Consider the following 72,089-nt stretch of genomic DNA (forward strand, 5'->3'; position numbering starts at 1 on the left):
CAATCTCAACATTCTAAAGCTTTACGAGGTCGGGCATCCGAGCACGCAACATGACTTCGGCTGCAGAAGAATCAATTAGAATCAAAGGAGACAAGTGTATGAAATCTCTTACTTAAGCCGGTCGGAAGCCTATTGCGGATCGAACTCAGGCCAAAAATGTACAACACACCCTCAAGCAGTAGCTTGTGGATGTCATACTTCTGGCTGGCCAACATGAAGGCAGCATGAAGGTAGTCCGAGTGGCTCTTATATTTCTTCAGATCGGGTTGGGGTGGTAAGCCAACCTGCCAGTGGGTTCGGAAGCTAGGTCGCTCGGGAAGACACATAAAGAAGAAATATTCCTTCCAATGTTTGTTGGAAGTTGGCATTTTGTCAAAGAAGACTAGCCCGACCCGAGACTGAAAGAGAAAGATTCCTAGTTCGGACTGCTTGGGATAATAAAAGTAGTGGAAAAATCGTGGGGTCAGAGGAATGTCGTGCAGCCGAAACAACACAATGACGTCGCACAGAAAGCGAATGAGTTTGGCATGAGTTATGGAAGGGGAACGTGAAAATAATTACATACTTCGATGATGAAGGAATGGATAGGAAAGCGGGGACCGACCATAAATTAGTCCCTGAACAAACAGATTGTGTCAGTCGACAGATCGTTTGGCCGATCGGACGAGGAAGGTAAAATGATCTCATGATCAGGGGGAATCTCAAAAACATTTTTAAGACTCTCAGCGTCGCCCGTATCAAACTTGGTCTCCATAGTGGTATACCAAAGACCAAGAGAGGGGTCGGACAGTTGCGAGGAGCTTGCCATCATAGAAATACAAGAAAACGGGGGGTTCGAAGGGAAGAAATGCGAGCGAGAAACACAGAAAGCGCTGGAACAGAAATGCAAAGATTGAAGGCAAGTAAGGTTCAGGAGGAGAGCTTACAGGAGAAGAAAAGGTGGCCGCAGAAGAGGTGCAAGAGATCGTCGGAGCATCGATAGCACAGGGACAAACTCGCCGCCAACTCTCGCAGAAGATGCAAAGTGGGGAGAAGAAGTTGGTGCTGCGGATTTATAAACTCTGGGTTCGGTCGATCGGAGCCGTCTAATCTAGGTCATGGAAATCGAAGCACAGATCCCGTCGTTGAATTCAAACCGCCAAACGTCGCATCAACGCCTGTCGCTTCGGACGTGCGGCGACAGCGCATGTGACACATGGTGCACTCCCACGGGTCGACATTTAATAGGCGCCATTAACAAGTGTGAGTGCGTGCTTGGTTTTAATGGGGGTGATTTGCATGAATTCCAAGATATCTGGGTGACGTCATCATAGACCGCACTCGTCCAGAGACACCAAAGGAAAAACTCCCAAGGGCAATTGTTCATAGCGTTGAGCGGCTCAAAGGATCAGCCTCATGGCTGATCGACATCCTTCGACAGCCTGATCAGAGCCCAACAAGAGTCACGGCCGATCGGGCGGTCTATCTTCAGAGACAATTTTGTCCAATTAGTCAGACCTACAGCCTCCTTCGACTAGATTTGAGAGGGAGACATGTGTGATGCGGTGATAAGGAGGGGCCCACTCCATGGATGGTCAGCACCACGATGGGAGGCAAAGTCAAGGTCCCCTCCCCTATATCACTGGCCGATCGGGCAACCCACTTGCTCGACCGGGATGAAGAATGTCCGATCCAATATCATCACAGCTCGGCCATGCGTCGAGCTTCTGACGCTCATAAGAGCCTAGTATCGGCGAGGCACACGTCGAGCGGCCAGCCCGCTCGGACTTACATCAAACTCGGAACTGGCGAAGCGAAGCCACGATTGAGCAAATTATACTCAAACCAGGCTTCCCGCTTAGCATGGTAGTGTAGCTCGGACAGTGGAAGGTTGGCCGAGCGGCTATCCCGCTCGGCCCAGTAACTGACAAAAGGAGGATCCGATGATATCCTTTTGGGAACCAGAGTCACCGACAAACGACATGGTTGGCGGCATGATCAGGCAGAGGATCGTACAACGAAAACTTCCACTGTCACGTCAGAGATGTGCTCAACTCGTTAAGGTATTGTGTCAGAGACACTTTACTAATAGGTCTTTTCATGGAAAGCTATGAGAAGTCTGCATGCATTGGGACACGTGTACACGCGCTGTGGGAGCCCTATATAAAGAGGTTCAAGCTTCGGCGGAGGTACGTGCACATTACTGTTGCTACTGTTCTTCTACTTCTTCGCTCTATTGTTTCCACATCATCGATGACTGACTTGAGCGTCGGAGGGCCAATGTTGGGGAACTCTTCCTTGGTTCGGTACTGACGTAGTTGTGGTTGCAGGCCCGCTTCGCTCGAAGTCTTCACACAGGTCAACAGGAACATCACATCCTCAATATCCATCGACTCGACTTTTGGATATGATCAATTGAATCCCTCAATCACTACCTCTGGTCCAAAGACAGATCAGACAGATTGGACCAGACATTTCCGCCTGTCTAAATGCCACTCTAGAAGCCACGTTCACATTGAGAGCTCGGAGCTCCCGTGGATGTCCCAAGAGCTCTTAGTAAAAAATAAATAAATTGTAGAAATAAATTAAACTACTACAGCCTCCCTGTCAAATGACACATCTACCCTCCTCTTCTTTTTGGCTTTTTTTTTAAATTTCATTTAATTTTCATTTAGTTTTAATTTTTTTAATTAATTTTGTTTAAAAATAACTCTCATACTTGTATATTTTTAATTTTATTTAGTTTTATTTTTTAATTAATTTAATTTATTATTTTTTATCAATACTTTATTTTTTCAATTTTATATATGATCCGGTAGTAAGAGCGGGCCCCCCCCTTCTCTTGCAAAGTCAACGCCAAGTGGAAGTCACCGGAACAGCCGCCCACCCAGAGGAGAGTGTGGTCCGACCGGACGGACGGCCATAGATGGCCGGTCCGACTGGACTGCCGGCCGGCCGATGGAATCGAGTACCCGGAAGGGTCCGGCCGGTTTGCACTTATAGTTGGTAGGCACCCTGTCAAATCGGGGTTCCGACGCTCAGTTAAAAAGGTCATGGACCGAGCTGACCTTTTGACCGATCACAGTCATAAAGCACCCCTGTTTGTTAGTCTCCACAAAGCACAAGTAAACCACTGCGGATGTCCGGTCGGATGTTTAGGTATCTTTCCGCTCGGACTACAAGTTTGGAGCAAAGGAAAGGGCCAGAGGATTTCTTTCTCTGACAACCTGTAGGTTTCACGTGTGTGTCATGCTCCAAATCTTGTGACAGGGGATTCTGCTGTCCCATCGAGGGCATGCTCTGACTGTAGCGATATGGGTCAGGTAAACTTTCTGACAGCCGCGTACCTAGGAAAGGACAGGTAAGCTTTCTGACAGCCGCATACCTAGGATAGGACAGGGGACACTTATGCACCTTGGTACGCGTGCCCAAACCTTTCACAGCTCTATATAAAGAACCTCAGGTTTCATCGACAGGGGAGGATGGTATGTACTCTGAGACTTCTGGAGCCACCTTGTTCATCGTGATTTACCTGACTTGAGCGTCGGAGGGTCGTCGCTGGGAATCCCCTTCCCGGCTCGACTTCTGTGCAGGATAGCCGGAGCATCTCGACACTAGTTGGAGACCTACATCAGCGAGCCTTGGAGCGTCACGTGCTGAGGTCCAGCCGTTCGGACAGATCAAATTGGCCGTGTCACTCGGAGAGCAGCCCCACCGGAGGACAATGGAGTGACGGACGGCAGCGTGGGTGACGCTTTCAAGGGAGGAACTCGACGCTCTGGTCGAGATAAGGGCCGCCAAACTCGTGGAGCAAAAGCAAAAAGCATCCGCCGAGCGGGCGGAGCAACAAGCAACGTCCGCGTCGGGGGGCCGAGCGGAAGCACCTCCAGCCACCGTCGCATTCCACCGGGCCTTATTTCGCACCCCTGGAGCCACGCCAGCCCGGAGAGATATAGGATCTTCCTCAGATGAAATGCCAAGGCGGGATGACAGGAAGGGGAAAGCTCCCCGGACGGACTCATCTCCCGAGAGGACCAACCGCCAATTTTCGGAAGCCATTCTGCGAGATCCTCTGCCCAAGCACTACGTGCCCCCTACGATCGGCGAGTATAATGGAACAACGGACCCGGATGATCATTTGGGTAAGTTTGATAATACCGCCACGCTCCACCAATACACTGATGGAGTGAAATGCCGAGTCTTCCTTACCACGCTCTCGGGATCGGCTCAGCGGTGGTTCCGTAGACTGCCGGACGGATCCATCACAAGCTTCAAGGACTTCCGAACGGCCTTCCTCCACCACTTCGCCAGCAGTCGGCGTTATCAGAAAACAAGCGTTAGCTTGTTCGCCATCAAGCAAGAACCAAAAGAATCGCTTCGAGCTTACATCCAGCGATTCAACCAAGTGGCGATGGACATCCCAACAGCCACATCGGAAACGATGATGAACGCCTTCACACAAGGCCTTGTTGATGGGGACTTCTTCAGGTCGCTCATCCGAAAGCCGCCCCGAGACTATGATCACATGCTACATCGGGCCAACGAATACATAAACGTGGAAGAAGCGCAAGCCGCTCGGAAAAAAGAAGCTCCAACCGAGCGTGCACTTGTTCATGCCGAGCGGAAGCAGCACTCCGCTCAGCAACCACCTAGAGGACCAAGGGCTGAAGCAATTCGATCTCCCCACACCAGATCGCACGTGCAAGAAGTGGCTGCCGCTCGGCCCAAGCCAAAGAAGAGGTGGACCCCAATGTTCTGCAAATTCCACCAAACGGATACGCACAACACGAGGGATTGCCGAAGCCTTCCCTTTGTGTCCAATCCTGTTCCCCGGGGAGCCGAACGACGGTCTCCTCCCCTCAACACGAGGCAAAGGACCCAGGAAGCCGACCGGACCCGCATAGAGAGGCGACATCACCATACGTCCGATCGGCATAGATCCCCAAGACAGGAGAGTCGCCGGACGTCCAGGGAACGGTCCCGACCATCCACTCGGGAGGAAGAAAACAGGAGCAATACTTCCCGAGGCGAAATCAACGTTATTGCTGGTGGGCCGACCGGAGGAGACTCCAACCGAGCAAGAAAGGCAGGCGTTCGGCAGCTGCAGATCCATACGGTCGGCTGTAGCCAAGAGCGGGCAAGTGGACCGGAAATCACTTTCGGTCCCGGAGACTTGGAAGGAGTAGAAGTACCCCACGACGACGCGCTGCTCATTAAAGCGGTAATAGCAAATTACACCATTCACCGCATATTTGTTGACACAGGGAGCTCGGTCAACATACTATTCAAGAAGGCGTTCGATCAGCTGCAAATTGATCGAGCCGAGCTGCTTCCAATGACGACCCCGCTCTACGGGTTTACGGGCAATGAAGTTCAGCCGGTCGGACAAATCCGGTTGGCCACCTCGCTGGGAGAAGAGCCGCTCAGGAGGACCAGGACAATTCGTGGTGGTTGACTCTCCTCATCCTACAACGTCATATTGGGACGACCGGCGAATTCCGAGCGGTTGTCTCAACCTTCCACCGTAAGATAAAATTTCCGTGGAGGACAAAGTTGGAGAAGTGCGGGGGCTCGGCGTTGCTATATAGAGATGATCCGAGCAGAAGCTTCTTCCGCTCGGAAGGTCCCCCGAATCGAGGTACACGCCATAACCGAGAAACCTCCTGCTTTAATTTATGATGAAAAGGAGAAAGTTCAGATCCATCCGACCCGATCGGAGGCCACCACTTTCATCGCCTCAGATCTAGAGGAAAAACAGAAGAAGAAGCTGATCCAATGCCTCCAGCAAAATCATGATGTCTTTGTTTGGTCGACACACGAGTTGCCCGGAATTTCGCCTAGCCTAGCGCAACATGAGTTGCATGTCCGACCTGACGCTCGGCCAGTAAAGCAGAAAAAAAGAGATTTTAGCACCGAGCGGAATACCGACGAGCTCCGTCGTTAAAGATCGAGAGCCGCGCCGACCGGCTATAAATATCCGCGCCGACGAGCACCGTCGTTAAAAATCAAGAGACGAGCCGGCGTCTATAAACCCTCCGAGCGGAATACCGACGAGCACCGTCGTTAAAGATCGAGAGCCGCGCCGACCGGCTATAAATATCAGCACCGTCGTTAAAAATCAAGAGACGAGCCGGCGTCTATAAACCCTCCGAGCGGAATACCGACGAGCTCCGTCGTTAAAGATCGAGAGCCGCGCCGACCGGCTATAAATATCCGCGCCGACGAGCACCGTCGTTAAAAATCAAGAGACGAGCCGGCGTCTATAAACCCTCCGAGCGGAATACCGACGAGCTCCGTCGTTAAAGATCGAGAGCCGCGCCGACCGGCTATAAATATCCGCGCCGACGAGCACCGTCGTTAAAAATCAAGAGACGAGCCGGCGTCTATAAACCCTCCGAGCGGAATACCGACGAGCTCCGTCGTTAAAGATCGAGAGCCGCGCCGACCGGCTATAAATATCCGCGCCGACGAGCTCCGTCGTTAAAGATCAAGAGACGAGCCGGCGTCTATAAACCCTCCGAGCGGAATACCGACGAGCTCGTTAAAGATCGAGAGCCGCGCTGACCGGCTATAAATATCCGCGCCGACGAGCACCGTCGTTAAAAATCAAGAGACGAGCCGGCGTCTATAAACCCTCCGAGCGGAATACCGACGAGCTCCGTCGTTAAAGATCGAGAGCCACGCCGACCGGCTATAAATATCCGCGCCGACGAGCACCGTCGTTAAAAATCAAGAGACGAGCCGGCGTCTATAAACCCTCCGAGCGGAATACCGACGAGCCCCGTCGTTAAAGATCGAGAGCCGCGCCGACCGGCTATAAATATCCGCGCCGACGAGCACATCAAGAGACGAGCCGGCGTCTATAAACCCTCCGAGCGGAATACCGACGAGCCCCGTCGTTAAAGATCGAGAGCCGCGCCGACCGGCTATAAATATCCGCGCCGACGAGCTCCGTCGTTAAAGATCGAGAGCCGCGCCGGCCGGACGGAAGAGCTGGGGAAAACACTTCATTCTGGAAGAATGCACCTCGAATGCCCAAGGTATGATGTGATAGAAGACGAGCGGACCGTACAAGTGTTAGCCAGGGAACAGTGCAAAAAGATAGGGTACACGAAAGGAAAGCATTTCATTAAAATTAGAACCTTAGGTCGAGTGGCCTAAGTACAAAAAGGTGCATGTTCAGCCGAGTGGCGAAATTACAAAAATTACTCGATGTAGTCGTAGAGGTCCCTCGGAATGTTGCTCAGGAGCTCCACTTGATCGCCGGCTGGAATATTGGTGGACTCCGGAAGAAGGCCCTTCGACTTCAGATAGGTCATAGTGGCCGTAATTGCCAGGTCGAAAGCCGAGTACATCCGCTCGCAAATTTTCTCCGAGAACTCGGGCGATCGGATGTAACTTTGTCGGAGAGCGGCGACTCGGCTCGGCTCGGCATCCTGGTATTCCTTGAAGGTTGCCTGGGAGCTTGTCAGGGCCTCATTCAGACGTTCAATCTTCTCCGCATCGGCCGAGCGGCCTGCCTTCTCCCGATCGAGCTGCTCCGTCAGCTCCTTTATCTTCAACTCCAGGCCCCGGGCCTCCACGTTTTTCTTCTCCAGATCGGAGATGGCTGTGTTCTTCCGAGTGGTGGCCAGAGTTATCTTTGTGTCAAGCGACTTGACCTGTCGCTCGGACTCGGCTAGGGCGTGGGCCTGATCAGCTGTTTTCTTCTGCTCAGCCGCGAGTTGAGTTTGACTTTTTGCAATTCGGAGTAGGAAGGTCCTTGGGAGCCGCTCGGACCACCTGCCGCCCGCAGTTGCCTTATCTCCTCGTCCGCCATAGCCAGACGGTTGGAAACTGCTATCTCTTCCACCCACCTCTGAAACGAGAAGGCGCAGTTGTTAGAAGCCGAGCGGAAATATTTTAGGTAAAACAAAAAACAAAAAACAACGAAGAACTTACCCCCGTAGCCGCTTGCATGTGGCTGTTGGCTAAGTTCTGGAGAGGGATCAGTGCTACGCGCGCCCGAGCGTCGGCCCACATCTCGGCGAGGGGCCCTTTCAAAGTAACAGTGTGCTCGGGCACGGTCGTCCGGTCCGCTTCTGGCAGCAACTCTTCAGTCGGAAGATGAAGAGTAACCCGTATTGTGCGGCCGTGACCAGGGATCGCCCGACCGGGATCAGAAGCTGGCGCAGAAGACCGCGAATGGATGGTCGAACGTTGGACGGAACGGCGAGCGGGGGAGAGTGTCGACCGGAGTGGCTGGAGCAGTCAGCTCGTCCCAGTCAAGGCGTCCGGTCGGATGAAATGGTCTCGGCACAGGCGCCTTCCCTTTCGCAATCGAGGCGGCCCGGTCGGAGGGTTGGACCGCGGAGGTAGCCGAGCGTAGCGGCACCCGGCGTCTCTTTTGCGTGGTGATCCTCCTCCCGAACGGACCCTTCCTCGGGGCCGTTGGTTCCCTGGAGGGGTAGCGCCGCTGTCCACATGCTTGAGCGGCCGATTCAGACTGGTGCCGCTTTCTCCTTCGTGAGAACCGACCGGCTGAATACCCAGCGCCTTCATTTCCTTTGCCGCCGCTGCCTTTCTCTTTAGAACGCCGGCCATCACCGAGTCCATGACGATGTCAGCTGCATGAAGAGAAAAAGAAATCAGTTAGCAATTAAAGCAAGTGCCAAAGCAAAGTTCTTACCGAAGCCGGTCGGAAGTGGGGTTCGTATAGGACTCAGCCCAAAAATGTACATCACTCCCTCGTGAAGAAGCTTGTTGATGTCAAGTCGTAGACCGGCTAGTACATTTGCGGCGTGAAGATAGTCCGGTCGGGTCTTGAATTTCTTCAGTTCGGGAGGGGGAGGTAGACTGACTTGCCACTGGGTCGGAAAGTTTGGCTGACTGGGCATGCGGAGGTAGAAATAATAGTCCTTCCAATGTTTATTGGAAGTGGGTAGTTTATTGAAGAAGACCAAACCGGGCCGAGCTTGGAACATAAAGGTGCCCGGCTCGGCTTGCTTAGGGTAATAGAAATAAAAGAAGACCTCCGGTCGGAGGGGAATGTTGTGAATCTTGAACAAAACGACAACGCCGCAGAGGAGACGGAAGGTGTTTGGTACTAAACTTCCGAGCGGCACGCCAAAATAATTGCAGACGTCTGCTATAAAAGGATGGACGGGGAACCGCAGACCGGCGGTAAATTGGTCGCGAAAGACACAGAAACCACCGCGCGGCGGTCTGTGTGGCCGAGCGGCAGGACCAGCTAGGCGAACTTCGATATCCTCGGGGATTTCGAAATTGTCAGCCAAAATATCAAAATCCCGTTGTTCGAAACGAGATCGCATGGTAGTATACCATGGGCCTAAGGATTGTTCTTCGGGATGAGAAGAACTGGCCATGATCGGGGCAGAAGAAATCAAAAAGGAAGTTCCAAAGACGAAGGAATGGAATTTCAAAGACTCGAGCTAGGGGAAGAAATACGGATTAGATACCGGAAAGGAAGGAGGAGAGATCTAAAACCTTACTGAGGGGAGATGAATCGAGGAAAGGCGCCGGAGAGCGTCAGAAGGCAGCAACAAGATCGCCGGAGCTCCACTAGAGGTAACGGAGGCGTGTGAAGGCGAGAAGGAAACGAAGAATTTATAGGGTGAGGGCCGGTCGGCCTCCACCGTCGGATCCAGGTCACGGGAATCAATGCATACATCTAGCCGTTTATTTCGAATTGCTTCGGTCACATCAAAATATCATGCAACCGCCTCCGTACTCTGATGGCATTGCTCCACGTGGCAGTCAATCATTCGGAGCATTTAATGAAGGTATGATCGACATTGATGTCGAAGATTGGCGCAGAACGCAAGGAGATCCGGCGAAAGCCATCATTGATTCATTCAAGGATACCTCTGCCGCTGACCGGGCGGAGAAGATTAGCATGGAAGAGCCGTTCGGCTAGACGCACGGGCCAGTCGGTCGGACTATCGCCTCCTTCGACTAGGGTAGTAAGAGCGGGCCCCCCCTTCTCTGGCAAAGTCAACGCCAAGTGGAAGTCACCGGAACAGCCGCCCACCCAGAGGAGAGTGTGGTCCGACCGGACGGACGGCCATAGATGGCCGGTCCGACTGGACTGCCGGCCGGCCGATGGAATCGAGTACCCGGAAGGGTCCGGCCGGTTTGCACTTATAGTTGGTAGGCACCCTGTCAAATCGGGGTTCCGACGCTCAGTTAAAAAGGTCATGGACCGAGCTGACCTTTTGACCGATCACAGTCATAAAGCACCCCTGTTTGTTAGTCTCCACAAAGCACAAGTAAACCACTGCGGATGTCCGGTCGGATGTTTAGGTATCTTTCCGCTCGGACTACAAGTTTGGAGCAAAGGAAAGGGCCAGAGGATTTCTTTCTCTGACAACCTGTAGGTTTCACGTGTGTGTCATGCTCCAAATCTTGTGACAGGGGATTCTGCTGTCCCATCGAGGGCATGCTTTGACTGTAGCGATATGGGTCAGGTAAGCTTTCTGACAGCCGCATACCTAGGATAGGACAGGGGACACTTATGCACCTTGGTACGCGTGCCCAAACCTTTCACAGCTCTATATAAAGAACCTCAGGTTTCATCGACAGGGGAGGATGGTATGTACTCTGAGACTTCTGGAGCCACCTTGTTCATCGTGATTTACCTGACTTGAGCGTCGGAGGGTCGTCGCTGGGAATCCCCTTCCCGGCTCGACTTCTGTGCAGGATAGCCGGAGCATCTCGACACTAGTTGGAGACCTACATCAGCGAGCCTTGGAGCGTCACGTGCCCAGCGTCTGTTGATTTCTGGTTCGGACAGGATCAATATAAATTTTATTTAGTTTTTATTTTTTTAATTAATTTAATTTATTATTTTTTCATAATACTTGTATTTTTTTCAATTTATTTTTTTTAAGTTTTTTGTTAATCAGTTTTTTTTTTATCAATTTTAGTTTTTTGAATAATTTTTTTTATATATTTATAATCTTTTGTTTATTTTTAGTTTATATTTAAAACTAACAAAAATACTAACAATTAATAGTGAACACATTCATAACTTAGGAACAAATATTTTTTTTCAAATGAAGAGTAAATGTAATAATACAAAAAAAACATGAAAATATATAAAAATAGAAATCTTAATCAATATTGCCTCCAAATTCTGCTCCCGACGCGTTTGGTGGTGGTGTACCTATTACTTCGTACCACAAATGAATACGTGTCCTATAACGAGTGACTCATCCTTTAGCTTCATTCGATGAATGTTGCCACCACCAAGTTGAAATAGGTGGTACAGGATAATGAGGATGTAAGAAAACTTGTACGAAGTGATTGCCAACATGAGCAATAGCTATTTCTCAACGCTCTTGGTTTGGAACTAGAGGAGTTCTTAATGGCAAGTGAGTAAAACAACTCCCAACATTCTCACCAAATGTATGAAGTACAAGATTGTACCTTGATGCGATGATAATTCCCAAAGGCATAGAGTCCATCCAATACATTTCTGGTGCCCACGGATCAAACCAATTCAATGAGAATAATAGATTGGTTACCAAATTTGGATCTGGATAAAGTTGATCATATAGATCCTTATTTTGTTGAATCTCTTCTATCAACTCAAATCGTACTTGAAACCAACCTTCTTCATCATACCCAATTAGTGCAGCTATTGCCCTGAATCCACAATGACCATCAGGTTGAACATCAGCAGTGTGAGAAATATAACTTTGCAGAGGCATAAATAATTTCTCAATATAAGTATCATGGATGGGTAGAACTGGAGAGTGATCATAGGTCGTTTGAGTATTGCGAACCTTCGACCCCCTTCCACGTCTTCCTCTCCCTCGGGATGTTGCTATCGGTTGAGAGACCCTAGATCCTGAAATGGATGCATCTTTAAAAGAAGATATGTGACGTCCACTTTGCTCATCTCTACCCGTAGGTCAACCTCTATGTTCTGTGTTGTATGAAGGGGCTCGCACTGTACTTTGAGATGGATCTATCATATCAAAAAACTTATCTATCATATGCTCTTGCATATGTGGATCAATCTCATCTAATATCTCAACAACGTGGGATGTTCTGTTAGGTTCTGCTCCCTCATCATTAAACTGATGTACATGCATCGACAATCTCCTCTAATGAGCGTTGATACTCTGAAGTGGAATTGGAATAGAAAAGTAATGGTAATGTGCAAGATCATGCTCGCATGGCAATCCATATACAATTTTGATAGAACAGTTGCATCTGCCGGCTAGTTGGTGAAATACTTTCTCAATACATTTTAGCTGACCATAAATCAACTTCATTGTCTCTAATGAAATTTGACACCTTATTTGACTGAAAATGTCATCATGTAAATGTTGATGGCGTGGAATGTTAAGAGATTTTTCGAACGACTTATTAATATCCTCGAACTGAATTCTCAACATCTTATGTATTTTTTCAAAAGATGTCTGTAGGGATGACATGGTATCTCCCAAATATAACTTCAGTCTCGCATGTGCAGACTCTACCCTGTAATAAAAAAAATGCATTGTGTTTAAATACTGAAAAGAATTGAAATAGTATAATAATGAACAAAATTTAAATAATAAAGATATAAAATAACTATACCTTTGATTTGAATTGCTCCCGAGGTGCATACATGTATCAACCCATGCTGAAATAAATCGCTCTTTGTAAGGGTGTAACCATGTATCCCAAAGGTAATTTAGAACACCCTCGAATCGTTGATACTCCTCGCGTATGACATCCCACTTCTGCTGGTAAGACCATTGTGTCGATGAATTAATGAGCGAGTGCTATGATGCATAAAAAATATTGTCACTCCAGACCGAGCATGGGGTGCATTTCTTCATTACGCACTGGTTTATATGTCAAATACAAAGGATGTGATGTGCATTGGGAAAACATATTTCAATGACATTAATAAGTGTCAAATCCTGATCTGAAACAAACACCAATGGCAACGATGCCTTCTTTTCAACCATCTACTTCTTTAAGGTATCTAATGTCCATGTCAGTTGCTTTATCCTCTCATTACTAAGATATACAAACATAAGTGAGTAAGTTCGCATTGTGGATGTGATACCCATAACCTCCAATAGTGGTATCTGATACTCATTGGTCTTGTATGTGGCATTAATGATCAACACAGATGAAAAGTTGACAGACAACTCTAGACTTTTTGGATTAACCCAAAGAATATCTATGATTTCGTTGGTGTCTAGATTTGTACGATAATTATGGAGGTATTCTTTCTTGATTAATTGGTCCAAGACATACTGAATAGAATTTAGGTCGCCCCGTTTAGCGGATTTATTTGTGAAAATGGCATTGTAAATGCTTTTGATCCCCGTAGTATTTGACGGGTCTCTTTCCTTCAAAATACTAAGACTTTCACGAGGTGTGGTGTTGTTGGCCATGTCGAGCACAAATTCTTTCTCTATTGGTTTTAACCTACTCGGGTACTCATGACCATCAATATATTCTGCTAATTGATGATTATGAAAACCACAGACAACCCTTAAAGCCCACATCACACCATCTGGAGGTATTGGTATACCTTGCAGCTAAAATGAGCATTCACATTTTTTAGTCCCAGTATTTCTTTTTAAAGATTGTTTATCAACTAGATATCGTGGCGGTTTGTACTTTCCACCTCTTTCACACATAAGATGATACTTTGGTAGCTTGCAACCTTTTAAATTAGCAGAATTTTTAATAACCACTACAATATCATTCTTCATACCAACTGTCTTTACCTAATTTATCATATCTTCTCTACTTTTAAATATCTATATAAAAAAATATAACAAAGATGTATAAGTATGACATTATCAATCTTAATATAATTTCTCTACTTATAAAATAAATAATGAATATACATAAAATAATGATAATAACTAACCTGATCTATGGTAAATTCGACTGTATAATCGCGACTGTTATTAGAGATATCTTCACTAGGAACATCATTCTCAATTGACTAACTATCTGAAAATAAATCCAAATAGTCATCCAAGTTTCCTTCTATGAATTACGAAAAGTAATGACTAAGAAGATAGCTATGTTTCAGGAAGAGAGAAGGAGAGGCTGAGAGGGAGATAGCAGTGGAGGGAGGTGTGAATGAAGAGTGATTAAAAATGAAGTGTGAGAAGAGGATTTAAAGGGAGAGGTTTTGACACGTGCCAAAAGTTGAAGGGTTGGTAATTTTAGGGGAGGGGAGGTTCTGACATATGTCAAGAGTTGAAGGGTGGATAATTTAAGGAGAGGGGAGGTTCTGACATGTGTCAAGGATTGAAGGATGGGTAATTTAAAAAAGTGAGGAGTTCTGATATTTGTCAAGAGTTGGAAGTGGGGTAATTTAAAGGGATGAAAGATTTTAACATATGTCAAGGATTGGAAGGGGGCCATTTAAAGTGATGAGAGATTTTAACATGTGTCAAGGGTTGGAAGGGGGGGTCATTTAAAGGGATGAAAGATTTTGACATGTGTTAAAGGTTGGAAGGGGGGTAATTTAAAGGAAATGGAGGTTCTGACATATGTCAAGCATTGAAAAAGGGTAATTTAAAGGGAGGGGGTGCTTTGACAGGTGTCAATGGTTGGAGAATGATTAATTTAAATGGAGGGAGTATTTTGACAGGTGTCAATAGTTGGAGGATGGGTAATTTAAAAAGGGTGAGAGATTCTGACATGTGTTATGTGTTGGTGCAATATTCCCCAGGTCAAGGTTGACCGTGTTGACTGAGCTTGATTTGAGTCAAGCTCGAGTCTTAATGTTATGGTTTCGATGTTTGACAATACATGTAGTCAATACATGAAAATTACAGGTGCAATTGTTCATGTGTGAAAGAGAGTCAAGTAGGTCAAGGTTGACTAGATACTTGACGAAAAAATTCTGGTGAGTGAAGCCAGGTGAAAGTCCTAACTAGGAAGTTAGGCAGAAAGAAAGTCCTAGTGAGTGAAGCTAGGCAGAAGGAAATCCTAGTGAGTGAAGCCAGGTGAAAGACCTAGTGAGTGAAGCTAGGCAGAAGGAAATCCTAGTGAGTGAAGCCACGTGAAAGTCCTAGTGAGTGAAGCTAGGCAGAAGAAAATCCTTGTGAGTGAAGCTAGGTGAAAGACCTATTGAGTGAAGCTAGGCAATTGAAAGACCTAGTGAGTGAAGCTAGGCAGAAGGAAATCCTGGTGAGTGAAGCCAGGTGAAAGTCCTAGTGAGTGAAGCTAGGCAGAAGAAAATCCTGGTGAGTGAAGTCGGGTGAAAGACCTAGTGAGTGAAGCTAGGCAGTTGGAAGTCCTGGTGAGTGAAGCTAGGCAATTGGGAAGTCCTAGTGAATGAAGCCAGGCACGAGGAAATCCAGATGGATCAAGGCTGATCGGACATCTGGTGTTGGAAAGTCCAAGTAGGTCGAAGGGATTGACCGGATACTTGGCACGAGTTGGAAAGACCAGGTAGGTCAAAGGGATTGACTGGATACTTGGCATGAGGAGGAAAAGTTCAAGTGGGTCAAAGGGATTGACCGGACACTTGGTGAGCGAGTCCTAGCAGGTCAAGGGTGACCGGATGCTAGGCATGATGGACCAACAGGTCATGGTTGACCGGACGTTGGTTTAGGGGGCTTTGGACTTATTTTTGGGCAAAAACAAGGAGCTAAATTGATCAACCGATCGATTGGCACATGCCCAATCGATCGGCCGATCGATTGGGTGAGTCCTCGCGACAAGCCTCCTCCCAATCGATCAGTGGATCGATTGGGGAGAAGTGTCGCTCAAACAGAACAGCTCTGGATCGATCGATCCAGAGCCTCCAATCGATCAGTGGATCGATTGAGAGGGCGTTTTCGCGCGATGGGACCTGGATCGATTGACTGATCGATCCAGGCGATTCCCGAGAGCACAGAGGCGCTCTGGATCGATCAGCCAATCGATCCAAAATCTCCCCGATCGATTGGGAGCAATCCAATCGATCGGGATCCAACCGTTGGCGCTGGATAAAGTCGTTGGCGTGCGATTCCTTCGGCAGAACTTGCTCTGTTCATCTCCGATCTTCATAGCAGCTTCTCCACAGCGTTTTCCACTCTCACCGCCAGTTCTTGAAGGATCTTGGAGAGACATCCAAGTCAAGAGGCGTGACTACAACAAGAGGAAGAAGCTAGGGTTAGAGTTTTCACTACATATCTTGTAAGATATTTATTGTATTTGTCTTCCCTTGCTTCCTTGTTGTATTGAGAGTATCGTAGGGCTTCTCCGCCTTCGGTAGTTACCGTAAAGGAGTGTTTTATTAGTGGAGGGTGCGTGAGTGTGTGGATCCTTGGATTAGTCACCTCTTCTTGAGGTGGATACCAAGTAAATCCTTCGTGTTAGCGTTGTATGTTTTGTTTTTTGTATTTCTGCTGCATATCATTGAAGAAACAATCAACGAAGAGCAAGAGGAGCACGCCGAGCTATTCACCCCCCCTCCCCTTAGCTACATAATTGGTCCCAACAAGTGGTATCATAGCGAGGTCGCTCTTTACCGGAATCATCGTCGGAAGGGGCAACAAAGCTAGAGGGTGAAGAAGTTGGAGCAAAATTCTTCAAGTCAAAGATTTCTTCAAGCTCAACTTCAACATGGAATTCCAAGACGAACTTGGATTCGACACAAGGGTGCCTCCACCATATGTATCTACAAGCTTCGATTCTTGAAGATCAAGAATCAAAAATTTCTTGATGATGGAGATAGAGCAATGGTTTGCTCTAATGGAAGGCTTCGAGGCTCCAAGAAATTCAAAGGGCAAAATCCTCAAGAAGAGCAAATGGAGCCAAGAACAAATTCAAAGGTGTGAGGTGAATAACAAGGTAACCAAATTATTGGTTAATTTATTGGCAAGCACTATTCTTTGCAAAATCGAAGAATTTGAAGATGCAAAGGAATTGTGGAGCAAGTTGGCCAAACTTCATGAAGAACCCTCCATTGTACCAAATCAAGATAAATCCAAAGAGGACGACTCATTGGAGCAAGACCAAGAGAAGGAGGACTCCGAAGTTGAGAGATACTCAACTTCCGAAGAAGAAGAAGTCCAAGAAGCCTCATCTTCAAAGGAATGCAACGAAAATGGCAAAGAGGGTGCATACTCTTTGTTTCTTGTAGAAGATGAAGATGAAGAAGCCTCCACCTCTAGGATTGAGGGGGAGCATTTTTCGATGACACCGGATCAAGAAGAAGGAGAAGTCTCCACATCCGGGTCAAGAGAAGAAGAGGATGAAGAAGCTTCCACCTCCACAAGTCAAGTCGAATCTATTGGAGGAGCATCATTATCGGATCAAGAGGAAGCCTCTACCTCCAGATCAAAAGGAGAAGATGTCATCCCTACACATGAAGGTATAAATGTTTCAAATAAAAATAAAAATCATATCATATGTTTTGAGTGTAGGGAGCATGGGCATTATAAGAGCAAATGCCCTAAATTGGCCGAGAAAAATAGTCAAGTGGCACCAAAGGATAAGGAGAAGCCCAAAGAGACCGCTCCCTCAATAAAGAAGAGCAAGGAGCACATTGTGTGCTTTTTGTGCAACCAAAAGGGACATTATAGAAGTCAATATCCCAAGGGGAAGAAAGCGGTTAAGGCTCAAGAAGGAAGCACAAGTCAAGGGGGAGCCTCCAAGGTAAAACGAAAGGTATCATTTATTGAGTCTACCCCTTTAAATAATGGTAAAAAGCATGCTAGTTCTAATTTATATCATTTTAATGCTATTTACCATAAACATAGGAAGCATGATAGCATTAAGGGAAATCATATAGCTCTTCATGCTAAAACTACCACACTCAGGGTTAGGAAGGTAGATAAGAATTTAGGCAATAACTCTAAGGATTTTAGTTATAAGCCTAGAAATAGAAATGCTCGTGGACTTAATGAAAAATCAAAAACTAAGGATTTATGGAAAGAAAATCAAGTCTTGAGGTCAAGACTTGATAAAATGGAAAAGACCCTAAAAAAGGTGGAAAATATCCTAAAAGGGCAAAATGAGCAAAACCTAGGTTTAGGACAACAAAAACCATCCAATGGCCATAGAGGTTTGGGATACAAACTTAAGGCTAAGAAGGATGTAATTTCTTACCATAGGGTTCCATATAGCTATGGAACCGAGCCTAGGTCTAAGAGTCAAGTCAAAAGTACAAGGGAAGTTATCCCTAGGAGTATTTTTGCAACTAAGGTGACTAAGACTTCTAAGAAGTCTAACAAAGTCACTAAAAAGGTCACAAGGGAAGAAATCCCTAGGGTTGACCTAGAAAAGGTGACCAAGGTTTCTAAGAAGTCAAACAAAGTCACTAGGAAGGTATCTAGGAAGGTTATCCCTAGCGAGTACCTAGAGCATCCAAGGAGCACCAATATGTTTTGGGTTCCTAGGAGCATTTTCTCTACCCCATAGATGGGTTAGAGAGTGTCAACTCAAATTGAAAGGGTAATTAACCTAATCATGATGAAGTTGACACTCAAGAAGCATTTTCAAGGTTATTATTAACCTTTGAAAATGAAAATGATCATCATTTACTCTTAATTGGAGTAATATGTGCTATGAGTTGAGAAGTTTTGATGTATTTTCAATGGCACAACAAAATATGAGTAAAAGAAATGCCAATTTGGGATTTTGGCATTTTCTTAGAAAGTTAAGGGCAATTTAGGCCTTATTTTTAAATAGTTACTCTTGTAAGAGTAAAATGTGTCAAACCTTGAGGAATTGTGTTTCTAAATTAAATTGGCACAATTGGGATAATAATAAGAACTACCAAGTTGATATTTTGGTAATTTCTTAAGGGATTAAAGGCAATCTATGCCTTAACTCAAATGGTTACTCTTGGAAGAGTAGATTGTGCCAAAATTTGAGGAATATAGTTAATTTCAATTGACACAATAAATTAAGAGTAAAAGAAATGTCAAGTTAGGAGTTTGGCATTTTATGAGGGACTTAAGGGCAATCTAGGACTTAAATTTTAAGTTAGCCAAGGTTTTAGGATACTTAGATAGGTAATCTAGGTATTTTATTTATGCTAAAACTTGTCATGATTGTTTGCCTTTTATATGTCATGACATCATATTTATTTGCTTTGGCATTCATACCTTATTATGAAAAATACAAAAATACCATGTCATGTCATATATACATCATATAGTCATAGAAAATTTTCTTTTGAAAATTATTTTTCTTTGATGTATGCCATAACATTATCATGCATTAGTTTATTCCTTGCAATTAAGAACCAATGGCATTCATTAACAAGTAACATCCTTGGTGGATGTTCATAACCTCAAAATGCCTAGATAGATATGCATGATCCCTATATTAGGGCAAAACCAAAACTTTACATCTCACACAAACTATAAGGTGACTTGTATGTGTTTTTAGTACACATTAAATACAAGTGAGATGTTAGGATGATGAACAAAACTCAAGATATTGATTTAGTGCATTCTTTTGAGTTTTAGGTTCATCAAAACACATAGTTATGTGTTTTCCAATCATTGTGAAAGCTAATGTATAAAGACATGTGCATTGAGCCCAAAGAACATGGTTGAATATTAGTTTTGAAAATCATTTTAAAATGTTTTTAGAAAACCTTGATGAAGACTATCTTTTGATAGTAATTATCATTGAAAAGTTAGACACAAACTAGAAGAAAACACTAAAATTTTTACAAGTTTTCAAGTTTATGTCAATCTTGAAAAATAAAAAGTATTTTCATAGAAAATTATTTTTCCATGATAATATATGCCCTAAATAATGTCTACAACAATTTTCACGATTTTTTGGGATTTTGTAGAATTTTCTAGGGGTTTCTGAAATTGACTGAAATGAAATTTCAGGAATTTCAGAGCTTCAATCGATCACCCGATCGATTGGAGTGCCTCAATCGATCGGGCGATCGATTGAGAAGGCAGTTCTCGCGAGAAGAAGCTCGCTGGATCGATCAGCCGATCGATCCAAGCAGTCTGAATCGATCAGTGGATCGATTCAGCAGGGTTCAATCGATTGGAACCGAACTCCAATCGATTGGGAATGCTGATTTTGGCTGGGAAAGTCTGATTTCAGCATTTTGGACCATGTTTTAGTCTCTATAACCATTTCTTACCCCTCAAAACATATTTTTATACATCTACGGGGAGTTTTCATGATGAAAAACTAGGATGGATTGATTAAGGAAGACTAAGTAGAGGTTTAGGTTGAAGTTTGGTTTCATTATCGAATTTATGAACCTCAAAACTTCTAAATTTGGGTTTCCTAAAGGTTTAGGGATTTCAAGTCATTGTTGGTGCAATGACAGAAGTCGTGACCATGTCTTTAGGGGGAGTTACTCTTTAAGGACATGAAAATTCAATTTTCATACACCTTGGAAGGTGATTAACCTTCTTTCGTGAAAATGCTCAAGGTTGGGCATTCGACTTCAATGGAGAGTGGATATCTTCATTGTTCAAGTGGTGCATGCTCATGGATGAGCATATGATGATAATGAAGGGTATGAGACCTTCATTTGAATCGTGTGTCAGTACAACAAGTGGTATTCACACAACAAGTAGAATCGTGTGTGAATACAACAAGTGAATATACCAAGTGGTATATGCTCAAGGATGAGCGTTGAGAATAATGAAGGGTATGGGACCTTCATTATTATGTTGTGAGCAACGAGTGAAGTTGTAAACAACGAAGGGTAACTCTTCAGGAGGAGAGTTTGCTTTTTTTGTTTTTTTTTTGCCCAAAGATTGGGAATGAATTTGATGTGTGCCAATAGGGGGAGAATGAAAGGTTTAAGTTAGGTCTTCACTATCTAAGAGGGAGTTTGCCCTCTTAGAGGGAGAATGTAGGGTTTAACTTACGTCTTCATTACCCAGTGGTATGAAGAAGGTTGAGGCTATGGGATTAGCCTAACTAAAAGAAGATATTGTCAAACATTAAAAAGGGGGAGATTGTTGGTACAATATTCCCCAGGTCAAGGTTGACCGTGTTGACTGAGCTTGATTTGAGTCAAGCTCGAGTCTTGATGTTGCTGTTTCGATGTTTGACAATACATGTAGTCAATACATGAAGATTGCAGGTGCAATTGTTCATGTGTGAAGGAGAGTCAAGTAGGTCAAGGTTGATTGAATACTTGACGAGAAAATTCTGGTGAGTGAAGCCAGGTGAAAGTCCTAACTGGGAAGTTAGGCAGAAAGAAAGTCCTAGTGAGTGAAGCTAGGCAGAAGGAAATCCTGGTGAGTGAAGCCAGGTGAAAGATCTAGTGAGTGAAGCTAGGCAGAAGAAAATCCTGGTGAGTGAAGTCAGGTGAAAGTCCTAGTGAGTGAAGCTAGGCAAAAGAAAATCCTGGTGAGTGAAGCTAGGTGAAAGACCTAGTGAGTGAAGCTAGGCAGTTGAAAGACCTAGTGAGTGAAGCTAGGCAGAAGGAAATCCTGATGAGTAAAGCCAGGTGAAAGTCCTAGTGAGTGAAGCTAGGCAGAAGAAAATCCTGGTGAGTGAAGTCGGGTGAAAGACCTAGTGAGTGAAGCTAGGCAGTTGGAAGTCCTGGTGAGTGAAGCTAGGCAATTGGGAAGTCCTGGTGAATGAAGCCAGGCACGAGGAAATCCAGATGAATCAAGGCTAATCGGACATCTGGTGTTGGAAAATCCAAGTAGGTCGGAGGGATTGACCGGATACTTGGCACGAGTTGGAAAGACCAGGTAGGTCAAAGGGATTGACTGGATACTTGGCATGAGGAGAAAAAGTTCAAGTGGGTCAAAGGGATTGACCGGACACTTGGTGAGCGAGTCCTAGCAGGTCAAGGGTGACCGGATGCTAAGCATGATGGACCAACAGGTCATAGTTGACCGGATGTTGGTTTAGGGGGCTTTGGACTTGTTTTTGGGCAAAAACAAGGAGCTGGATCGATCAGCCGATCGATTGGGTGAGTCCTTGCGACAAGCCTCCACCCAATTGATCAGTGGATCGATTGGGGAGAAGTGTCACGCGAACAGAACAGCTCTAGATCGATCGGTCGATCGATCCAGAGCCTCCAATCGATCAGTGGATTGATTGAGAGGGTGTTTTCGCGCAATGGGACCTGGATCGATTGACTGATCGATCCAGATGATTCCTGAGAGCACAAAGGTGCTCTGGATCGATCAGCCGATCGATCCAAAGCCTCGCCGATCGATTGGGAGCAATCCAATCGATCGGGATCCAACCGTTGGCGCTGGATAAAGTCGTTGGCGTGCGATTCCTTCGACAAAACTTGCTCTGTTCATCTCCGATCTTCATAGCAGCTTCTCCACAGCGTTTTCCACTCTCACCGCCAGTTCTTGAAGGATCTTGGAGAGACATGCAAGTCAAGAGGCGTGACTACAACAAGAGGAAGAAGCTAGGGTTAGGGTTTTCACTGCATATCTTGTAAGATATTTATTGTATTTGTCTTCCCTTGCTTCCTTGTTGTATTGAGAGTATTGTAGGGCTTCTCCGCCTTCGGTAGTTACCGTAAATGAGTGTTTTATTAGTGGATGGTGCGTGAGTGTGTGGATCCTTGGATTAGTCACCTCTTCTTGAGGTGGATACCAAGTAAATCATTCGTGTTAGCGTTGTATGTTTTGTTTTTTTTATTTCCGTTGCATATCATAGAAGAAACAATCAACGAAGAGCAAGAGGAGCGCGCCAAGCTATTCACCCTCCCCCCTCTAGCTACATAATTGGTCCCAAGAGGGAGGGATGATTTAAAGGGAGAGAAGGTTATGACATGTGTCAAGAGTTAGATGGAGGTAATTTAAGTGTCGAATTAGGAAGGTAATTTAAAGGAAGAAAGAGATTCTGATCTATGTTAAAAATTATATAAAATAAATAAAAATAAAAATTTTGATAAAAAAATAATAAATAAAATTGATTAAAGAAATAAAACTAAATAAATATTTTTAAAAAATTTAAAAATAAAAAAGAAAATTAATTAAAAAATAAAACTAAATAAAAATTAAATAAAATTAAAAAATATATAAGTATTAATGAATAAATAATAAACAAAATTAATTAAAAAAATAAAAATTGAATAAAATTAAAAAATATATAAGTATTAATGAAAAAATAATAAACTAAAAAAATAAAACTAAATAAAAATTAAATAAAATTTAAAAATATATAAGTATTAATGAAAAAATAATAAACAAAATTAATTAAAAAAATAAAATTAAATAAAAATTTTATTAATGAAAATTAATAAATAAAATTGATTTAAAAATTAAAACTAAATAAAAATTTAAAAATATATAAGTATGAATAAAAAAATAATAAATAAAATTAATTTTAAAAATAAAATAAAATAAAATCAAAGAAGACAGAAGTAGAACGGTCTTTTGAAAGAGAGAGAGAGAGAGAAGGGGGGGAGGTGTGCGGTGTCGGGGGAAGAAATTTACTAAGAGGGTGTTTGGCTGAACTTATAAGTTCTCTAAAACAGCTTATAAGTTGTTTTGGAGCTTATAAATTCTTCAAATTTGTTTGATAAATTTTTTTTCAAACAGCTTATAAGCTGTCAAAATAAATTGTTTTGAAACTTATAAGCTGTTTTTTAAAAAGTATGTAAGACCCTACTTTTTAAAAAAGATCTTATTTTAATATTTTATTTCTCTAAAATATCATTATATAATTTCAAAAATCTTCATCTTATCTATCCTCCATAAATTTTTATAAGCCTAATATCTTTTTATCTCCGTCGACTTCTCTTCCAACGCTGTATCATCTTCTCCGCCAACACCTCTTTTCAATTTTCTCTCCTCCGGTACAGAAATTCATCCAAAACCCTCTATTAATAAAAAACTCAAAACCCTCTATTAATAATATTATATCCTTTTTGATAATTTTATTAATAAAAAGATCTTATAATATCAAATACATCAATATTTTTATGTTAATTATAATAAGTTCACTCAAACACGACTTATTTTTAAAATAAAATTTAAAAACTTATAAATTTTTAAAATAATTTATAAATTATTTTTAATAAGTTTAGTCAAACACCTCTAATATTAATAAGTGTATGTTCCTACTTTGGAAGACATAAATTAAATGCCCGTGCTATGTGCTACGTGGCCTGCCCTTAACCAGTTATATTGTCCGAAAATAATTTAATGAAATTTTATAAGAGAAAAATCTCCCCACCTCATCCACATCGGATCCGAAGCGTCCAACCCTCCCATCCAACGGTTCAAATCCACGCAATCCCCGGGACGCTATCCACAGTCCGCGCCGGTGAGCACAAATATCGGGAAAGCCCAGTCGGAAGCATCGAAGCCGAACCAAGATGGCCTCTCTCTCCGCTGCTGTCCGCTCCGCTGCCGGTGACTCCCTCCGCCCCTTCTCCGACCTCCGCCGCGACACCCACCTGCTCGGAGCTTCTGGCGCAGCGTCGATCAAGTATGCGCCGCCTGCTCCACGACGTCGCCTCGCGGTCCGCGCTAGCCGGGCGAGTCCCCGCCTCAATGGGCGCAAGCTGCGGGTGGCGGTGGTGGGCGGAGGCCCAGCAGGAGGCGCGGCGGCGGAGGCGCTTGCGAAGGGCGGTGTTGAGACGATTCTTATCGAGCGAAAAATGGACAATTGCAAGCCCTGTGGCGGCGCGATCCCCCTTTGTATGGTGGAGGAGTTCAGCCTGCCTCTCGACCTGATTGACCGGCGCGTGACCAAGATGAAGATGATCTCACCCTCCAATGTTGCCGTCGACATCGGGCGAACCCTCGGCCCGGACGAGTACATCGGGATGGTGCGCCGCGAGGTGCTCGACGCGTACCTCCGGGGTCGGGCCGCGGAGGCGGGGGCGTCGGTGATCAACGGGTTGTTCCTGCGGCTGGATCAGCCGGAGGGTCCCAGTGGCAGCTACACAATTACATACACCGAATACTCGGGAGGGGGCGCAGGGGAGAAGAGAACGGCGGAGGTGGACGCAGTGGTGGGGGCGGACGGGGCGAACTCGCGGGTGGCGAAATCGATCGGGGCAGGGGAGTACGAATACGCGATAGCGTTCCAGGAGCGGGTTAAGATACCGGAATCGAAGATGGAGTACTACAAGGAGCGAGCGGAGATGTACGTCGGCGACGACGTCTCGCCGGACTTCTACGGGTGGGTGTTCCCCAAGTGCGACCACGTGGCCGTCGGCACCGGCACCGTCACGCACAAGACCGACATCAAAAAGTTCCAGGCGGCCACGCGGCTAAGGGCGAAGGACAAGATCGAGGGCGGCACCATCATCCGCGTCGAGGCCCACCCCATTCCCGAGCACCCTCGCCCCCGACGGTATGCTTCCTGTATCCACCGCTACCTCGCGGTTCATTACTCAATCTGAAGCATGACCCATGAAACAGAGTACTGGGAAGAGTAGCTCTCGTCGGTGACGCGGCCGGCTACGTGACCAAGTGCTCCGGCGAAGGGATCTACTTCGCGGCCAAGAGCGGGCGGATGTGCGCGGAAGCCATCGTGGAGGGGTCGGAGAACGGCAGCCGGATGATCGAGGAGAGCGACCTGAGGAAGTACCTGGCGAAGTTCGACAAGATGTACTGGCCGACCTACAAGGTGCTCGACGTATTGCAGAAGGTGTTCTACCGGTCGAACGCGGCGCGGGAGGCCTTCGTGGAGATGTGCGCCGACGAGTACGTGCAGAAGATGACTTTCGACAGCTACTTGTACAAGAAGGTGGTGCCGGGAAACCCCCTGGACGACCTCAAGCTCGCGGTCAACACCATTGGCAGCCTCGTGAGGGCAAATGCCTTGAGGAGGGAGATGGACAAGATCACCTTATGAAGCAAAAAGGAGAAAATTTTAACGGCAATGGGGCACAAAACCAGGCGTTTGCTTAGATCAAAACGGCGTGATTTATTTGTAATCTATGACAAGAAATTAAGCTCATTCAATTTCCTTAGACTGATTAGATATGAGCTATTATTCATCAAATAAAAGATGCTGAGCTAATTTGAAGTTTCTGGGAAGAGTATGGATCGAAGGAGAACAACTGCATTCTCTGATTGGCACCTTGCTGAAGAAAAGAAATAAAAACATATGATTCAGAAAATGTGCACGGTTCAATCTAACAAACTGAAGAGGCCAACTGCCTGACTGTTGCTGCCTGACTGTTGTTACTCAGAAGCTTGAGAATACATTTTATCTAACACGTGACTGTCTGCCTAGCGGAGGGTGGCAATGACACCTGTGGTTAAATCTCTATTAATAGTCGGGTGTTTGTTATTTTCTATATGTTATTTAATTGTTCAGCTAGGAGTTACTTATGATTTTGGTAGAGGCGAACGAATCATCTTTTGTCACCGTGAGGAATTTAGAACGGCTCCTACAGGTGTAGCAAGTTGATATTTGAGTTGGATTTAACATCAAAGAGACATAATTTGTTTCTCGATAACTATAAATACACTTTCGGATTATATCATATGATATTCCTTGTAGAGAGTTGCTTGATTAAAATTGAATAAGCCTTCCTAATATATCCTATTTTAGAATGTATAGGGCATCTTACCGATTGAGGCATTAGAACATCCATACCAGAATTCTCATCTAAAATTTCAAATTTAAGGTAAAAAATACTTTATTAAATTTATATATTCATTTTTCACTATATAATATATCAATTTCCTTATAATTTAACACATATTCATTTTTAATTATTTTTTATATTTCTTTCATAATTTTTTTTTATTATTAGATAGAGGAGGGAGAAATATTTATTATAAAGGATAGAGAGGAATATTATTTTAATATTTAAGAAATAGAATTATTCGCTAAGTTTAAATAATTACTATTCATGTATATTAAGAGATTAGATAAGGTAACTGGTATTTTCTTATATATAAAATATAAAATTTAAAATAAAAATTTAGTTTAGGATAATTGACGTGGATACTCATCCATATCAGTTATCTTATCCAAAGACTTTACTTTAAATTTTAGATAGGATAATTAAAAATTTTTTACATCAGTTATCTTATTCATTCATTCTTTATATTTAGCATTTATGAATAGTATTTCTTTAAATTTAGATAATAGAGAAGAGAGAAAAAATAAAAAAATTTGTATATTATGTAGTAAAAAATAGATATTTAAATTTAATAAAATAATTTTTTATTTTAAATTATATATTTTAAATGAGAAAGTTGGTACGAATCCTCTTTAGTCGTCTAACGGCCTTCCCTTTAACAACCGTGAGGAATTTAGAATTTCCATTTCATAATTTTTTTTTTCCAAAAAACGATTCCATCTTAAAAAAAAAATTGACACGGACAGGAGATTAATAACTTAGAGTACAGGTTCAGTATTAAGAACGTTGGTCCATCTACAGTCACTAATTGGCTTTTGTATTTTGTGTGTCTATTTCTAAGGTTTTTTATTTTTTTTTTCAATGATTGCACATTGATATCTGTTGTCGTGGTAGGAAGGTAATTATACTCATCTTAAATATTTCTTATAGTCCAGTCCACCCCCAACTACAGTCCACCCTCAACTACATAACAAGAGATAAATCATATGATTAACTTATAATTATCGTTAAATTAGCTAAGAAGTAAAAGGGATTTTTTTTTCCCCCATTGTATCTGTAGGATCGATGTCCGTGAAAGGAGGAGACGCAATGAAAAATAAAAACAATAAAAACAAGTGAAACAACACAAGATCACTTACTTGATTTGGACCCTTCGACGACTCCTATTCCAAAATCCAGACTCTCAAATCTATCAATGGGCAATTCATTAAATTTTCATCTGGAATCATCGGAAGAGTAATCTGAATACAAATGAAGAAGAAACGTATAACAACCCTATATTTTTCTTTTGCAAGTATATAAAAGAAAATGCACAATAAAAGAAATTCATTACCAACGCTTATGATGATTGAATTTTATTGAGCATGTCTGTTGGTGTTGGTCTGCCGATAGCGATCAAGCATAGTAGAATCGTACTAGTTGGTGAATGAAGCAGCAGATTGATTGTTGGAGCTTGTATTGAAGTTGTGTCTCAAGTGTTGCTCGTGACCTCCTTTTAAAGCTCATTTGAGGCGCCTCCAACAACTTTGAGGCTCCTCCTTTGAGGCTTATCAAATCTGCAACGTTCGCAACTTATCCGCACAAAGTCTGCTGCTTATCTACGTGAGAGCACCTCCAACGTGCTTTAAGGAGCCTCCAACAGATGCGCAAGGGCGCCTCCTATGGACTCCAAGGCGCCTTTCCTCAGCGCAAACTTTATTTCCTTAAGGGCGCCTCCAAGCGCTCTGAGGCGCCTCCGAGCCAAGCTTCAGAGCGCCTCCGCCACATAGGAGGCTCCCCTGTGCCTTTCTGTGTAGTGACTTCAACCGAGGCTTACTTTCACTTTTGCTCCTACAAAATATGTTAGTCCAAATAATAAAGATATCCTGTAACACAAAGTTAGCACATGAATAAAATAAATAAATTTATGACTTAGATCCTATCTTGAGAAGACAGAATATAGTCATGGTCTCAACTTAAACTTTCAAAATATATCTAAATTGGACTGGCGCCTACAACCCCATTGGGCTCATCTTCATTGGATCACTCTCTCCTCCAGTGCTTACCTCCACTCACCTGTCAAACATCTGGTCCCCCAAACACTCTGATCCTGCTTAGTATATGATCAATCTGATCTACTAACACTTATTTGTAACACTGAGTTAGCATAATAGATATAAAACAATATTAGCAGTATTAAGAATTCGCTGGTTTGGTCGATCGCTTAGTCGACCACACGCAGTCAACCAGAAACCAATCGATAACACATGTTTGGAGTTTACTTTTCCAAAACTTCTCATTACCTAGGGTTACCTCCCCCTAGGGTTGCTGATAACCATGATTTTGCTACACTATTTTTATTCATAATGCATATTTTTAATGATCTTGTTCATAGATGAAACCTATATTGACATTATAATTCATGCATTGCATTTATCTTGGACTTAATTGCAAATTAGTTTATTTTCATGGTATTTGATGCTAATATTTTGATATTTTCTTTGTAGGCATCAAAAGGGTCATGGATCCGATCAAATCAGACCACATTTGGGCTCAAATCTAGGGCTAAACAAATCGATCAAGCCTTGGAGCGATTTGGACCGTCCATTGAAGATCGGAGAGATCTGAGCCATCAGTTGAAGATCCGGCCCATCCAAGCCAAGAGAAAACACATCACAGCCATTGATGAAGACCCAAAAGCTTTTGATCCAGATCTGAGAAGTTCTCACCGTTGATCAAGACTCGGAGTGATCTGGACCATCCGATTAGATGTGACGTTGATTGAAATCGCGTTAGAAGCTACAGTATTCCCTGAGCTAGGTGTTTCTCGCGATTTTTTCCATTGTTCACTCTTCTTCAGCAACGCCACAGCTTCCTTCCACACTCCAGATCCAATGTTGAATTCCTTTATCGACGGCAAGTTTTGGACAATCCAGCAACCAGTAATCAAGGATCAAGATCTTGATTTGAGGGCATTCTCCGTTTCATGATTTTGATTCCATGAAGACCACCTTCGGCAGATTTGAGGGTGTTCCCCGTTCTGTTGACAACGATCTTCGAGTGCTGGCGAATTTAGACATTACGAGCTTGAAGAGGGTGTTCCCCACAAGCTATGAACAACGTCGGATGAGCTGGAAGTTTAGAATTTCACTCCCGGTTGCTTGATGGGTGTTCCCAGATACAATCTCTGCTTCGCGACAGAGAGGAAGGAATTTGAGCTAGGGTTTGGTTGTGAAATGTTTTTAGTTTATGTTTCTTTTCAAATTGTCATATGCATGCTCAGATCTGATGATCTGATTCCTTTCTTTGCCATTACGTTTTGTTTGAGTTTTCTTTTCTGCAATTCCATTTCTGATCATGTTGAGCTTTTGCAATCCTGATCTTTTTTAGCTTCTTAATTGGCTTGCAATCTAGTTCTTGATTAGAATAAGACGTTTTGATTAACAAAAGTTTGTTTAGTTTTGGTTATTTAGTTAGCAAATCTCTGTTCTCTACATTGAATGTGTTGTGATTGAGATGAAATTCAAATGTTGAATGGCTTAACTTGAGCTTTTGATTGTTACTTCTATTCACTATTATTTTGTTTGAGCTTATGAGTTGCATTGTTAAGTTTGATTGTGGTTGTGAATTGAAGATTTGATGATTGATTTTCTTGATTCAATGATGCATTTAAATCCGAATTGATTATTGTTAAGTTGATGAGTTGGAAGTGATTAATGTTTATAAGAGATCAACCGTTCTTGATTTTATGCTTAACTGTATTAGAGCACTGTTGAAAATTAGATGAATTCAATTGGTAATGTGATTCAAATGGAAGAGTCAAATTTACCTTAACGATGTAAGAGTTTAATTTGAAACAACCCTAGAGTATTCACACATTTATTAGTTACCCTTGGAAAAATATGACTTGGAACTCATTGCTACAACACTTGTCTTAATTTTAATGAGTTTCAATTTTAATTAATTTGGAGCGCCTAGTGACATGCGAAAAAGGCTACTGCCAAATTTTGGCATCGTTGTCGGGGAGTTAACTAGTAGTGTGTGTTTATTTTGGATTGTGCATTGATTGATTTTATTTTGTTAGCATCTTTCTTGATTTGATTGCTTATTTCTTTTTGTATTTTCATGTTGGCTTATTTCTGAATTGTCAAGTTTTTTTAATTTTCATTTATTCATGTGTTTGAAACTTTATGTTCTTTAATCTTCTAACATTGAGTTTAGTGTTGTGGTGTAAGAACAGGAGATTTCTTTAGCATGGATCCATATTTTCTGAATTTTGGAGGAGGAATGGAGAGTTAGTGTTTTCAGTCTAAGTATCAATTTTACCCGAACATGGATCAACAAAATAGGTATGAGTCATTTTCTAATGCTTACAATGCTAATTGGGTGGATCATTCATATTTCAGGTATGAAAGTGCACCAGGACAATTTATTGATCCATATCCAGCTTATCAGAATTTATATGAGTTTCAAGAGGTTTCAACATCTTTTATGTAACATCCTTTTCAATAGAACGGATCTCAAATTGAAGAGTCAACATGGAAAGTCATGGAGATTATGCAACAAATGAGAGAGCATCAAGAGCAACAATTCTCAAGGATACAGAATATACAGATTCAGTTAAATCAAATTGCATCATCCATCAACTAGTTACAAACACAAAACTCCAGTGGGGAGATGGAAAGTAGAGATTCTGTCAGGCCTGACCCTACTCCCATTTCTTCACAAGAATTTTCTAGTATTATTTGTGATGATGATGTAGTTGTTCAAAGTTCTAATTCTACTAATGTTGTTGCTTTAGATGATGTGAATTATGCAGATACAAATGCAGAAGATGATTTAAGTGTAGAGGATTGCTTACTGGAAGCATTACCTTAAGAATCACTAAGAATAGAGGATGTAAGTGTAGGGCCTTGTGGTATGGAGGCAAGGACCCAAGAATCACTACATGAAGTTGTACATTCACCTGAACTAGAGCTTAAGTCATTACCTGATGATGAGGAGGTAACAATCACCACTCTAAGTACCTTTCAACATGACAAGGTTAGTATTTCTTGTAATACATCAGAAAATTTCATAAAGATACTGATCCTGTCCGAGCGCTGAGTCGACGGACGCTGGGGACGTGACACACTCCGCTGTCTCCGACGGTTGGTGTAGATCTCCGGCGAACCTGCAAAGAAGCCAAGCCGGGAGGGGTTTCCCGGCGACGACCCTCCGATGCTCAAGTCAGGCAACGAGAAGTGAGAGAGGCAGCGTAACTGTGGCTACAGTAAGGGATCGCGCATACCTTCGTCGACGTTTGGGGGTCCTTATATAGCACCCCGGGAGGCGCAGGCACGCTTCTCTATACGTGCACGCTTCCCCAAACATACCTTAACGAGTCCTTGTCAGAAAAGTACCTCTGGCGCCATTCCACAATCGTCCGAGCATATCCCGGATATGACGGTGGAAGCTTCCACCGTATGATCCTGTGTACGGCTCGGCCGCCAACCCTGCTGCCTGTCAGCAGCAGACGTCTCGAGGATGATGTTATCCCCTGTCTCCTTTGTCCTCTTGCGCTTCCTGTCTGTTCCAGGGCCGAGCGGTTCGGCCGCTCGGCAGGCGTATCACTTCTGTCGCCGGTTATGGGTATCGGTCCGACCGGGAGGACTCCCGGTCGTATGCTCATATGAGATTGCTCTTGTCTGTCTGTTGCCTTGTGCCCCGGCCGAACGGAAAGCCTGCTCGGCCTTGAACCCTTCTTACCTTAAGCATCGGAAACCCAACCCTTAGTCGGGTTGTCTTTCATTCGGCGGGGGGATTCACGGTCGGTCGGCATGCTTCGTCCGATCGTCGGCCTGCTTCGTCCGGTCGGTCGGGTCTCGGGGTTGAATCTCTTGACCTTTGACCTCCACGTACCGTTGACCTTCCACCAACGAGGATCCCCCGTCCTTACCACCGGATCACATGCCTCCTCTTCAAGTCTAGTCGAAGGAGGCGCTAAGTCCGACTGACTGGACTGCCGGTCGGCCGGAGTGACACCGATGTCCCACTCTCTGGAATGTTACTCCTCACGGCCGTTCGGCTTCTTACTACTGTTGGCTTTGCAACCGTGTCGACGGTCAACGCTGACGCCCTTCGGATTTCCTTGGAATTCGTGTAAATTCTCTCCATTAAGATCGAGCACGCGCGCTGCACGTCGTAATGGCGCTCATTAAATGCGCCCCTGTGGTATGGTGCCACGTGGCGCCTCCGCTGGCGTCATCATACGGCTCGGCGACGTGTCCGAGGGGACATCGGCGGTTTGAAATGAACGGCCCGATGTGGGCCTTGGTTCCTGTGACCTGCATCCGACGGTCGAGGCCGATCGGGCCCAACCTTATAAAGCCTTCACCTTCTTCCTCCGTCGCACCCTTGCCTTCGCGTGTCCCGCAGCCTTCCTCAGTGCTTCAGCGTTCTGGCGACTCCGATTTCCCCTTCTCCGACGATTTTTCGCCTTCTTCCTTCGATCCTCAACTCCTTTGTAAGGTTCTTCCTCCTTTCTTCCTTTCATCCCTGTGTTTTCTTCGCGTTCTCGGCCACGATTTGTCCTTTGGTCACTATTTTGCTCCTTTTTTCGCTTGCGCATTTGCTTTCCCTTTCGATTTCTGCTTCCTCCATTGCTCTGGCGATGGCAAGCTCCTCTCAGCTTGCGGACCCGGCTCTCGGCCCATGGTATACCACTATGGAGTCGCGGTTCGATCGACGCGATGCCGAGAGCCTGTTTAACGCTTTTGATATCCCTTCCGACTTTGAGCTAATTTTACCTTCACCTTCCGCTCAGCCGCACAAACCGCCGAGCAGCGTCTTTTGTCTTTTCCACGATCAATTCGTAGCCGGTCTGCGGTTTCCCCTCCACCCCTTCATTGTCGAAGTTTTTAACTTTTTTGGCATTCCGCTCGCCCAACTGGTTCCCAACACCTTTCGCCTCCTGTGCGGGGTTGTGGTCTTATTTAAAATACACAACATTCCCCTCCGCCCAGAGGTCTTCTATTATTTTTATTACCCCAAGCAGTCCGAGCCGGGCACTTATCTGTTTCAAGCTCGGCCCGGCTTAGTCTTTTTTGATAAGTTGCCCTCTTCCAACAAACACTGGAAGGAGAACTTTTTCTACCTTCGTGTTCCCGAGCGGCTCCCCTTCCGTACGAAATGGCAGGTTGGATCGCCCATCTCTCCCGAGCTGAAGAAATATAAGACCCGACCGAACTATCTCCAAGCAGCGAATCTGCTAGCCGGTCTGAAGCTCGACATCAACAAGCTCCTACCTGAAGGAGTGATGTACATATTTGGTTTGAGTCCGAGCCGGACCCCCCTTCCGAGTAGCTTCGGTAAGAACTTCACTTGTACATTTGCCTTGAGTTCTAACTGATTTCCTTCTCTTTTCTTTGCAGCGAACATCATAATGGAGTCGGTGCTGTTCAGAATTTTGAAGAAAAAAGCGGTCGCGCTCGAACCGACAGCGGCCAAGGAAATGGAGCAATTGGGCATTGCTTCGGTCGGCTCTCATGAGGACGAGAGTGAAGCGCAGGCAGGCGAGTCGGCCGCTCAGGCTTTGCCTATAGATGCTGCCGGCGGTGCAACTTCTGGCAAAGAATTGGCCGTTCGGGAGGCAAGCTCCGATCCGGGGGATGAGCTCCCACTCAACAGGAAAAGACGGAGAGTTGAGAAGCCCCTCCGTTCGGCAACCTCCGTAGTGCAAGCCTCCGAGCGGACGGACACCGCCTCCCCACGCGACCAGCACCATCGGTCGAGGCGCTATCTTCCGACCGGACTCCTTCTCAACTGGAGGCGCCTGCAGCCCCCATCGAAGCGGTTCCAGTTGCCTCCCTTCCTCCTGCACCACGCCGAATCCTCCGCTCAGGCATTTTGTCCACCCTGTCCAGCTCAGCCTCCGATCCTTTGGCGTCCACTCAGACGACTCCAGGTCGGCGCCGTACTCTTAGGGCTACTCTACATCTCCCTACCGAGGCTTTCATGGCTGAGTCCGATCGGTCGACGACCCCCGAACAAATGATCACTATGAAGGGGCCCCTCACTGAGATGTGGGCGGACGCTCGGGCTCGTGTGGCGATGATACCGCTTGACAAGCTGGCTGACAGTCACATGCAGCAGTCCACAGGGGTAAGGTTTACTTCTTCTTTATGTAGTTTTCCCGATCGGCCTCTTTAACCTTTCGTTGTACATCAACGATGGGTGGAAGAGATTGTTGTCTCCAACCGCTTGGCGATGGTGGAGGACGAGTTGAAGAGGCTAAAGAGTCAGGGCGACCCATCATCTTCCCGAGGCCCCTCTTACGCCGAGCTGCAGAAGGAGCTCGACAAAACCAAGGATCTGTCAGAGGCCGAGAGAAAAAAGACGGTCGATCAGGCTTACATGTTGGACCAGCTAGACAAAAATGTCAAATCCTATGACCGCAAGATTGAGCTGGCCACCACTCGGAAGAACACCGCCATCGCTGATCTGGAAAAAAAGAATGTAGAAGCCCGAGCTCTGAAGCAGCGTGTGAATGAGCTGGCCGATCTGCTAGAAGGGGAGCAGAAAGGCCGCTCGGAGGACGCCAATTTGATCCTGTCCGAGCGCTGAAGCGACGGACACTGGGGACGTGGCATGCTCCGCTGTCTCCGACGGTTGGTGTAGATCTCCGGCGAACCTGCAAAGAAGCCGAGCCGGGAGGGGTTTTCCGGCGACGGCCCTCCGACGCTCAAGTCAGGCAACGAGAAGTGAGAGAGGCAGCGTAACTGTGGCTACAGTAAGGGATCGCGCATACCTTCGTCGACGTTTGGGGGGTCCTTATATAGGACCCCGGGGAGGCGCGGGCACACTTCTCTATGCGTGCACGCTAACCCAAACATACCTTAACGAGCCCTTGTCAAAAAAGTACTTCTGGCACCATTCCACAATTGTCCGAGCATATCCCGGATATGACGGTGGAAGCTTCCACCGTATGATCCTGTGTACGGCTCGGCCGCCAACCCTGCTGCCTGTCAGCGGCAGACGTCTCGAGGATGATGTTATCCCCTGTCTCCTTTGTCCTCTTGCGCTTTCTGTCTGTTCTAGGGCCGAGCGGTTCGACCGCTCGGCAGGCGTATCACTTCTGTCGCCGGTTATGGGTATCGGTCCGACCGGGAGGACTCCCGGTCGTATGCTCAGATGAGATTGCTCTTGTCTGTCTGTTGCCTTGTGCCCCGACCGAACGGAAAGCTCGCTCGGCCTTGAACCCTTCTTACCTTGAGCATCGGAAACCCGACCTTTAGTCGGGTTGTCTTTCATTCGGCGGGGGGATTCACGGCCGGTCGGCATGCTTCGTCCGGTCGTCGGCCTGCTTCGTCCGGTCGGTCGGGTCTTGGGGTTGAATCTCTTGACCTTTGACCTACACTTACCGTTGACCTTCCGCCAACGAGGATCCCCTGTCCTTACCACCGGATCAGATACCATTTGTTGACTTTATTAGATGTGATCCATTGTTTGATACATTTTCTATCAAGACTAATATTCTCCTATTCTTTTCTCATCCCATATGTGAGTGGGAGAGATTGTCTTTTATTGATGTTGTAGGAGAATATAAGCTTCCGGAGTGGATACTTGAACTGAACTGCCTTCGACCTCCGGAAATAATTTTGAAAAGAAAAATGATTAATAAGAAGGATATGAGTGGAACCACGAGTACGCCACTACCGGCGTAGATTATTCTTCTTAATCTTCTTCAACCACCATAAATTTAAGGGGAGTTGGTTCTAATTTAGCTTTCTTTTGCATTTTAATTCATGCTTTTCTTTAATAAATTCTTTGTGTACGACTTTCTTTAGTTTCATATTTTCTTACATTTACATTTTACTACCACACTTTGCATTTTGTTTAGTTTACAAAGTATGCAATTTTGAATAAAACTCTCTATGGAATTGTTCAAGTAATATTTTTAAGATGGTAAAAGTTTCTTAAATTTGATCATCAATTTAAGGTCATTTGACATGATTGAATGCTCTACTTATATGATATTGGTTAGGATGGTGGTGGATTCTAATTTGACTAATTGAGCTTGATTGAATGAAAATTACCTAGAGATGACCACTTTAAGCATAATCGCTATTTTTATTTTTTTGTGGCATGTACTCATAACAATTAAACTCTAGAACTTGCTTAGTTTCTTTTTAAGGTCACAATAGCATTTGTGTGCATGAAAATGAAGGATATTTTTCATTCTTGTTCCCTCATGATTTCCTAATTCTTTCCCCACAATTTTCTTTAATTCGCATCTAGTATTTTTAACCCTTGATCATCTTTGCTTGTCATTCTTTTATTGAGAGTTTTGGTTGAATTTTTGATGAGTTAGATTATTAAGATGGAGTAAAATCAAAGTGTGGGGGAAATGAAATTATATATACTCAAAGTTCATGGAGATTGGGAATTTTGAGATTAGTGTGTTGGTTTGAATGTGCCAAGTATAATCCAAGGTTGGAAAGTTAACAATTCGGTTGAGAGTTCACACTTGATGTCACACGGAGATCCGAATTTGGTGCCAAATAATGGTTAAGTGTAGACAGAAAGCATGAAAAAAATGGAGACTGATTCAATTTAGTTTTGAACAGCAGTAACTAGGATTCCATCTCTTGAGGTTGTAGCACTTAATAAAAGTTTATGCTAAACCAAATTCTTCAATCAAAGCCACAAAAATTCAAGTATAGAAGTTGAGAAGTTGTTTAACCAACTTTGAGTAGAGATTAAAAGATGTGAGTTCAAAGAAAGGAGTTGTTGAAAGTTAACAAAATGTTGAATTGTTAGAACTTTATATCTGCAGAACCAAATCTGGAACTAAGGCATCAACAATGACATGCTTGATACAGGTGCTGCTGATTTCTAGAATTGGCCAACTGCACTTCAGTGCTGAAATCGGTGAGTTGGAATATTTACAAAGGAATTTTCATGGATGATCTTTCAGAGGAAGAATCAAATAGGAAGAGGACAAAAGCATGGAAGAACTGATGATTTATTCTCAGTGATTCGGATACAAATATGATTTTGCAGAGAAAGGAAAGAAAAGCATCCCTAGATTCAAATTTTAGAAACTGTTTGAAATGTTTAATAGAAGGAAAGGAGCTGGTTTCTTAAACTGGAATTCAGTGCTATTATCATAAGTTGAAAGCTGGGTGAAAGTGTATCAGACATGCATTTCTTTGACCAGTGGAGCTCCTTAGTGTGCTGTGGTATCTTGTTATGCTGAGTATTATGATCAATATGCTCAATTCTAGATGCTGATTATGATCAGTGAAGATTCGAAGTCAGCCTCCTATTATTCTAGTGCCAGATGAGAATCTGAAGTGATGATTTACAAGTGTCCCTGAACAAAATCAAACATTGTTGTAAAGGAAAACCAGCTATTAATGAATGTTGTATCTGCTTAATTGAATTCTGTAGGACGGTACTTTCTTACAAGGAGTTTGTAAGAAGTAAGTTCTGGGTTGCAACAAATTGTAAAAGAAATCCTGAATTAGAATAAGAACAAGAACAGGGAATTGAAACTGAATCTGATACTCTGCTATTAGACTATACATTCTAATTCGAATCTGTACAACTACATGATTTGCAACAATAGAAAATTTGGTTGAGGTGTGCAACCAATGGGAATAATTCTGCAAATGGAGTAAGCATCAAGTAAAGAAGGTAATGAAGTGTAGATAACATGATCAAAATTTTTATGAAATCTGTAATTTTCAGAACCTGATAGGATTACAGAAATTCTGAGGTAAAGAAAAATCTGAGCAAGAAATCTATCAAGCATTTTAAGGAGTGTTCATTCAGAAATGGGAATGTAATTACATGTTGGACTAGTGCCCGTGATTTAAAACCTGTCAAAACCAGGAATTCGATTTCTGAAACTTAATACAAGCATCTCTGAATAGAAAAGCAGTTGCTTCAGAATTCGAATTCGAGCAAGGAAGATGGTTGCTGTGGGACATGAAACAAAAGTTTGAATTTGATTATGCATCTAGTTCTTGAATTAGTTATTGCTTCCTTTAATCTGATTAAAGTTTTCTTGGATTAAAGTTGAAGCTGATACCTTAAAACTAGTTATGAATTTGTATTCTAATTAATGACAGTAAAGAATTTGAGAAGTCTGCACTGAATTCTAGAAGATTATGGAAGTTTAGATGGCACGCTTCAGTCATTAAGGAATTTGATTTTCTAGTCCAGATTTCTGAAACTCTGGACCTTGTGGGGTTTAATTCATTAAGCTTTGCTGAAATTGTTTTCTTAAGTTCTGATTTGCAGGAATTCTTTAAACTTGAAATTGAATTTGAATTTTGGAATTCTGAAATCTTTTGCAACTTTATTTTATTGAATCATATTTGTATCACAATCAGTTCAATAATCAAATTGGTGTCAAGAAGATTTTAAAAGGGATAGATGTTATAGTTAATCATGTGAATGACATTTCTGAAACTTAATCCAGAAACTTAATCCAAAAAGTTCATACATGTTTATGGTGCTTTCATTGAGAGAATTTACAAGTGATGTGAAGTTGTTTCTGCTAAGATTTCTTTTGCAAACCTTAGGATAGTAAAATGAGCTCCTGTTGGATCTAAATCTGAATTAAGAAATGGACAGGAGATGCAGAATAAAAAAAATAGTGGCTAGAAGTGTGTAGCATAATGAGTTGCTTTATCCGAGATGGCCAAAATTTTAAGTGTGGGGGAGGGAAAGTGTTCTTCATAAGTTGATGAGGGATTATTTGAGCTTCCAAATGCTGGAATTGAGTGGAAAAATAGTGAAAATAAAGTGGCAAATCAAAAGAGTATCAAATGTGAAGATAGAGTATCAAGATTTTTGGATGGCTATCAAATTGAAGGAGAGGTTAGCTTGATCTTTTGAATTGGTAACGACAAATGATATTCATCTCTTTTAACATCAAATTGGTCAACTCATTAAGTATATTCCTCCAATACTCTCATCTTCTCATTTTCTTCATTTAATTCTTTTCTTTTGCTTACTACATTCATTACACTTGTTCCTTTGATTCCATTTCAATTCTTGATGATAAAATCATTTTGATTCATGTATGTTATGTTTTATAGTGGCGGAGAATTAGAAAATAAGCAAGTTTATGGTAATGAAATGTTGTGAGTTGCATTGAGTGAGCTCCACTTATACATGTTTGAGTGTGAGAGCTAGAATAGGTAAATACCTTGTGAGATTGCGACTTGCTTAATTTTTCAATTAGATTGAAACTACCATACCTACTGATTATTGTTTGGATTGTATTCATAATTGTTGGTGATCTTGTAGATGACCTTAGTTAATTACCTTTTACCATCTTCTAGGTATTGCTAAGGAATTTGTGTGGAGATGATTTTAGTTTTCTTGACTTGAACGGGACGCCCAAGATTAAGTATAGGGGATTTAATAACCATGATTTTGTTGTTGGTTGCTACTCGGAATACCGTTCTAGTTCCCCTTGTTGGTTGCTACTCAAAATACTGTTCTAGTTCCCCTGTACAAAAAATTTGTACAAGCATAGAACTATCTTAGCTATCCATGTGCTCTACTGAAGTTAAATTTGGATTGCAAATGATGCTTAATATTATTAATCCAAATTGTCTTTCAGAAGTTAAACTTGGATTGGAAATGATACTTAACATTTTTACTCCAAGTTTGACCGATGTGATCTTCCTAAGTTAAACCATATTACAGAAGTTAATTAAATATATATTTCAAAGATCGGCTTCCAGGTTAAACATGGCGAGGCACTAGGCCTTCTTGGGTATGAGATCATCCACCACTTCCTAGACAAAGCCTTTCAAAGAAAACGGATATTTAACTTCTTGTAGTAAACTAGGTTTAATTACAGAGACCTCAATAGAAGCACACTATCGAAACATAAAATTGAAACACAAAAACGATAGCCTAAAATTGATAGCCTCTTGTGTTTGGTTTTTCAAGATCTATACAAAGAAGATGAACTAGTTATGATGCAGAAACAAATAACTAGTTATACCTTTCTTAGTAGCTTATAGACCTCTTGATCTTCTGTTGTATTTCTCTCCTCATGTTGGGCGACGATCTACCAAGATGAAATCTACCCAAGCCTCTTCCTTTGCTTCCAAGTTTCGTCCACCAAATAACCTCCAAGGGATGCTAGACAAGAGAGCTTCATTCTCTTCTTCTTCTCCTTCAAGCAACCGCCCACCAAGAGAAAACCAAGCTTGATGTCGCCGGCCTCCAAGAAAGGAAATAAAAGGAGAAGAGAGAAGGAAGAGGGTCGGCCACCAAGGGAATAGAGGAGAGGAGTTTCGGCCACAATAGAGAGAATACAAGGCTTAGGTTGTTCTCAATGAGGCACTCTCTCCCTCTCTTTTATAATCATTTGTGAATCCAAAAAAGGAAAGTTTTAAACAAAAAATTAAAACTTCCTTCTATTCCTTTACATGGTCGGCCACATCATGTCCAAACAAGGAAAGATTTTAAACAAAAATTAAAATCTCTCTTTTAAAATCCCTTTTGTGGTTATCTATAAAAGGCATGTTTTATAAAATTAAAATCTTCTCTTTTAAATCCTTTTGTGGATGTCTATAAATGAAAAGATTTAAAATAAAACTCCTTTTGTATGATGGTTACAAAAAGGAAAGTTTAAAATTAAAATCTTTCTTTTAAACATTATAGATAACTACAAATAAGAAAAAATTTCAAATCTCTCTTTTAATCCTTTGTAGAAAGCTATAAAAAGAAAGATTTTAAAATTTAAAACTCTCTTTTAAAACCATGTGGAAATCATCATAAAAGGAAAATTTTTAACAAAATAAAAACTCCCTTTTATTTCCTTGTCTCTTCTTATATGGTCGGCCCCTTGCTTGGGTACCAAGGAAGGCTTGGTCAGCCCTAGCTTGAGCTCCAAGCTTGGCTTGGTTGGCCCCTTGCTTGGGCTCCAAGCAAGGATGTGGTCGGCCCTTAAGCTTGGTTAAGAAGCTGGGTTTTGGGTAGATATAAGGCTTTAAAAATAAGAGACTATAACAGGGACCGAGAGGAGGAATTGGTTTTGGTCTCCAGATGAGCTTGAGCTTCCCGTGTTCGTCCCGAACACCCAACTCAAGTTCATCAATAATAACTCATACCACTAAAGAGTTATTATTGCACTACCGCACCAATCTCATATTACAATATGGACTCCTTCTTATCATGAGTGCGTTAGTCTCCCTGTGTTTAAGATATTGAATGTCCACTAATTAAATGAGTTACTGACAATTCACTTAATTAATATTTAGCTCCAAGAGTAGTACCACTCAACCTTATTGTCATGTCGGACTAAGTCCACCTGTAGGGTTTACATGACAATCCTTATGAGCTCCTCAAAGGGACATCATCAACCTAGATCACTAGGACACAGTTTCATTCTATAATCAACAATACACCATATAAATAATATCATTTCCCAACTTATCGGACGTATTGATTTACAAACTAAATCTCACCCATTGATAAATTAAAGAAATAAATATTAAGTATACGTGCTTGTGATCTAAGGTGTACGCACATCCATAATATGGTGTGCGTACATCCATAATAACAGAGGTCCTTTTCTTTTTTACAGCCAGTATAAAAAGAACAACCTCAAATGGTCTTGCTCAATACACTCAGAGTGTACTAGTGTAATTTTGTAGTCAAGATAAACTAATACCAAATTACACTACAACCATTCCAATGGTTTGTCCCATTCCATCTTGGTTGTGAGCAACTATTTATAATTTATAAGAAACTGATAACATGATCTTCTGTGTGACACCACACACCATGTTATCTTCAATATAAATTAAATGAACAACTACATTTAGCATATAAATGTAGATATTTGACCAATGTGATTCTTATTTCAAAATAAATGTTTATATAAAAAGCTAGACTTTTAGTATACATTCTAACATTTGCTACACTATTTTGATTCATAATGCATGTTTTTAATGATCTTGTTCATAAATGAAACCTATATTGACATCATAATTCATGCATTGCATTTATATTGGACTTAATTGCAAATTAATTTATTTTCATGGTATTTGATGCTAATATTTTGATATTTTCTTTATAGGCATTAAAAGGGTCATGGGCCTAATCAGACTACATTTGGGTTCAAATCTAGGGCTAAACAAATCGATCAAGCCTTGGAGTAATTTGGACCGTCCATTGAAGATCGGAGAGATTTGAGCCATTAGTTGAAGATCTGGTCCATCCAAGCCAAGAGGAAACACATCACAGCCATTGATGAAGACCCAGAAGCTTTTGATCCAGATCTGAGAAGTTCTCACCGTTGATCAAGACTCAGAGTGATCTAGACTGTCCGATCAGATGTGAGGTTGATTTAAATCGCGTGAGAAGCTACAATGTTCCCTGAGCTCGGCGTTTCTCACGATTTTTCCACTGTTCACTCTTCTTCTTCAGCAACGTCGCAGCTTCCTTCCACACTCCCAAGGTTGAATTCCTTAATCGACGACGAGTTTTGGACAATCTAGCAACCAGTAATCAAGGATCAAGATCTTGATTTGAGGGTGTTCTCCGTTTCATGATTTTGATTCCGTGAAGACCACCTTTGGCAGATTTGAGGGTGTTCCTCATTCTGTTGACAACAATCTTCGAGTGTTGGTGAATTCAGACATTGCGAGCTTGAAGAGGGTGTTCCCCACAAGCTATGAACAACGTCGGATGAGTTGGAAGTTTAGAATTTCACCGTCGGTTGCTTGATGGGCATTCCCAGATACAATCTCTGCTTCACGACAGAGAGGAAGGAATTTGAGCTAGGGTTTGGTTGTGGAATGTTTTTAGTTTATGTTTCTTTTCAAATTGCCATATACATGCTCAGATTTGATGACCTGATTCCTTTCTTTGCCATTGTGTTTTGTTTGAGTTTTCTTTTCTGCAATTCCATTTATGATCATGTTGAGCTTTTGCAATCCTGATCTTTTTTAGCTTCTTAATTAGTTTGCAATCTTGTTTTTTATTAGAATAAGAGGTTTTGATTAACAAAAGTTTGTTTAGTTTTGGTTATTTAGTTAGCAAATCTCTGTTCTCTACATTGAATGTGTTGTGACTGAGATGAAATTCAAATGTTGAATGACTTAACTTGAGCTTTTGATTGTTACTTCTGTTCACTATTATTTTGTTTGAGCTTATGAGTTGCATTGTTAAGTTTGATTGTGGTTGTGAATTGAATATTTGATGATTGATTTTCTTGATTCAATGATGCATTTAAATCCGAATTGATTATTGTTAAGTTGATGAGCTGGAAGTGATTAATGTTTTATAAGAGATCAACCGTTCTTGATTTTATGCTTAATTGTATTAGAGCATTGTTGAAAATTAGATGAATTCAATTGGTAATGTGATCAAATGGAAGAGCCAAATTTACCTTAATGATGTAAGAGTTTAATTTGAAACAAACCTAGAGTATTCACACATTTATTAGTTACCCTCGGAAAAATACGACTTGGGACTCGTTGCTACAACACTTGTCTTAATTTTAATGAGTTTCAATTTTAATTAATTTGGAGCACCTAGTGACATGTGAAAAAGGCTCATGCCAATTGCCTAGCTTTACTAACTAGGACTTCTAATGTCTGGCTTCACTCACCAGGACTTCCACCATCTAGTTTCACTCACTAGAGTCTGACTTCATTTATCAGGGCTTCCCCTTGCATAACCTCCAGTTAGGATTAGTTACTTAGTAGAATTTTCACCTGACTAACCTTCGGTTAAGACTTATCTTTGCAAGTCATCTAGTCATGACTAGACTTTTCTCCTACAAATATCAAGTCATATTTATATTAACCCTTAGTCAACCCGACTATACTTGGGTATATTGTCAAATATCAAAACTCTAGAGGTTGATTGCACCAATAATATCTGCTACCAAACTTGATGAGAAATGTCATTTTGATTGATAACTGACGAGAGGAACATAAAGATCAAGAGCAAATAGATTTGTTTCCTAGATGATTCATGTAGTAGTATTGTCATGTATAAGTCTGGATCGATTTCTAGTCGATGCAAAAGCCCCACGGATTACCTCATCCCCTACATGCACTACTATTGTTGGGCGAAACTCCTCATAATTTACTTGCTTGTATTTAGACGGGGACTGGTGATACTGAGCCGCCTATATATGGTGAGTGTTATCATCTTTTGTCATACATTGACAGAGCTAGCCTAGGTGATCTATCCGGGCTAATCCCTGCACTACAACAAAAACCTTCATAGACATCGATTTTCCACCGGTGTCTATTTCATTTTCGACCGATGTCTATGAAGCCGATGTTAAAAGTCTGCCATTTTAGACATCGGGTTAAAACCGGTGTAGTATCACTTAACGACACTGGTGTTCGAATCGGTTATTAACCGGTGTAGTATCACTTAACGACATCGTTTCATCAACGGTGTAAAACCGATGTAATATTGTATGTTAATAACACCAGTTTTGGCAGCGGTAAATGATCGATGTAATATTAGTTAATAACACCGGTTTTGCAGCGGTGGAAAACCGATGTAATACGTATATTTTTTAACAGCACAAATTTGATTTCCGAAACAATGAAAAACCGACAATAATAAAAAAAATACACAAATATTCATAAATTATACAAATATTCTTCATTCAACAATATCCATAAGATACACAAATATTCACAAATTATATAAATAATCTTCTTACAACAATATCTATAAAATACCCAAACATTCTTTTTACATCAAAAGCTAGCTAATAGATATCAAAATCAAGGTAGAACATTCTTTTAATAACACATCAAGGTAGAACCGCACTTCAAATATAATCTAGCATGCATTCAGCCCACTCGAACCGCACTTCATCAATTTCAACTCTGGAGTACTTGAGATTTGTAAACTGTAAAAACACATAAATAATATATTAGTAAACCAAGACTAAAAATCATAGTTGAAAAAGTAGTAAGAGCACCAGGTAACAAGATGACTAATTGGAATGCTTAAAAAGAAAAACATTCATCATTTATCTCAACCACATCATATAGTGATAGATCTATCATTCCTGGGAACTTAATATAATCCAAACCAAAAATTTTAATCTAACTACATAAACAGCAATTTAATCTTTCAAATTCAATTCATTAGTAGTCGGCCCAAATGGCATAACTGTTTACCACTAAGAGTACATGAAAAGTAAATAAATTCACTTTTAGTTTGCAAATAATAAATTCACTTTTATCACTAAGAGTACATGGAAAGTAAATAAATTCCTCAACAGCAATAAAGATGAGTAACATCAATTCATTTATATGATTTTCAATGAGATATATATATGCACCTTAGATGATAATTTATCAGAAGTGAAGCAACAGAGCATAAAGCAACAATAGTCAATAACCACACCGCATCGCCAATGTCATTCATGTAAAGATTCAACCGTAGCAAGGACTTAGTTTTCTTAACAAACTCAGCGATGCTAAAGGCGCCTTTGGGACCAATCTCATTGTTGCCAATATCTAGAAGTGTTATTTTTCCTAAACAAGAAGAAATATAGTTTTACATAATTGCTGAGAAGTAGTATAATCAATAAATACTGGAAAGCCAACAGATCTGATGAAGAAATTAAATCTGCAAGAAAGAACTGCATGGATAGAAAATCTAAGTGTGTGTAAGTCTTATTAGCTTGAGATGTATAGATTGAATTGCCTTATTCTCAACTAGTGCTCCAGCAAGACTTGCAAAACCCTAAAAAATTTCACATGGAAATAAGGTGTAAGGAGTAAGGACACCAGAAACAAAGTGTAAAAGATCTAGGAATTTCATAAAAAAACATGAAAGATTGTCCAAGAATAAGGTCATACAGAATATTCAATCATATTATTGTTAAGTTCCAGTATGATCTAGGAATTTTTGTCCAGTTGAAGCATCCCACACTAATTCATCATGTAACGGAACCTGTTAAGAACATACAATTCTTCTTGTATAATCTTCTGACTGATCAACCACATGGTTTTACTCACTTTAATTGCCTTGTCAAAACCGCAAGTGATGATCAAGAGAGTCTTCTTGGGATAGGAAAAGGCAATGTCATTAACACTGTCTATATGAGCATCAATCTCCAGAACAAGATGCTATCATCATCATCATAAATATGGTTGCCAAACACCATAACTATTAACTGACCTCCAAATGTTGTCGTAATTCTTCATTTAGATTAACAGCATAGAATTGAGATGTAAATAACTTAGACATCAATTTTGACGAGCTGGTCTCAACATGCCATTGGCGATAAAATACTTACCAGATCCTTAACAAGTCAATGGAGAGCCTTTTAAATAATGGATTTGAACCATGCCATTTGACATCACGTTGCTTCCATGATTTGTGAGAAGGGTAAGGGTGCGCTTGTTTTATGGAAAGGAATATGAATGGTAATGAAAATGATTATGGTAAAAGATGAATATGTTCCGTTCCTGTTAATCCGTCCTAAGAATATGAATGGTAATAAAAATAAGAATAATAGAAGTGTGAAATGAGAATAGAAAGATTTTTATATCCCATTTTGCTAAGTAATCCCATATTTGGAAGATTGATTCTGCTGGATCCATCACTACTTACTCAAATCAAGCACCGTTATTCCATTTTTTTTCCTATTGCTCTTTTCATACCATGCAACCAAGTACCTCTAAGTAAACACTATAAATGGGAGACTTTCCTTGTCCAATCAAAGTACATAATAGGAAGTAATTATGTAACAGTGACGAAGCCAGGCTATTGTATTTTTTACGACAAATTAAAATTTAGTTCAATTTAATTTTTTATTATTATTATTTATTTTAATTATAATTTTAAAAACTATTTAAATGTTTTAGCTAATTATCAATGGAAATCAACTTTTATACAAATAATTTAAATGCAACTCAGTTGGGATATACTAAATATAATAAAACTAACCAAACTCAATTAGAAACCAAATGCTAGTTATGAAAGAAGTATCCTTTTAAATACATCATGTAGCACATCCTATCCGATCCTGATTAAGAATTGAGACTTGTCTACAAAGTAGCAAACAGGAACTAGGCAAACAAATACAACGCACAATGAAAAATGATCAGAAATGAATTGTAAAAAGTTAAATAGGAACAAGAAATATATAGTAATTTCCATGAAAGGGGCAAATATAATCAGGATACATGTATATTAGTATTTCTCCTATTCACTCAGCACCAAAACCATTTTCTTGTTTCAAACAGGAGCTGAAATTAACCACAGCCAAACAACTTAATAGACCAAACAAAACATTCATGATGCCATGAAGCAGTAACAATCAAAGGATAACCTAAAGAATGGGAAACAAGGAAACTATTTTACAATTTATTAGTTAAAAAAACATGCACTGAGTCCATAAATATTTTTTACTAAATTTTTTTAGCATGAATTTTTTGATATAACAATCCTATACTTATATTATAGAACAATTAATTTGCTTTCATCATCAGTCATATGAATGTCTGAAGCTGCTAAGCATTAATGCAGAATAAACTGGAATTGTGCAAGTACAGAGCTTACTCTTCTCTGTAAAATTCCACGAGTATATGCTACTGCCATGACTAGAATTGCCACTCCAGGAAGATAAACCCACCCAGGACGCCTCCCTCCACAACATGTAAGACAAATCGATAGAGTGAGAGATCGAAGGGGCTGCTTCCTTCGGATCCTTATCCTGGCAAAGCCTGACCTCTATTCTCTTCGATTCTCCATCGTAATCAATCCAAGAATGTAATTTTTCTCCTCTGCTGAGGATGAGAAGCAAACCATCGTCGAAAAGAATCCACAACTAGAAAAAATCTACACTTAACAATCGACAAGAAGAAGTCACAAATCAGAATTACATGGAGGAAACTAGAAAAAACTAGTTTTACATAAGTTTGGTGTCACGTGTACCTGCAAATTATGAAGTTCAATTTCTCCATTGGATGGCCAACTTGAGTATAGTTTATTTGATTCTATTGACAAAGGTGCCGAAGAATCTGACTGGTCACACGCATATCTGACTGGAATGGATGCTTACTTTCCTAACTGATGTCTGAGAAGCCATAATGTATTCAGTTATAATGCCTAACTGAAATGAATATACAACAATAGCAATGTTGACGAGGGTCATGCTTGTATTGTTCATTGCGGTTCTGTTGTGAAAAATTGCAAAATCTCTTCGAGTGAACACTGAGAGATCTTCTACTAAATAGGTCAGAATCACTTTACAAACAGAAATGAATTTGCAACTTGCACCTTGGAGATATTTGCTCACGTTTACTATCGAAAACAGCAATTGATGAGTGCACATTTTGATGCTGATGAAGCGGCAAACAAGAACTGCAGAGTAGAATGATTCACAATATTGCTATTAGTGCTGTCGAGGTCCTTTGCCTTCTTTCTTAAATTCAAGTAACATTTGCCTTATATAGGCAGAGAAGGTAATCAGCTTGTATATCTCATATATCTCAGGTCCATCAATAACGCTGCCTGTTCAAGGTAGCATGTCAAACAAACTTCAGGACAACGCATTTCAACTAAAAGGAAAATTGCAATGTTAGTTCATAAGATCAAAATGCACTTTCTTATATTGATATAAGAAATCTAAATTGCATGACATATTCACACCAAAGTAGGACACTTGATATTGGCTCATTGAGAGATGCACTTAGTTTACTTGGATGGAAAGATAAGAGGAAACAGGAGGAAAAACAAAAAGGCATAAATAACAAGTATAAGGCATTCCATGTTTCCTATTTTTCACTCCAAACACAATCTCCCCTTGCTTCACAACATATATCAACAAAAGAGCAAAGGGATCCAACCCCTATGGACTCAATTGTGGAAATAAGTACCTAACGATTAGCAAGCTATTGGAGATTTGACGGCAATTAACAAATATCTGCTTCTGGTTCCTTAATGCTCCGCTGAAATACATGCAATGCGTGTGAGCACATGCAGAATATCCAGAGTGTGATTAACCTAAAAATAACAGCATATCAGAGTTATTGAAATTGTCATCGTTGTGATTAACCTAAATCTGATGGAAAGAACCCGAGCTTGGTGCCGAAGAATCTGACTGGTTTCCAGTAAATCATAAGCCCGGAGCTCTCGTTCGCCGCACGCGTCACCCTCACCTCCGAGCTATTCATCTCAGCATCGCCATAGAGGGCAAACTCTGTGGCGAAGCTCCGATTTTTCCCCGACCCACCGAAAGAGAAGAAGAGAGCGTTACCTTCTCCAGTCGATGCGCAGTTCCCAGGTGACAAGGGGGCGACAAGCAGAAGGATGATGGCGAGAATGAGAGCGGAAGCGGTCGAGGACGTCGTCATTGGAAAGATCCCTAGGCGAGGTGCAAAATGTGCAGACGACGAAGGAGCAGAAACCCTAAGCACCAGGAAGCATGAGGAAAAGACGGAGAAACCAGAAACCAAAAAGCATGAAGAGAAGAAACCCTAAGAGATGGAGCAACCCGCGAGAGGGCAAAGACTGAAGGGAGAGGAGAAGAGAAGGGGAAAGAGGATATGGATGTGGTCGTTTTCCACAGACCTCACAAGGGAGTCGTGTGTTGATCTTGATCGGAGAGGAAGGGGGTGTCGATCTAGCAAGGGGAAGGACGGCGCGATATAGGTTTAGGTTTGGAGGGAAGTGTTGTAAATTTTGGCTAAGTATGGGTGGAAAAATTAAATTATTTTATTTATCATAGACACCGGGTTTTAAAAACCGCTGTTAAAATCAGTGTCTATTAACGAAAAAAAAGACGCTCATAGACATCGGCTAAAAAACCGATGTCTATGAGCGAAATTCAGTGCTCATAGATATCGATTTTTGGAAAAACTGGTGTCAAATATTCAAAGACATCGATTTTTACTTAAAACTGTTGTTGTTCCACTAATGTCTATGAGGGATTTTGTTATAGTGCTGGTTGTGGGCCATGAGCGCTGACACCAACACCTGAGCTACCTTTCTCTTTCCCTCACTTTTTTTCCTTTTCTCCCACCATAAATCTCCTTCTCATCGTTATTGTGCCCGGGTAGAAGTTAACGTGGCTCCGTCCTTGTTGCCGCAGAAGAACAAATAAAAGCTCTAAGTTACAGTACAATGGTAGGACTTTCGTAGTTAATCAAATATTTATGGATCAATTTTTAATTATGATATACTGGATTAATTTTCTTTGATGGGAAAATAACATTGAAACACTGACTGGAAATTAAAGTGACGCTTCATTCATGCTTCCTAATTTATTTTAATGGCTAAAAGCTGATGAGAGGAACTTAAGGATCAAGAGAAAATAGATGTCTTGGGTCTCCGGTGCAATGCTAAGACACTTTCCCAATTAATCAAACATGAGTTGCTTCCTAGTTGCGGCATACTCGAATTAATTTCCTCTTATGGAAAGACAACCCTGGAGCGTTGGTCGTAGAGCAACATATCATTCATGCTTCCTAATTTATCTTAATAGCCGATAGAAAACCTCCATAGAGATTAATAAATTTGAAGAGTTGGATATCTGAAATATTAAAAAAATAAATAGAATATACTTATGCCTATTGTACTTGAACTATTGAGACTACTAGGCTACCATGTTATGAGCTACAGTATTTTTGAATTTATCTAGTGGATGAATCAGGGATGGTCGCCAACCTCCACAATTAGTCAGATGAAGGTCTGCATTAGAGTTGTAAACAAATCGAGCTGACCTTTGGGTGTTTAAGTTTATGTGATAAGGTAATCGAGTCAAGCTGAACTTAAAATGAATTAAGCCTTCGAAATGATTGTTTAAGTTTGACTTAGTTTATTTTTTATGAACTTGAGTTTGTTTGAAGCTTGGATTGAGTTTGTTTCATTTAGATATCATCAAACTATATATTCAAGCTTAGCTTGAGTTTGGTTCGAATTTTGTTCGAGTTTGGTTCGTTTAAATGTTATCGAGCTCTCAATTCAAGCTTATTTGATTATTTAAAACTTTTACTTATTTGATTAGTTTTTGAACTTGATAATTTAAACTTATTTGTTTATTTTTTATTTAACATATTAATAAGAGTTTTATTAATGAATATGGTTCGTGAACATTATTCACAAATGTTGTTTAGGAACCTTGTTTACAAACGTTGTTCACGAATATTAACAAGTTGAACACATGTGTTTAAGTTTGTTTTTTAGTTTAATGAATTGTTCAAATTTATTTATTTGATTGACCTTGTGTATATTGAATAAAAATAAACAAGCTTTTATCAAGGCAGACATCAAACTTGTTTATAAACATTGGACTCATTTATTACCCTAGCTTGTAAAAAAACAAATAAATTATTTTAGTTTAAGTGTTACTTAAACTGCATCATTGTACTAACGTCAAGATGGCCGAGTTGGTCTAAGGCGCCAGTTTCAGGTACTGGTCCGAAAGGGCATGGGTTCGAATCCCATTCTTGACAGTAGATTTTTTTTTCTATTTTCATCATTCAACATTTTAATATACGTCGTATTTATTTTTGTTGAAAAATAATCTGCTATGTATTTTAATTTTCTCTTTTGCTTCAATTTAGTTAGGGATCCTTCCATTTCATTAGCGTTTTATTACATGAAAGAGTCTTGTGGATAATGAAGCAAAAGGAAAATAATACAGCATATTAAATAATTGTTCTGCAGTATAAGAATTTGTTTTGCTTAATTTTCATGAGTTTTTAATGATTATTTTTTGTTTTTATCACAAAAATATTCTTATTTCACATTCCAAGCAAACACAATCCCGGTGAAAGTCAATAAGTTTAATTAATGATATTACAAAGATTTAAAATCTAAATATTCATTTTTTAGTACAAGTTTTTTTTACTCAATTTTTATCAACATTCTATCACTTTGTATCTTGAGATATTCTCATGTTTCATTGATGTAAATCAACTTTTATTATATAAAATTATAATGTTACTCCCACGGATTGACATAGTTAATATATGCATGAATGATTAATCCAATAGATCATTAAAATTAATTTTTAATAGATGTAAAATGATTCATTGAGTGTTTGATCTTCCTCATTTAAAAGGTTAAACTAGGATAAAATGTCTCATGTGATTCACTTACTTATACTTTATGTACGGTCGATGATATTAATCGATTGAGTTGAATGATACCATCTTTATTATCATACAAATTTAAGCACTAGAAATTTAAAGGAAAAAGTTTGCCTCTTTTAAATTTTTTTTTTAGACAGCTCTTTGTCAATTTTTTTCACATGTATATTCTTCATGAAATTTATTTCTAACTTTTTTTCTTCTTTTTTTTTTGCTTCAAATATTTAAAAATACACTCTAGCTTCTCATTTAAATGCCACTTACAATTGCCATTTTCTTACATAAATATGTTTGTTATCTACAAAATTAATGTAGGATCTTTTCTTATTAATGCCTCATTTAAGTTCGATCATATTTAGATTCACTATCTAATGACATTTATAAGTATGTTGTTCTTTATCATTGCCACCGCAAGTGTGAGCCATAAAATGATGTCTACCTCAATGCCTTTTGCATTGAGTAAGCTACAAACTTGCCCACTCCTAAAAACAAATAATAATTTGAGAAAAAAATATATATCAAATGATGCTAATTAATCATTTGTTGATCTTATGATTAGCACATATCTATTTCATGTGTCCCATGCAAGTTCAAAGCAAGCATCACTTTAGAACACCTTTCACAAAGCACAATTAATTTGTGGGTTAGCATGCTATTCTTCAAGTAAAGAACTACTTAATTTAATCTAAAAAAGATGAAGTTATCATCATATGTGATTAGGCCCCTACCATGTGTCAAAAGGCATGTTATCTCATTCCATCATACGGTTTATCGATCATCTTCAAATAATTAATAGCCTTAATTCTTAACTATAATATTCCTCGAGTTGTAAATATTGTTAAGTAGTTCTAATGTTAATTGAGGAGACAAAGGGTGGTGGTATTAGGTGTTCATCTTTAGAGAATCCCTCCACAAAACACTCGAATGCATATCGAGAAAGGATTAAATTAGGCTTTACAATTAGAGTTGTATAGATTAATAATTAATCCCAATATAGTTAATTAATTAAACTGACTTTTGCAGTGGGTGATGGCTATAATTAACCAAACACTTTAGTCAAGCATGAGCTAAGCCTCCTTGTAAAAGCCACTACAAGTTTAGTCATTCATGTAGCCTTGTTCCCCACCATATATAAATACTAATCATTCACCTGATTACTTCTTGTTGGCTATTGATTAAGGACTTAATCTTTACTAAATTCAGGACCATCACTATTAAAGACAACAAGTTAATCAATTGAACCATTAACTTGAAGCTCGAAGAGTATATCGATAAATTAGTAGAATGACACTTTTTATACGAAGATTTTAGATTGATTCTATTGAAAAGAAAAGTTAATATGCTAATTCACTATGCTAAAATGGTGGCATTAGCTTAATTCTACTATGAATAACCTTTTTTATGTATACGAGAATAGAATAATTGATTGACCAAATATAACTTCTTCTATTAATCTAAACTTACAACATATTAACAGTGAGAACTTATTCAAATAAATTGTAAATTTAAATTATATTATAGAGAAAATAATTAAATGTTTTGGTAAGAATTTTTTTCAATGGTGTCTAATTAGGAATTTGTTAGTAATATTATTCGGTAATTTATCAAACAATCTGAATATACATTTTTTCCAAACACATGTATGGTTTTATAAATGTCCAAATAATAGTCTCTCTTCCTTTTTATTGTTCATATATTATAAAAACTTATGTGTCTCCTCAAGATGATTTAATAGCTAACGTAACGTATAAAGTATTATCATCATGAGGTTTGGGGTATGAATCTTAACAAAGTATGATTTACCTTCTCCATGTTTATCCTGAGACGAATTAACGGGGACACTGAAAACGAACATATTTATTTTTTACCACCATCATAAAAATTACTTGCAACCTCTTTCCTCTTCTCTCTATTTTACATGCAATAAAAAAAATCTCTTTTTAAAACCAATAACATAATAGTATGTTTTAAAAATTAGCAAAAAAAATTAATTATGTGTTGTTTATTTTCTTTTTACTGGTAATTTAAACGACGTAGTCTCTCTTCCATTTTTTTTACTTTTATTTTTTCTTTTTATTTATCTCTTTTTTTCCCTTTTTTTTGGTTCATCTAAAAAAACTCCAATAACATTTTTCCTCCTCTCTATTTTACATGCAATAAAATAAAATCTCTTTTTAAAACCAGTAACATACTGTATGTTTTAAAAATCAGTAACACGATGACAACAAAATTATGTGTTATTAATTTTCTTTTTACTGGTAATTCAAAAAAATCGAACAATTTTTTACTGTATTGTTGATTTTTAAAAATCAATAACATAGTAAAAAATGATGTTATTGATTTTCGAAAATTAATAACACACGATTAATTTTATGAGTTATTGTGTTGCTAATTTTTTATGTTAGAAATATTCAAACGGCATAGTCTCTCTTCTTTTTTTTTTACTTTTCTTTTTACTTTTTATTTATCTCTTTTTTCCTGTTTCTTTTTTTGTTCATCTAAAAAAATTCCAACAAGTCATTAACATAGTGTCTTGTTGATTTATCAAAAATCAGCAAGACCCTGCGTTTCTAATTTTTAAATATTAGTAACACAAAGTATTGCTAAAAAAATTTAAGTAACATTGTATGTTTGTATTGTTGATTTTCATAAATATACAACACAGAATATTATTGAAAAAATTCTAACAACATTGTATGTATGTGTTGATGATTTTTAGAAATTAGTAACGAGATTGTTGTTGGAATTCCAACAACACCGTATGGTCATGTTGCTAAAAAAAATTCTAACAGAGCGTATGCCTGTGTAATTAATTTTTTCAGCAACAGTGATATGTATGCGCTACTGATTTTTGAAAATCAATAATATAGACATAGTATTGTTGAAATTTTCTCAGCAACATCGTATATTTGTGTTGCTGAATCAGCAACACTTCGTGTTAAATAACATTATTTCTGTCAGAAATATGAGAAGACGGAACTGTCGAAATGATGTAGTTGGAATGCTGACCGCATCTCCGTGATTCGGATGGTGAGCTATCTTCTGTGTTGACCAAGTCGTCAAAAGTCCTCCGGTCAATAATAGGCGGTGGCGGTGTGCGCTAGTGGTAACGGTGGTGGTGCTCCTCGCCGTCCGCCTGGAGACCGATGCAGAGGGCAGCTCTCCTCCGGTGAATCGACGTCTACGGAGAGAGGGAGAGGGGAAGAGAGGAGAGGGAGAGCATAGGAGGCCGGCAGCCGGCGTCGGCGCCGGCACGCCGATGAGGAGCTTGAGAGGACGAACAAAGTCCTCCTGGCGACGGCAGCCAAACCCGAACGAAGCCCCCCCCCCCCCCCCCCCCACACTGGTGAATAGTGCTTCCCCCTTAAAGACCTAACCTGCCAAATGATGAAAATTCCCTTCCTCTTTTTCTTGATTCCCTTTAGACCCTTCTCCATATATCCGCATCACAAGCCTCCCTTTCAAATCTAGTCGAAGGAGACGCAAAGTTCAACTGACTAGACCAACCCCAAAACATAATCGCTACCAAACGCAAAATCAGATCACTGGGCTCGTCTTATCACGTTGAACGAGTAGATGGGGGGAGGTCGAGCATTAACTCAAGTAGTATCGAGCGAGCGATGAGAAGCAGTGCGATCCAGGCAATGGAGATAATGCTGATCAGGTAGAAAGACTAGCGATCGAGCCGAGCGTGCGATCGAGAAGATGCCGATCAGGCAATTGAAAAAATGCGAACTGAGTAATCGAGAGAGTGTCGCGCGAGAGATAGTAGCGATCCCGAGAGAACCACGAGAAATAATACCAAGTCGGCAATAGAACCGATGCCGAGCGAGCGACAGAACGTCAAGCGAGCGACGAGTAAAATGATAGTAGACTGAGCGACACGCGGGAAAATGAGTAGATCGAGCGGACGAGCGATGCCGAGCACGCAACCGCGAAGATGTCGCCCGGGCGATCAGAAGGATGCCGATCGGGTGGATAAACGCGGGGTGGACGGTGCCGAGCGCGTGATCGAGAAAATGTTGTCCAGTCGATCGGAAGGACTAGCCCCAAAAATGTCGGGCGGATGGTTGTAAAATGTGATCGGGCGATCTCGAAATGCAAACATGGTAATCGTAAAATGCCAACCAGGCGACCATAATGATGTCGAGCGAAGCAAGCACGTGGCTAAGTGGACGATCAGGCGAAGGATCAAGTGGCTATCGAAGTGTCGACCGAGCGATGAAAAATAATACCGAGCGACTACCGGGCAAGCTCTCGGTCGAACGCCAAGTGAGTGCATAGGCGAATACCGAGCAAGAGACGACGCAACACTGGGCAGGAGTGGAGCCCGAAAACTGAGCGAAAGCATAACCCGTGAAATCGAGTGTGCAGAGATGAAAGTCGTTAGCCGAACGGGCGCATTACACTTGAACTGAATTGGAGTGTGGCCCGTGAGTCGAAGGCGCATGGACGCGAAAGTCGTGAGCTGAACTGGCGCATTGCACGCGAAATCGAATGCGCACAGAAACGAAAGTCGTGAGCCAAACGGGGCGTAGAGCCTATGAGATATTATGGCCTGAAACCAGCGGAGATACTCTTGTTCGCGACCATTAGAGATAGCTCGACCCCGAACGGGGGAGATAAGTTGCTCTGATGCTCCATGACCAATGAGGACCTCTCGACCCCGGACAGGGGAGATGAGATCCGATGAGTTGGTCCAAGACCAGTGAAGATCACTCAACCCCGAACTGGGGAGATAGAATATCTGATATGCTGGTCCGCGACCAGTGAAGACTATTCAACCCCGAACGGGGGAGATAAGGAAATATGATATGCTGGTCCGAGACCAGTGAAGACCACTCAACCCTGAACGGGGGAGATAAAATATCTGATGTGCTGGTCCGCGACCAGTGAAGACCGCTCGACCCCCCGAACGGGGGAGATAAGGAAATATGATATGCTGGTTCGAGACCAGTGAAGACCACTCGACCCTGAATGGGGGAGATAAAATATCTGATGTGCTGGTCCGCTACCAGTGAAGACCGCTCGACCCCGAACGAGGGAGATAAGGAAATATGATATGCTGGGCCGAGACCAGTGAAGACCACTCGACCTCGAACAGGGGGAGATAAAATATCTAATATGCTGGTCTGCGACCAGTGAAGACCGCTCGACCCTGAACGGGGGAGATAAGGAAATATGATATGCTGGTCTGAGACCAGTGAAAACCAATCGACCCCGAACGGGGGAGATAGAATATCTGATGTGCTGGTCCATGACCAGTGAAGACCGCTTGATCCCGAACAGGGGAGGTAGAATATCTGATAAGTTGGTCTGAGACCAGTGAAGACCACTCGACCTCGAACAGGGGAGATACATGCTCTGATAAGCTGGTCGGTGAATGCACGGATTTAAGGTCGTCGCTCGCCCGTCGGTGGAGACCTGGGTTTAGCGTCGCCACTCGACGGTCTTCAAGGCGAGATTTTTATAGTCGCTGCTTCGACTCTAGGGTTTAACGTCGCCGCTCGACGGTCTTCAAGGTAAGGTTTTTATAGTCGCCGCTTCGACTCTAGGGTTTAACGTCGCCGCTCGACGGTCTTCAAGGCGGGGTTTTTATAGTCACTGCTTCGACTCTAGGGTTTAATGTCGCCGCTCGACGGTCTTCAAGGTGAGGTATTTATAGTCGCCGCTCCGACTCTAGGGTTTAACGTCGCCGCTCGATGGTCTTCAAGGCGGGGTATTTATAGTCGCCTCTTCGACTCTAGGGTTTAACGTCGTTGCTCGACGGTTTTCAAGGCGGGGTATTTATAGTCACCGCTCCGACTCTAGGGTTTAACGTCGCCGCTCGACGGTCTTCAAGCCGGAATTTTTATAGTCGCCGCTTTGACTCTATGATTTAACGTCGTCGCTCGACGGTCTTCAAGGCGGGATTTTTATAGTCGCCGCTTCGACTCTAAGGTTTAACGTCGCCGCTCGACGGTCTTTAAGACGGGGTTTTTATAGTCGTCGTTTCGACTCTAGGGTTTAACGTCGTCGCTCGACAGTCTTCTAATATAACTCAAACTCGGCTGATCGACGCGAGAGTCTCTGACAGTGAGCTCGTGACTCAGATAATATACACCCGGCTGATCGACGTGGAGTCTTCATCGATGAGCTCGTGGCTCAGATAATATACACCCGACCAATCGACGCGGGGTCTTCGTCAATGAGCTCGTGGCTCAGATAATATACACCCGGCCGATCGACGCGGGGTCCTCGTCGATGAGCTCGTGGCTCAGATAATATATACCCGGTTGATCGGCGCGGGGTCCTCGTCAATGAGCTCGTGGCTCAGATAATATATACCCGGTCGATCGGCGCGGGGTCTTCGTCGATGAGCTCGTGGCTCATATAATATACACCCGACCGATCAGCGCGGGATCTTCATCGATGAGCTCGTGACTCAGATAATATACACCTGGCCGATCGACGCGGGGTCTTCATCAATGAGTTCGGGGCTCAGATAATATACACTCGGTTGATCAGCGCGAGGTCCTAGTCGATGAGCTCGTGGCTAAGATAATATACACCCTGTCGATCGGTGCGGGATCTTCATCAATGAGCTCGTGGCTCAGATAATATTCACCCGGTCGATCGGCGCGAGGTCCTCATCGATTAGCTCGTGGCTCAGATAATATACACCCGGTCGATCAGCACGGGAGTCCTCGCTCGGGGAAACTATGATAGATTCTATGACCGAAAGAAAATATAATGGAAAAACTGACCTGTCGACCAGCAAAGGATCTGATTCAATTTCTCAACTCCCGAATACCCGTGGAGTGAGGAGAATATGTTATACTCGTCGAAACCCATCAAGGTCATGAATATGGCAGCATTTTCCGGCGTCTTCCGTCTCCACATTCCAGATTAGGCGAAGTTCCCATAGACGCCGCCAAATATGTTCCTGTCGGGAATCTGAGAAGACAGAACTGCCGAAATGACGTGGCTGGAATGCTGACCGCATCTCCGTGACCCGGATGGTGAGCCATCTTTTGTGTTGACTAAGTCGTCAGAAGTCCTCTGGTCAGCAGTACCTATAGCCAGCGACCGAGTTGCTCCGGTCCCTGGTACCCCGATGCTCGAGGCGGGTCCCACAAATATATAAGCAATCAAATAATAGTACAACAATGAAGTAAATGTAGGATGAGTACGATGACGTACCTTGGCCCCGGGGATACCCTCGGATAGATCGTGAGCTGATCGCGGTATTGATCGAGTCGTAGTGGCCCAGACGAGTAGAGGGGTGTGAGTCAGCTGAGGAGCCGGATCTAGGGGGCGACGACATGAAATCCGGTGCAGCATGGATCCAAGAGGCGGCATGTCGGTCAAAATAGGATGGTGGCTCCTGAGCCGGAATACTACAACGGCTCACAGGCCGGGATATGATGACGGCTCGTGGGTCAAATGATACAAGTAACTCACAAGCATGATAGCAATATAAATAGCGAAACACAACACGGCTCGATGCCCGGAACCCCATCTCGACTCGAAGGTCGGAGTAAACAAACGGTGCACAGGTGGTGACCACCCGGAGGGTGAAGGCGTCCATTGGAGACAGCGGCTATGACCGCGGGAGGAGGCGATGACGGCTGACAGAGGCGACGCCCGCTGGAGCCGACGACTGTGGCCGCGGGAGGAGGTAGGGTTGGCTGCCGATGACGATGGTGGCAGGAGGCGGCGACTGTGGCCGCGAGAGGAGGCAGTAATGGCTACCGGCGGTGGTAGCCGCAGGAGGCGACGACTGTGGCCGCGGGAGGAGGCAGCGGTGGCTGTCGATGACGATGGTCGCAGGAGGCGACAGCTGTGGCCGCGGGAGGAGGCATCGGTGGCTGCCGACTTCCATGGTCGCAGGAGGTGGCAGCGCACACTCGTGGCAGCGGTGGCCGCAGGAAGAGACAACGTTGGTCGCAGGAGGCGGTGGTGGTGCCCGCCGGGGGCAGCGATGTGCGCTAGTGGTAACAGTGGTGGTGCTCCTTGTCGTCCGCTTGGAGACCGAAGCAGAGGACAACTCTCCTCTGGTGAACCGGCGTCTATGGAGAGAGGGAGAGGGGAAGAGAGGAGAGGGAGAGCATAGGAGGCCGGTGGCCGACGTCGGCTTCGGCGCGCCTACGAGGAGCTTGAGAGGACGAACAAAGTCCTCCTGGCGGCGACAACCAAACCCGAACGAAGCCCTAACCTGCCAAATGATGAAAATACCCTTCCTCTTTTTCTTAATTCTCTTTGGATCCTTCTCCATATATCTGCATCAAACACTATATGTCTGTGTTGCCGTTTTTTAGAAATTAGTAACAAAAGTGTTGTTGAAAAATTTCCACCAACATCGTATGTCTGTGTTATTGAAAAATTTTTAATAGCATTTAGTTTTAAATTTTTTTAGTAACACATAGTGTTGCTGATTTTTGAAATCAACAACATAGAATTTTGTTAAAAAAATTAGCAACATAGGCACAATGTTGCTTGAATTTTTCGGTAACATAGAAACACGGTATTGTTGATTTTCGAAAATCAAAATCAACAATACATATATACGGTGTTGTTAGAATTTTTTTCAACAACACTTTGTGTTAATCAACAACACATTTTTTGTTGCTGATTTTTTTAGTAACATAGACACGTAGTATTGCTGATTTTAAAATCTATTTTGGGGTTTGACTAAAATCGACATATAAACTTAGACAGAGTTGATTGAACTCATTTCAAGTCTTGTAAATTTTTAAGGTCACAAGGAGTTCAACAGTATTTTTCATTATTTATTTTGATTTTTTTAGATAAGTTAAAATGTTATTGAAAGAATTGATATTAAATCCTAATATGATTTTTTTTTGTTGTTGTGAGATGTTGTTGATATTTGAAATTTAGTAAGGTATTGATTTTCAAAATTAACAGATTATGTTGTTGGTTTTTAAAATTAAATAACATAATGATGATTGCCGGGAGAGACAAGAGATATTTTTTTTTTATTGTATACATGTAAATAGGAGAAAAAGGGGGAGAGATGGTATGTAATTTTTATGAGATAAACGGTAAAAGGAAAGATATATAATATTGTTTGGATATTTATAAAACCACGTATGTTGGGAGAAAACACATGGTCGATTAATCAAATATATTCTATTGCCAATCCCACGTGATCTTTCGGCCTCTGCTCCGACGTGGCTTCGTGCACCCGTCCCTCTTAAGTTTCTCTACTATATGCCCGTCGTACGGCTCCAGGACATGTAGTCCGTCCGATGATATCGTCCTTAGTGTATCAACGGCCGAGGGCGCCAGCCGGACGGATTTTTTAAACGGACATCGACCGGTTATAGAATCGACTCACAATTCGCCCCCAATATCTCACCGAATCACACGTTCTGTGGCGCGGGACCCACGCACGAGCGCTACAGGGTAGGCCAGCTGATGCAGCGTAAGTCAATTTGTACGCTGCTCTTTGGGAATAAAATCATAATTGTGCATGTCCATTGTTGTAATTTCGACTTCTAATTCTCCGCCGACCAGATTCGGACTCTGTTCTTACAAATGAAAATATTGAACAATATAATTGAATTTAAGGTGATCAGTCCGATTTTAAGAAAGTTTTTGTTGACCGTATAAATTGAAAAGCGTTTGTGACGGACACGATTCAGAAGTTCAGTATCACTGGTTGCGCCTGGGGTGGGACCTTGTCTTACCTTTCCTCCGTCTGGTGCAAAATCCAGGTGAATTAGCGGTCATGATAGCGTCAATCCTGCATACGAGCGGCCTTGATTTTGACTGACAATTTCTGTCCCTGGAAGGGACGCGTATTCGTCACACTCACGGTCACCGCAGGTGACGAGATCTCTCTCGCCTCTTATATTTGTTTACTCGACCCTTCTCCAGTTTCGTTGTCATTGTGGTCCATAGCGGAGCAGAAGCTGCAGTAGCAGAGCACACACTCCTTTCAGGCTCCAATGGCGGATATCATGTGCTCTGCATCTTTAATCCGAGCTCTCTCCTTGTAGAGCAGCAAATCCGGACGTAGATCTGAAAGCGAAGCAGCGGAGTGCGGCACTACTATGGCGGAGGCGGGGGACGCGAAGGCGGCAGCGGCGGATGGGGGAGAGAAGAAGAGGCAGGAGCAGAGCGCAGCGTTCTACGAGCTCTTCTCCTTCGCCGATCGTTGGGACTACCTGTTGATGGCGGCGGGGAGTGTGGGAGCGGTGGTCCATGGCTCCGCCATGCCCGTTTTCTTCCTCCTCTTCGGTGACCTCGTCAATGGCTTCGGGAAGAACCAACATCACCTCTCCGTCATGACCCATGAGGTCTCCAAGGTCAGTTCAAAGCCTCAATGCCTCATCTCCTGTCTCCATTTCAAAAGATCCACCTTCTTGTCTTCTAATCGTCTTCCCGTTCGCTCTTTCTCTCTCTCAGTTTGCCCTCTATTTCGTCTACCTTGGGTTGGTGGTTTGCTTGTCCTCTTATGCAGGTGAGCTGTTAAAATACTGTTTTTCTTGAACTTAGCACTTCCTGGCGAGCTTACTTCTCGTCTCGACGACCGTTCCGAGCTCGGGAGGAATGCCATCAACAGCGGTCTCCTTCAGACCGAATCGAGTTTCATTGCCTTACCATTCGATGATGTGCTCGCAGAGATCGCATGCTGGATGTACACTGGTGAGCGGCAGGCTAGCGCGCTTCGCTGTAAGTACCTGGAGGCGGTTCTCCGGCAAGATGTCGGATTCTTCGACACCGACGCGAGGACCGGCGACATAGTCTTTAGCGTCTCCACTGACACCCTCCTTGTCCAAGACGCCATCAGCGAGAAGGTGACCTTACCGACCTTTCCTCTTCTTCCTTCATGCCTACCTCATCATCTTTCCTTAAATGCACGCAGGTCGGAAATTTTATCCACTATCTTTCCACCTTCCTAGCTGGACTGGTGGTAGGCTTCGTTTCAGCCTGGAGATTAGCCCTCCTCAGTGTCGCGGTCATTCCCGGGATCGCCTTTGCTGGAGGACTATACGCTTACACTCTCACTGGGCTTACATCAAAGAGCCGTGAATCGTATTCCAACGCCGGCGTTGTCGCCGAACAGGTAATACTTTTGAGCGCCACCACGACTTTGAACCTCTTCTAGGTGTCTGCATGCGGTGATGTGAAGGTGCTTCACTGTGTCGAGAGGAATGGTCGAAGTCTGAGGTGGGGTAAACGGGGTGATATTTAATTTGTGGGTGGAGCCTCTTCTGGTTCGGCCCTTTCTTGATGGCGTGTGCGGTCGATAGTGACTTCTCCTTTTGCTCGTTTCTCTCCCTCTGCTTATTGATTAGGAAATAACTGGAAATTATGAGGCAGCTGGCTAATGCCTAGCAAGGCTTAACTTTTTGTTACCATTCTAATTTGTGAGGTTGTATTAATCTGCAAATAGCTGCCTAAATTGACCACCCTGGTCTTGTTCCTATTGCGTTGGTCTGAATTGGTCCCCTTTGGATTCCTTTCGATGTCAAATCCATGTGCCATCTATCCTGATTGATCCTAATCCTTTGGATTTGACAATATTTATGTGGACCTTTCTTGAATTTCAAATGAGAGCAATCCTGTCTGCACCTTTCAAGTCTAAATTAAGTGGGGGCTGCCTAATTGGAATTTTTTTAGTTTACAAGTAAGATTTTGCATCTGTCTGTCTCTATGTTAGCATATTCATAGTAGCTTCTTGTTCCAGTTCATGGGTTGGGACGGAATAGTGAGAGTTTGCTATGATTTTGTGCTGTAAAACTATCAATGCTAAAGACATACTATTTTACATGGGGTTCTGAGTTTATCACTAGAGTGAAAAAGACCATCTAATGCCTTTTTTTTCCCCTTAAATTTCATTGTTTTGTGACTGTTTGGCACATGTTATTAAGTGCAAGGGTTTTGGCTTTTCAAATTTATTACCTTAGTACCCACATGATTTGCATGTTGGTAGGGACTAGTTATGAAAAGCAAATTGTATATATCTGAATCTAATAATATTTATTATATGTCGAAAGCAAATTGTCTGTCAGTGGAGGTCCATTAATGTTGAAAACCATAGTATTTATAAATTATGCCAATCTGAATCTAACTTGATTGTGATTCCTCCTTATCTTGTATAATTGGAATTTTTGGTCTTTCTATTTGATAATGAGAAAAATCATAAGATCATGTTTTGGAGTGCATAAAATCTCTTCCTTTAGTGCCTTCTAAGTTCATTGTTGTTTCATGTAACACCAATTTAAAATGTTTTATTTAATTTGGTGGATATTTAATTCATCTTGTAAATATGAACCCCTTTCATAGGCAATTGCACAAGTTCGGACTGTATACTCCTTTGTTGGTGAAAGCAAAGCACTAAACTCCTATTCCGAAGCAATCCAAAACACACTGAAACTTGGATACAAGGCAGGGATGGCTAAAGGCCTTGGAATTGGCTGCACATATGGAATTGCTTGCATGTCATGGGCTCTGGTATTTTGGTATGCTGGTGTTTTTATTAGGAATGGGCAAACTGATGGTGGGAAGGCTTTCACAGCAATATTTTCTGCTATTGTTGGTGGCATGTGAGTTCCTAAATTATGCTCATGCTTACAACTTAAAATCTTACAATTTGCAAAAAGTATATGCCCTAATAATGCCAGAGATCTTTTTACATGTTTCCTGTGATAGATTGTTTATTGATAGGTGGTTAGCAACAATTTTTGTAAGATTATCTACAGAAATGTTATCTCAATGTACCAATTGATAGGATGGAAACTTAAAGTGATTTTGTAGTATTCTTACTCATACTGTTGGAGAACAACTATTGGTAGATAATCAATCTATTTATGTCATTGCAGGAGCCTAGGTCAATCATTCTCAAATCTTGGGGCCTTTAGCAAAGGAATGACTGCTGGATACAAGTTATTGGAGATTATCCGACAAAAACCCTCTATAGTCCAAGATCAATGCGATGGGAAGTGTTTGGAAGAGGTTCATGGAAATATAGAATTCAAAGAAGTAACTTTTAGCTATCCATCAAGGCCAGATGTCATTATCTTCCGAGATTTCTCTCTTTTCTTCCCAGCAGGGAAGACAGTTGCAGTTGTTGGGGGAAGTGGATCGGGAAAGAGTACTGTCGTGGCTCTAATAGAAAGATTTTATGATCCTAACCAAGGTATCCAGTTTGGAATTGTCTTGAACGAATGCAGCATGATAGCCACTTTTACATTTTCTATTTCTTTGTTACTTTTCTTGCTATTCTTATAGGGCTGGTGCTGCTTGACAATGTTGATTTAAAGACATTGCAGCTAAAATGGCTGAGAGAACAAATTGGCCTGGTTAATCAAGAACCTGCACTATTTGCTACTACAATACTTGAGAACATACTGTATGGGAAATCGGATGCAACATTTGCTGAAGTTGAAGCTGCTGCCTCTGCTGCTAATGCTCATACCTTTGTATCACAACTTCCAAATGCATACAGTACCCAGGTGACCTAACGAGTTTAGATGTTGGAAATTAAACGCATGCCTTACTTTCCATGATTGTGCCCTTTGCTTTTGTTATCTTATCATTCTAAATAATTTTTGGAAACTTCCTAAATTTTGTTTCACCCCTCTTTTTAATGAAACAAAGGATTTCACTGTTAAATTGCTTCTGACAGTCTGAAATTAAGATAACATTCTGAAAGGATTTCACTTAATTTTGTCATCGTTTGGTTTGAATGATCATTTTCTGTTGACATTGATCTTGTTCTTTAGTTCTAAGTGCCGCCCTTTATAGCCATATCTTGTAATTTGGATAGGCGTCGGCCTGTCAGTATTGCGAGTGATCACTGATCATTGAGTAAGCCTTTTAGATGCTATAGTCGATGACAATTTAGTAACTGCATAGATAATTTGAAACTCATTTTTTGCATGTTGCCTTATTCCATCATTGACAAACTACTGTCATTTTGATAAGCTACAGCCGGTTTTATACTATGAATATAGATTGTCTGATGATCGCTAGTACTTTCCTATTCAAGGTAGGAGAACGGGGAGTCCAGTTGTCTGGTGGACAGAAACAACGAATTGCCATTGCCCGGGCCATGTTAAAGAATCCCAAAATCCTTCTCCTTGATGAAGCTACTAGTGCTCTAGATGCTGGCTCTGAGAGCATTGTCCAAGAAGCCCTCGATCGCATCATGGTTGGAAGAACTACTGTGGTTGTTGCACATCGGTTGTCAACTATAAGAAATGTGGATATGATTGCTGTGATCCAGCAGGGTCAAGTTGTGGAAACTGGGAGCCATGAAGAACTACTGTCAAAAGGGGCCTCTGGAGCTTATGCCTCTTTGATTCGGTTCCAGGAGATGGCAAGGAACAGAGATTTTGGTGGTCCATCCACTCGAAGATCCCGATCTTCACGCCTGAGCCATTCACTTTCCACAAAATCATTAAGTTTGCGATCTGGTAGCTTAAGAAATTTGAGCTACCAGTACAGCACTGGAGCAGATGGCCGCATTGAGATGGTGTCTAATGCTGATAATGTTCGCAAGTATCCTGCACCTCGAGGCTACTTCTTCAAGCTTTTGAAGCTAAATGCACCTGAATGGCCTTATACAATGATGGGTGCAATTGGATCAGTTTTATCTGGCTTCATAGGCCCTACTTTTGCAATCGTTATGAGCAACATGATCGAAGTTTTCTACTACAGGGACCCAAATGCCATGGAGAGAAAGACCAGGGAATATGTGTTCATATACATCGGCACTGGCCTTTATGCAGTTGTTGCCTACTTGGTTCAACATTACTTCTTTAGCATTATGGGAGAAAATCTCACAACTAGGGTGAGGAGAATGATGCTTGCCGGTTAGTGCGATTTTCTGTCCTTGTCCTTGAGGTTGCTTTTTGGTTTAAGAATCAAACAATTCTTAGTAATTTACAGCAATCTTGAGGAATGAAGTGGGCTGGTTCGATGAGGAAGAGAACAATTCAAGCCTGGTGGCTGCACGTTTAGCCAACGATGCGGCTGATGTGAAGTCTGCAATAGCTGAAAGGATCTCTGTAATCCTGCAGAACATGACCTCACTGTTAACTTCATTCATAGTCGGCTTCATCATTGAATGGCGCGTTGCTCTACTCATTCTTGCCACCTTCCCTCTCCTGGTCCTTGCTAACTTTGCTCAAGTAAGTCGTTATGCTTGTACTCTTGTCCCGCTCAATTACTTGCTGTTTGATCTGCTCTTGAATTGAGTTTGCATTAAATGATGAAGTTCAAAATCGATCATTTGACCAAAGAAAGAAAATATAATTTATTATTCATTTGGTGGGCTGGGTCCTGATATCTTTCTGCAAAGGACCGCCTGTGAAATATGAAACAGGAAATATTGTAGCCTAAAGGGCTAAGATTGTCATAGGATACTGCAAGCCTGCAACATACATGTGCTTTCCTCTGGCACCTACAGAACTAGTATTGGTTCTGGCAACGATACTGTTGCCCTGGCCTTATGGACACACCAATAATTAAATTCCAATGGGGATACAAAGCATAGGAAGGGCCCGCCCCTAGAATTCATGCAAGCTATTTTTTTACTTGCAACACTTGCGTTTCTCGAGGCTGTCAGACCTCACACTCTCCTTGCAGCTCGAGTTACTTTGCTACCACAACTCTGCCTGCCATCTTTTAATGGTTTTGTCTGAGCGTGACAAAAAAGTCGATACTTTTATCAGGAAAAAGTAATGGAAGAAAATGTTAAGCGTAGGTTGGCCAGCCTGAGCCTGCTGCGGCTGCCATAGCAGTAGCTTGGACTTTAGAGTGATTCCCTTCGCGTGATGCGATTAATGCTATGTACTCCCAAGTAAATATCAGGCCAGTAAAAATCTTTCTTCTCTGTATATTGACCGCACTTGGAATTTAGCATGAACATGTGATCCTCATAATATGATTATATTTGAAAAAAAACAAAGTAGAATCAGCTGGCTCAATCTGTCGGTATAGAATATGATTTCATCACTTATCCCAAGTGTGTGGATATACAACTGTGTTCTTCAGTTGAGCTGTCTAAGAAAGCTAAGAGCAGGCATACACATACCATGACTGATTATTCTTGTTAGATAGAGCAAGATTTTGCCATACGTGTACCATCAAAGAGAACTATTTGCTTTTGCATGAGACTGGATGGTTAACAGCAACGTTCTGAATGTATTAGCTTCCTTATATTTATTATTATTTACACTAAACTCGCTGAAGAGAGACAATTGTGTTCCTAAAAGAGCCGTTCATTGAGAATAATATATTGACAAAGCAATTGCCTAAGTCCAATATGAGCTTTAGATTTGAGAGGTTTATGAGCTTAGATTTGTTAATGACACGGAAAGGAGCACTGTTGTGGAGTTTATTTGTATGAATGCTTTAGATTTGTTCTCTACGTGGCAGGTGTAATTTACACATTTTTTTTATTGTAAATGTCATCAGCAACTCTCACTTAAGGGCTTCGCCGGCGACACCGCTAAGGCCCATGCCAAAACCAGCATGATCGCTGGCGAAGGTGTTAGCAACATCCGCACGGTGGCCGCATTCAACGCGCAGGATAAGATACTTTCCCTCTTCGCCAGCGAGCTGCGCGTTCCCCAGCAACGCAGCCTCCGCCGGAGCCAGACCTCGGGCTTCCTCTACGGCCTCTCCCAGCTCTGCCTCTATTCCTCTGAAGCCCTCATCCTCTGGTACGGCGTTCATCTCGTTCGTGACGGCTCCTCCACCTTCTCCAAGGTCATCAAGGTCTTCGTTGTCCTTGTCGTCACCGCCAACTCCGTCGCTGAGACTGTCAGCCTCGCCCCTGAGATTATCCGCGGCGGCGAGTCCATCCGCTCCGTATTTGCCATTCTCAATCGAGGCACCCGCATCGAGCCCGACGACCTTGACGCTGAGCCGGTGGACTCCATCCGTGGTGAGATCGAACTACGGCACGTTGACTTTGCGTACCCTTCTCGTCCTGACGTCGTCATCTTTAAAGACTTCAACTTGCGCATCCGTGCCGGCCAAAGCCAGGCTCTTGTCGGCGCGAGTGGATCCGGCAAGAGCACCGTCATAGCATTAATTGAAAGATTCTACGATCCCACGGCGGGCAAGGTGCTGATCGACGGCAAGGACATCAAACGACTCAACTTGAAGCAACTGCGGCTCAGGATCGGGCTGGTGCAGCAGGAGCCGGTGCTCTTCGCCGCCAGCATCATGGAAAACATTGCTTATGGCAGGGATGGCGCCACGGAAGAGGAAGTAGTCGCCGCAGCGCGCGCTGCTAATGTGCATGGCTTTGTGAGTGCGCTTCCGGAGGGGTACCGGACGGCTGTGGGAGAGCGGGGCGTGCAGCTTTCTGGCGGGCAGAAGCAGCGGATTGCCATCGCCCGGGCGGTGCTCAAGGATCCAGCGGTGCTGCTGCTGGACGAGGCAACCAGTGCGCTAGACGCTGAGTCCGAGTGCGTGCTGCAGGAAGCGCTCGAGCGGCTTATGAAGGGGCGCACCACCGTGCTGGTGGCGCACCGCCTCTCCACCATCCGCGCCGTCGACTCGATTGGGGTGGTGCAGGACGGCCGCATCCTGGAGCAGGGCAGTCATACCGAACTCCTCACGCGGGCCGACGGGGCCTACTCCCGGTTGCTTCAGTTGCAACACTATCATGTCTGACAACGATGCCGGAGACCACTACCGTTCTAATCGGTGGTTGCAGGTGCCGTGGTATTAACTGGAATGCTGCTGTTATGATCTATAAAATATTCTGTCGGAACTCGAACTCAATTGGTCTTTTAATGGTGAAATGCAACGTAGAGGTCCGAAGTGCTGGTGAACTTCCTCAAACTAAGAAATACTTTTACACGCTTTAAGAATTCTAGAAACTTCTATATTTCATTCAAACTGGTAAAGGTCGAGTAAACTTAACATCTGGTGGCTACTCAAACTTTATCTCGAGTCAAGAATACAAAGTTCTATTTATATGAAGCTGAGCTGAACATGAGGCCATGCATGGTTTATGAACTTCGAATGAACAATGCAACCAGGTCAACTCACACATTGAACCTAGCCACGATTCTGGCATGAATGGAGGATAGGGAATCCAAATATCCCGTAACCATACCTTTACTCCATTTATGTCAGAGTCCTCCAAATTTCCTGGATTCCGTCAAGATCCTGAGATTCAAATGTGTCTAGTTTCAGTGAATGTAGTTAAACATTTGGAAAACAAACTTAAGCCATTAAGAGAGTGCTTACTTTACAGAACTCACAATCAATGTTCAGTGTTGCTTGTGATAACTGAACAGAGGATCAGGGAAAATGATAAGCAAGGACAGCCTATAAATAGGTCTGGGAGCTGAGCCGAAGAGGTCAAGAAGAGTTGAATGCCCTCTGGATTCTCTCAAACACTTCAGTAGGCCTTCTTGAGACTAGAATGGAAGCAACAGAAACTTGTCCTCACTGAAGTGTTTGGGGGAACTCTGGGTGTCACTCAGCCATAAGCTCTCATGTGCGATGATCTTTTCATATGTACCAGTTCTTCGTGTTCTCCGTGTTTCTTGCTTCTCGCAACAAGAGATGCACCTTTGTTTTTACTTGTAAGTCTGATGAATTTTACTGCTGGTTCACTGGAGCGAAGCCTTAACTAGCTATTACAAGTACTTCCATGCACTGGTTTATCCAAATGAGGAACGATTCTTGCCGCGACAACCCTCCGCGACACAGTTGGCAGCCCACGTGGCCAACTCCACCTCAGCCCTCTCTCTCCGCTTCATTCGCGATTCAAGTCCCCTCGCGTCAAAAGTCGCATGCCCTAACTCTCTTCTTCTCCCCCTCGCGAAGCAACAGCGACCGTTTCATTCCCCTCGTGTCAAAATCCCCGGCGTGCCCTAACTCTCTTCTCCTCCCCCTCAAGAAGCAGCAGCGACCCCTTCTTCCCCTTTGGAATTTCTCCTCCTCCCCTCTCGCGAAGCAGCAGCCTCCATCCTCATTTCTCCGCGACAACCCCCTCCTACCTCATCTCTTCGCGACGACGACCTCCTTCTTCCTCCGCGACCAACCTTCCTCTGTGAAAGATGAGTGAGTTTTTTCCTAACCTAATCTTGGGTGCTGCTAATTTCTGAATCTTGGCACGTCGTTGTGCATTGCAACCCTCATCTTTGTTCTATGTTTCATTTCTGGTTTATGCTATTAACTTTTTAGGGCATTAGGGCATGTTCTCTGCTTTTTTTATAGTTTATGTTATTAACTTTTCTATTAATAAATGTAGGTGAAGAAACTATCATGGAAGAAGGAAAATTTGATTCAAATGAGATGAAGGATAACACCGATCATGCGGATCAAGACCTATCTCCATTTACCATCGAAGAAGTCAAGGTACCTGAGATTGGAATGATATTTTCCTCTGAAGAAGAAATTCGTACGTTTTATAATTCCTATGCTACCAGTGTTGGTTTTGGTATTTTGAAGTTAAGTGGTAGGAATGGAGATGATGGAAAATAAAAATATTTTTCTATTAAAAAAGTATCTCAAGTAAAAAATACTTTACACTCTCGACTTTCTAGTAA

At 42.2% G+C, this 72,089-nt stretch overlaps 3 protein-coding genes and 1 non-coding gene across 4 annotated transcripts; 3 read left to right on the forward strand and 1 right to left on the reverse strand.

Annotated features, from left to right (window-relative positions):
• The first annotated feature begins 24,211 nt into the window (after positions 1–24,211).
• Positions 24,212–25,905, forward strand: LOC122038090 (geranylgeranyl diphosphate reductase, chloroplastic-like). Its single transcript, XM_042597670.1, has 2 exons — positions 24,212–25,224; positions 25,293–25,905. Exons 1-2 carry the CDS (start codon positions 24,239–24,241, stop codon positions 25,726–25,728), a joined length of 1,422 nt encoding a protein of 473 aa, XP_042453604.1. The 5' UTR covers positions 24,212–24,238; the 3' UTR covers positions 25,729–25,905.
• Positions 25,906–47,945: 22,040 nt separating this feature from the next.
• Positions 47,946–49,815, reverse strand: LOC122005348. The gene is made up of 5 exons (XM_042560369.1): positions 49,518–49,815; positions 48,907–48,973; positions 48,740–48,823; positions 48,522–48,636; positions 47,946–48,287 (listed from the first exon to the last, which is right to left on the reverse strand). The coding sequence occupies exons 1-5, from the start codon at positions 49,813–49,815 to the stop codon at positions 47,946–47,948; spliced, it is 906 nt and encodes a 301-aa protein (XP_042416303.1).
• A 2,019-nt stretch (positions 49,816–51,834) lies between these two features.
• TRNAL-CAG lies at positions 51,835–51,915 on the forward strand. Its single transcript has one exon. It is a non-coding gene; the product is annotated as a tRNA-Leu (tRNA).
• A 10,516-nt stretch (positions 51,916–62,431) lies between these two features.
• LOC122038091 (ABC transporter B family member 19-like) lies at positions 62,432–70,347 on the forward strand. Its single transcript, XM_042597671.1, has 10 exons — positions 62,432–62,867; positions 62,968–63,022; positions 63,184–63,359; positions 63,428–63,628; positions 64,852–65,111; positions 65,388–65,704; positions 65,797–66,020; positions 66,557–67,382; positions 67,459–67,700; positions 68,989–70,347. Exons 1-10 carry the CDS (start codon positions 62,613–62,615, stop codon positions 70,195–70,197), a joined length of 3,765 nt encoding a protein of 1,254 aa, XP_042453605.1. The 5' UTR covers positions 62,432–62,612; the 3' UTR covers positions 70,198–70,347.
• The last annotated feature ends 1,742 nt before the right edge of the window (positions 70,348–72,089 follow it).

The sequence above is a fragment of the Zingiber officinale genome, chromosome 1A (genome assembly GCF_018446385.1).
Source record: "Zingiber officinale cultivar Zhangliang chromosome 1A, Zo_v1.1, whole genome shotgun sequence".
NCBI classification, from domain to species: Eukaryota; Viridiplantae; Streptophyta; class Magnoliopsida; order Zingiberales; family Zingiberaceae; genus Zingiber; species Zingiber officinale.

Coding starts and splice junctions, on each gene's coding strand:
- LOC122038090 (XM_042597670.1), top strand. CDS start 24,239: ATGGCCTCTCTCTCCGCTGCTGTCCGCTCCGCTGCCGGTGACTCCCTC. Junction 25,225..25,292: donor GAGCACCCTCGCCCCCGACG/GTATGCTTCCTG, acceptor CCCATGAAACAG/AGTACTGGGAAGAGTAGCTC.
- LOC122005348 (XM_042560369.1), bottom strand. CDS start 49,815: ATGACGACGTCCTCGACCGCTTCCGCTCTCATTCTCGCCATCATCCTT. Junction 48,974..49,517: donor GTTCTTTCCATCAGATTTAG/GTTAATCACAAC, acceptor TACCTTGAACAG/GCAGCGTTATTGATGGACCT. Junction 48,637..48,739: donor CGTGAGCAAATATCTCCAAG/GTGCAAGTTGCA, acceptor TTTTCACAACAG/AACCGCAATGAACAATACAA.
- LOC122038091 (XM_042597671.1), top strand. CDS start 62,613: ATGGCGGAGGCGGGGGACGCGAAGGCGGCAGCGGCGGATGGGGGAGAG. Junction 63,023..63,183: donor TTGCTTGTCCTCTTATGCAG/GTGAGCTGTTAA, acceptor ATGTGCTCGCAG/AGATCGCATGCTGGATGTAC. Junction 67,383..67,458: donor GAGGAGAATGATGCTTGCCG/GTTAGTGCGATT, acceptor AGTAATTTACAG/CAATCTTGAGGAATGAAGTG.